A 72,089-nucleotide genomic window follows, 5' to 3' on the forward strand; every position below is an offset into this window, starting at 1 on the left:
GACTCACAACCTACAACATAACCCTGATTCTTCTCTGCCTTGTTTGATTTGACTTAAGAGAATGTGATTCGAATCACACATCCAAAATCTCAAAAACTCAAGTTTTCAAAGATGTTTTGAGATTATACTTTTGACATGACTTGAATCAATCTCAATTATGGTTGTCGTTCTAAAAACTTGACTAATTGACTTAAAGCATAATGCTCATACTCAAACACAAATAGTTTGAATTATGCATTGCTAAAACACGGATAAGAAACTCGATCTTTAAAGATGCGCAATTGAAAAGGAAACTCAAATGTAAAACTAAATTCAAAGTAAAGCTTAAGGGAAGAGCAACAAAACCACATATAGGTCTCCTCTTTAATTTATTAGAGACATGTAACTTCAATGGGGAAAAGATGAATGAGAAAAACATAATCAAAACAACATTATGAAAGAAGAAGAATGAAGATAATAACGAGGATTAGAAGAAAAAGAAGGAAAATTAAGAAAATAAGTTATAGCAAGAAAGAATGGAGAGAAAGGGAAAATTTTGAAAGGAGAAAGAAAGAATAACAAAAAGTGAAATCTAAATATTTTGAAATTTAAATTAAAAAGATGTTGTGACAATTTTTTTTAAAAGAAAATTTAAAAACATGTTTCAAAGGAAAATAATTGTGTGGTAGTGGTTATTTAAAGTGCAATTTTAAAAATAATAAAGAATAATTTTAAAAACTATTAGATACATGATAGATTAAGGATAATTACATCATCTTCATTATTTTATAGAGATTAATTAGTATGTATTATCAATGTAAAAAAATTTACACCATTAATACATCATAATCATCTAAATAGATGACTTTAATAAAGATTAAAATTAAATATTTTTAATAAATTAATAATTATGATTCACTAATAGTGTAAAATTTATTTACATTGTGTTTACCCAAAAAAAATGGTAAACAAGCGCTAGTTTCCTTTTTAAAGGTTACTTTTGCGGAATCAACTAGAATACTCCAGGACTAATTGCTTTATTTTGTTATATTATGTGTATCTGGTTTGTATTGAATGCAACAGTAACTTTAAAATAAAAGTAAACACAGAAATTAAAGGCTTTAAAGTAAATCAAAGCAATAAAAAAGCAGTAAATATGCACTGAAAGATGAGATATAACGTAAAAAGATTGCATTAATTAAACTGGTACGCATACGTACATTCCAAAGTTGCACTCGTTACTCATTTTTGCACAGAGATTTGAGTTTACTTGTGTTTATGTAGAAAATGCGGACCCCTAACTATTCCTATGGAACTTGCTTAAATAGTAAAAATAAAATAACTACTACTAACGGTCGACTGGTTATCAGTCAACACGTGTCTTCAATTGTGAGACCTCCACGCGTCCTGTAAGAACTGCCAGAAAACTGCTTGAAACTGCCTCTTAACTTCTAATACCTCTCGACTTCCACTTCAGTTTCTGCAGCAAAATTCTTAAGTCTTCGCATACTTCTGATCGAACGCTGAAGCCTCTGATCATCTTTCTAGTCGAACAGTTTCGACTACTAAGCATTACTTAGTCGAACCACTTCGACCCAAATGACAATGTAATTATTTAATTGAGGCCCAATTACCAATTTAGGGCCTTTTTATCAAATTGAGGCCCAATTACTAATTTTGAGCCCCAGTTGCCCATTTACTGATAAGTCGAAATCCTAGGGTAACAAATTGCCCCCCAAGCGACTTCTTTCGACTGACTTTAGGAAAGAGAAAAGATGGCGTTTCAGTTCTTTCTTGGGTTTCGACTTTTGTTAATTCCCATTACGCCATGATTACATTTCATTTTCCCAGGCACTAATTATTACCTAAACACTAGGTTAGTGGGCTATAACTGCTCCCAGCTTGCTTGTGTCAGTTTCCAAGATATTTAATACGACCTTTGATTTTCTAACTTCCTTTCCCACGTTTGTCTTGCTGAAGTAACTACATATTCTCTATATATATATAGCCTAATTCCTTCTATTTCCTTTTGCATTTCCCTACGCACAACATCTTAAACATTTTCATCCTTCAATCTTTGTCTTCACACCATGGCACAACCTTTAACAAATGCCAACATAAGATCCTGCATCAAGAAAGAATTTAAACTTTCTGAAGAAGAGTTTGATGCGAACCACATCAATGTTCGTGCTCTTTATGCTAGTCAGGGACTTGAATTTTATCCTGAAATTTTAGATGGTAACATCTATCCCTGCATGCTGATTGAATTCTGGAGATTTGCATCTTTGCGCATAGATCCAGAAGGGAGGACTACTATAACCTCTAACATTCGAAGGGCTCATGTCATCATCACTCCCTCAACAATCTCTGATTTGCTGAAATGCAGCAATACCGGTGAAACTTTTGGTGACAATATCTTCGACATGAACACTTCTAATATGTTAAGGGACCTCATGGACAATGAACCCTTTTGTGCCAAAGTAATCAAAATTTGGCACCAACTTTTGGTGGGCAACTTTCGTCCACGCAACCATGATGAAAATAGCATCATGGTGGGAGACTTGGAATTCATTTCCTGTGCTCTTCAGGGGAAGAAAATCAACTTCCCTCTATTGATTTTTAAGCAACTTGTGGAGGCTGTCTATTTGACTGCCTCTCGTCAAGGAATGGTGACTCATCTTCCTTATGGAAGATTTTTATCCTACCTATTTCTCAAGCAAGGTGTGGTGAGGAAAATGCGCAAGACTGGACGTATGGATATGTTCGAAGCCGAAAGTCTGCCTCTATTATCCTTAGAAGACATCGACCGAAGAGTTAACTAATATTGGATATTTTAGTGGCTTTGGGGTTTTTTTTTTTTTGTAATGACTGCGCATTTTATGAAGGAACTTTTTGTAATGACTGGCCAAGTTTTAGCCATTTTAATATAATCTCTTAGTTTTTACTCTCTTATGTGAATTTCTTGAAGTATAGGTTTATATTTTTTCAAATATTTACCATTTATCCTCAAGATTCGACCATCTGAATTTAGTTCTTCAATTTCATATGCATTGTTTGAAAACACTTGCAAAATTTTAAACGGTCCTTCCCAACTTGGAGACCATTTACCCAATAACTTATTTCTTTGATCCATGGGCAGAATAACTTTCCATACATAATTACCTACCATGAATGTCTTCTCTTTGACTTTCTTGTTGTAAGTCTTCGCTACTTTTTCCTTTTGTCTTATTAACCTATCCAACGCTATTAGCCTTTCTTCGTCTAATTCTACTAATTCATCTAACATCATATTCCAGTATTTGTCAGACGAAAGACTGTTTTGTCGTTGAATTCTTGTTGACTGTAGGTGAATTTCTGCAGGCAATACAGCATCATGCCCAAATGTCAAACGAAATGGGGTAGTCTTTATTGCTTCCTTTGGTGACGTCCGACAAGCCCAAAGGATTTGGTCGAGTGTTTGATGCCAATTTCTGGGCTTTTTTCCCACATGCTTCTTTATCAAATTTATAATAACTTTATTAGCAGCTTCGACCTGACCATTGGCCTACGCGTAATATGGAGTGGATGTTAGCAATTTAAATCCTGTCTCTGCTGCAAAAGCTTACATCTTTCGACCAACAAAAACTGATCCTTGATCAGTAGTAATAGTTTCTGGAATCCCATATCTGTAGATAATGTGTTTTTGTATGAAACTAATCACTGCTTCTTGATCAACATTAACTAGTGGGATTGCCTCTATCCATTTAGTAAAATAATCTATTCCTACTAAAATGAATCTTTGTTGCTTAGAAGATGCAGGTTTGATTTCTCCTATTAAATCCAAAGCCCATCCTCTAAAAGACCAAGGTTTGATAATGGCATGCAATTCACTGGCTGGAACATGTTGAATGCCTGAAAATTTCTGGCACTCTTGGCATCCTCTTGCATATTCAATACAATATTTTAACATTGTTGGCCAATATAAACCTTGTCTAAACAACAACCATTTCATCTTATGGCCTGACTGATGAGCTCCACAAACACCACTATAAACTTCTGTCACAGCCAAATATGCTTCAGCTTCACTTAAGCATTTCAACAATACACCCTCGACTGTTTTCTTGTATAAATCATTTCCTAATATCACATAGTTTAGAGCTCTATATTTAATCTTTCGATCAGTTCCTCCGACTGGATTATTTAGGTATTGGACCAATGGGTTTCTCCAATCAGCATCAGTCATATTGTCGATGGCAATAATTTCCAAGGCATACAAATCTTTACTTTCAACTTTACTTTCAACATTATCACCTACCCCCTCAAACTTTGACGTCGACAATTGACCTAACTTGTCAAATACTTCATGGGTTTCTTTATTCTTGATCTCGACCATATCTTCTAACTTGTCTTTATAAACTCTATACCCAGAAGCAATTTGTGCCAATTCATTGGCAATGCAATTGTTAGATCTTGGTACATGCAAGATCTTAACATGTTCGAATTTTTCTAATAAACGTATCATAATTGCATAATACATTATTAGATTTTCTTTGATGCATTTATACTCTTTTTTGATTTGTCGAATTATTAGCTCAGAATCACCTCGAATCTCAACTCGTTTTGCCCCTAAATCTATTAGGGCCTTCAAACCAGTTATCAAGGCTTCATATTCGACCTCATTGTTAGAGCATACTTCTTTCATTTTATAATGGAACTTTGTCGGAAGTACTTTGGGAGAAATAATCAAGACTCCAATGCCTGATCCATTTTTGTGACTAGAACCGTCAAAAAACAGTTTCCAGTTAGTTCGTTCGACTTAATTTACAGACAATTCGACTAACCCATGGTCGACTATAAAATCAGCCACAACTTGTCCTTTCATAGCTTTTAAAGGGACATATGTCAAGGAAAATTCAGTTAGCGCTAAGGCCCACTTACCAATTATATTATGCAAAATTGGTTTAGACAACATATGTCTAACAACATCAAAATGAGAGGACACATACACATCAACAGACTTTATATATTGCTTAAGTTTATTACATGAGAAGTACAAGCATAAGCATAATTTTTCAATATCATTATACCTAGTTTCAGCATCTACTAGGGTTCGACTTAGATAATATATGGCTCTTTCGACGCCATTATCATCTTCTTGGGCCAACATACTCCCAATTGTCGAGCCTGATGCAGCTATGTATAACTTCATACTTTTTGTCCTATTGGGGGGTAACAAAATAGGAGGCTTAGTTAAATAAGCTTTTATTTAGTCGAATGCCTGTTGATGTTCTTGTTCCCATTTGAATTGATCTTGGTTCTTGAGTTTCACAAGTGGTGAAAATATCTTCGTTTTGCCTTTTAGATTTGAGATGAATCTCCTCAAGAAATTAATCTTCCCCAACAATGACTGGAGTTGTTTCTTTGTTTCTGGCGCCTTTAGCTCCAAGATTGCTTTCGTCTTATTTTGGTTTATCTCAATGCCTTTCTTGTGAACCACGAAGCCTAGGAAATCCCCTGCATGTACACCAAAAGCACATTTTAAAGGGTTCATTTTGAGTCCATATTTCCTCATTCATTCAAAAGATTTTCGAAGATGGTCTAAGTGACCATTTTCAGAGTTAGATTTTATTACAATATCATCAATATAAACCTGCATAAACTTGTCAATAAAATCATGAAACATGGAATTCATGGCTCGTTGGTATGTAGCTCCAGCATTTTTTAAACCAAAAGGCATTACCACCCATTCATAAGTTCCTAAAGCACCTGGGCATCGAAACGCCGTCTTAGGTACATCTTCGTCAGCTATAAAAATTTGGTTATAACCTGAATATCCATCCAATAAACTGAGATATTCAAATCCGGCTGCAGAGTCGACTAACATTTCAGCAACCGGCATGGGATATTCATCTTTAGGAGTAGCCTTATTTAAATCTCTGAAATCTATGCATACACGAAGGCTACCATTTTTCTTTATGACAGGCACTATATTAGCTAACCATTCGACATACCTTGCAGTTCGAATAAACTTGCTTTTCAGCAATCTTTCAATTTCAATTTTGATTTTGTCCATAACCTCTGGCGCAAATCTTCTAGGAAGCTGCTTGATAGGTTTCTTCCCTGGGTTTAGTGGTAGTCGATGTTCCACCACATGTCGACTTAAACCAGGCATTTCATTGTAATCCCATGCAAAACAATCTTTGTATTCTTTCAAAAGTCGAATCAACTTGGTCTTTAGGTCACTTGTAAGCCTTGTACTTACATAAGTAGGCCTTTTAATGACTCCATCACCTAAGTCAATTTCCTCAAGAGGATCTTGAGCTTGCATCCTTTTTACCGATCCTGATGGATCCATTTCGAAACCTAAAGGTTCATCATCGTATATCCCGTCAAGTCGTTCGACTTGGTGATCGACTTCTTGATTGTTTTCATTTTTTACTATCACGGCCTCAATCGTCATATTTTTCTCTAGTTCGGCTTCTAAAGCCGCTTTTTCTTTGTTTTCGGCCAAATAAGCCGTTATTCGAGCCAGGTATTCTGACTCAGTGGTCATCGTCTTTGATTGTTGTCCTCTGCTCTGGAGGACTTTCATGGTTCAATGGTTCATTAGGATCTTCTTTATTCCAAATGAAACCATAATTTGGGTCTAAGTTCAGATACTTAGACACACTTTCATCAGCAGGATATACATCTTCTGCTTTGTAGCAAGGAGCTACATTTGCCAAATGCTGGTCGAAGTGTCTGCGACCACTTTCAGTTTTGTAATAACTTTGGCCAGCTTCATTATTCTCCACTATACCATCTGACCTCCAAATGGCCACACGCTGATGTAAGGTGGAAGGAACTGCCCCAATACCATGGATCCATTCCCGACCCAGGAGCAATTTAAAATTTGCCTGAGATGCGATCACCATGAAGACGGTTGACCTGACAGACGAACCAACAGCTAGTTTTACTTGAATTACTCCAAGTATTCCACTTGTCTTGCCCTCATAATTCGACAGTACCATATTATGGGGTCTTAAGTCTTTATCAGACTTTCCCACTTTCTGAAGTGAAGAATAGGGCATTAAGTTTACAGCAGCCCCACCATCGACAAACACTTTGTTTATTGGAACACCATCCACTTTCGCCCTTATGAATAAAGGCTTCAAATGATACATCATTCCTCGACCTGGCCTATCAAACACAGCCTTTTGCTCTTCTACCACCCCTTTTCCCATTACACAGTAACAGACAGGTGTTTCTTCCACATTCTCGTCAGGAAGAAAATCATCTTCGTTCTCAGATACCTCAGATACTCTGTCGAACTCTGCTGGAAGTACAGAGACAATTCCACAGTCGATTAGCAACTCATCTAACTCTATGTAAAAGTTGTCGTCGACCTCTTCGTCCGACAGTGAAGAATATTCAGGCTCTTTCCCCGTATTGAGAGCCGGAGCATCATCATCAACTAGTTCTTTGATGAGTTTCTTTCCTAGGATCATCCCAGCAGCTAATCTTTCATTTGCTATTTTAGCCTGTTCTTCAGTCAACTTCCTGTGAAAAGGTTTTGACTGATAGTGAGAAAATCCTGCCTGCACCATTTTCGAACCTTCTTGTCCATTCTTGTGGCTTCTTTGGTAACGTCTCCACCGCGTTCGAGTCATGGGGTTCTTTCCTTTGTAGTTTGGAGATATGTAATCTTTTCTTTTAGATCCACTATCAGTCCAAGAACCTTCAGCATTGGTTCCATCGCCTTGAATCTGCCATTCTGGACGTTTACCTCTGAAGTTAATGGGTTTCACCCATTTGTTTTCAGGGAAATCCGTCTTGGGACGGAAATTCCTTGGTTTTTCAAACATCTTTCTGTATTCTCCAGCCCTTCGACCACTGTTTTCTCCTGTATACATGAATTGACGATTCTTGCCTCGACGAGGGTCGAACCTCACTTTGTTTGCAGCATCGACATTGAAAACAGCATCACACCTTGGGCATAATCCAACTTGGGAGTTGTTATTGTGGCATCTCTCAAGGAATTTCAAAAGACTTTCTTTTGGTTCAGGATAAACCATGTTCAAAACTTTGCCATCAGTAGCGCCCTTTTGCTTTCTAACGAAACCATCAGTAGTCTCGACCATCATCACATCAGCAAGCTCAGTATAGTGAGCCTCTTCGACTTGCAAAGGATCAGTATCAACTTGCATTGATGACTTTGGCTTTTCTCCAAACTGTAACCTTCCTTCTTTCAAAGCTTTTTGCATTAAATCCCTGAAAAGGACACATTGAGAAGTTTTATGACCCAAGAAATTATGAAATTTACAAAATCCTCTTTTTTTATTTTGTTCAAGAGGAGGATTTTTAAGTCCTGGGGGTACTATGATTTGCCCATCATAAACCAACAAATCAAATATTTCATCATATTTTGTTATATCAAAAGAATACGTTTTACTAGAAAATTTTTCATTCTTACTTTCAACCAGATTTTTATCTTTTGAAGGTTTAAGCAATTTACAGATATATGGTGGCCCTGCTTTAATTCAGCCACGTTGACCTCCCCCTCTTCGTATTCACTGTCGCTATTAGAGTCGAACTCACTTGTAGTAACATAAGCTATTTTTTCTTTCTTATGATATTTACTAGCTCTGGCTTTTTCAGCTTTTAGCCTTTCGACCTGGCGTACTCTATCTGCCAGTTGTGCCATATCTCTCAAATGTTGGGTGTCTAATTTCTTCCTTATGGAATAATCTGAAGGATAGAAAAACACTTAGAAAGGGGGGGTTTGAATAAGTGTAGCTTTAAAAACTTGACAGATAAAAATAAATTGCACAGTTATTTTTATCCTGGTTCGTTGTTAACTAAACTACTCCAGTCCACCCCCGCAGAGATGATTTACCTCAACTGAGGATTTAATCCACTAATCGCACGGATTACAATGGTTCTCCACTTAGTCAGCAACTAAGTCTTCCAGAGTCTTCTGATCACACACTGATCACTCCAGGAACAACTGCTTAGATACCCTCTAAGACTTTCTAGAGTATTCTGATCCACACGATCACTCTAGTTACAACCTGCTTAGATAACCTCTAAGACTTCCTAGAGTATTCTGATCCACACGATCACTCTAGTTCCTTACAACTTAATGTAATCAATTCTAAGAGTATTACAATTGCTTCTTAAAAGCTATAATCACAAACTGTGATATTTCTCTTAACGTTTAAGCTTAATCTCACTAATATATTACAACAGCAATGTAGTGAGCTTTGATGAAGATGAAGATTCTGAGCTTTGAGTAGAACAGAGTTTCAGCAAGTTAATATGAGTTGTTTTTTGTTCAGAATCGTTAACCTTGCTTCTCATCAGGACTTCATATTTATAGGCGTTGGAGAAGATGACCGTTGAGTGCATTTAATGCTTTGCGTGTTCCGTACAGCATCGCATTTAATGTTATACGCTTTTGTCAACTACCTCGAGCCTTGTCCACGCTGTGTCTACTGACGTTGCCTATGATAGCTTTTAACGTTCCTTTTGTCAGTCAGCGTAGCTTGCCACTTGTACTTCCTTCTGATCTGATGTTTGTGAATACAACGTTTGAATATCATCAGAGTCAAACAGCTTGGTGCAAAGCATCTTCTGATCTTCTGACCTTGAAGTGCTTCTGAGCGTGATACCATCAGAACTTCAGTGCTTCTGATCTCATGTTCTTCTGATGCTTCCATAGACCCATGTTCTGATTCTGCTTCGACCATCTTCTGATGTCTTGCCAGACCATGTTCTGATGTTGCATGCTGAACCCTTTGAGACAAAGCTTCTGAGCGCTGAATTATGCATACTCTTTATATATTTCCTGAAAAGGAAATTGCATTGGATTAGAGTACCATATTATCTTAAGCAAAATTCATATTATTGTTATCATCAAAACTAAGATAATTGATCAGAACAAATCTTGTTCTAACAATCTCCCCCTTTTTGATGATGACAAAAACATATATAAATGATATGAATTTGCGATCAGAAAGAGCAGACGGCAAAAGACAAATTACACAGCTATAGCATAAGCATATGAATATGTCTCCCCCTGAGATTAACAATCTCCCCCTGAGATAAATAATCTCCCCCTGAAATAAATACTCGAAGAACTTTAATAAAAGACTTCCCTGATTATTTCGGTAGAGACGATCACATAAGCTTCTGTCTTTAGAGAATTCATAGCTTCTGACTTCTGCTTCCATTGGACAGCTTCAGAACTAGAATTTCTTTAGATCCCTAGAACACTCACAGCTTCTGATTCCTGCTTCCATCCAGGACAGCTTCAGAACTTGAATTTCTTTGATCTTCTGAACATTCACAGCTTCTGACTTCTGCTTCCATCTAGGACAGCTTCAGAACTTGAATTTCTTTGATCTTCTGAACATTCACAGCTTCTGATTTCTGCTTCCATTTAGGACAGCTTCAGAACTTGAGTTTTCTGGATCTTTAGAACATTCACAGCTTCTGATTTCTGCTTCCCTCGGATAGCTTCAGAGCTTTGAATTTCTACCAACATCACTTCATGCTAGATTTGTATCAGAACATTGTTGAATGTACCAGAGCATCATCAGAGCATCTCTACATCCTGAAATGTTACAGAACAAAAACTAAACGACAAAAGTCAGCATGAACGAGTCAGAACATAAAATGTATATTAGAACACATGATATGTATCAGAGCCATATAGGCTAAAATAATGTATCAGAGCAAATAGAATTTTGTCAGAGCAAATAGACAAATATGGATCAAATTCTATTATGAGTGCTTCTGATTCATTCTTCTTTCTTGCTTCTGATTTCTGAAGCTTGACAGCACTCAGCTTGCTTCAGTTTCCATGAGCTTATTCTTTTTACAGAATAACACTTCTTATGGTTTTGCTTCTTGTGTTTGCTTTGAAGATTCTCTTCACTTCTTTATACCTGCAAAACACTTAAACCATATAGAACTTGCAGTTCTTGTTAGTAATTGTGTGGGAGCTTTGCCCAGCAACTGATAGATTAATCAAATCATTTATCACATATTTCTCCCCCTTTTTGTCATATCATCAAAAAACAAAAAAAAAAATTCAGAGACAAACAAAACGAAACACACGGAGGAAGAAGATGATTTCATTGAAGTTCAAACAGCAGGTACAGAAGTACATGAAGATAAGTAAGATCAGATGCACAAAGACAGATGCAACAAAAAGAAGGAAACAACACAGACTCAATCTAAGATGGCCCTAGCCTTGACAAGATCTTGGCCAGTATCTCTTGAACCTCATTGTTGTGTCCATCTTGCCTCACCATGAAAGCTCTATACTCAGCATTGAGTGAGCTTTGCTCATCTTGTCTCTTCTGAATTTCTTCCAGAGTCCTTGCAAGACGAGAAGATTCATCAGAAAAAGCTTCACCGCTGTCAACCACAGGAATAGCAACTTGATCTATAGCTTCCATGGAGAGATCATTTGCAGGGATTTCCTCAACAGGATCTGATTCAGCAACATGATCTTCAGCATCTGCTTCTTGCATGGAAGCATCTCCATATTCTGCAGCAGGAATTTCCGAGTCTCCATTCTCAAGTGCCTGAAGAATGGCAGCTAGATTCCTGGGAGCAGAAGGACCTTCAACTTTTGGTGGGTCAACAACTTCTGGAATGACCAAGCTTGGATCTTTCTCAGAAGGGTTTTCCCTCAGATAGTCAAAGAGAGTCTTGAAGTCTCCGAGCAGAATAGGATAATCAGGAATAAAGATAACGATATCCCTGCATGGATTTGCTTCCATTTCAGCAGCCAGTCTTAATTGTTCCATCTCATCCAAGAAGGCCTTCTCTTCCAACAGATGTCTTCCTTTGAGACTAGCAAACCAGAAGTCTTCATAATTCCTCAGAATTCCACGAGGCCGTGGGGCAGCAGCTACACAGGCTTCCTGAAGTTCTAAAAACAGAGCATCTGATTCTCTGCGAAAGATCCTCCAGAAGTTCCGCATAGCAACATCATTCAATCCAGAACTTTCAGCAATTCTGAGAGTATCAAAGGTACTTCTGAGATTCCTCTTTATGTTTTCAAAAACTACACCAATAGGATATACATGGCGGAATTTTATTTGGGTTTTTGAAAAGGCAGGGTTGGAAGTGAAGTACGGATGAGGTTCTCTATCCAACCTATAAGAATATTCTGCTTCAGTATTAGAATCTAACACTACCACTTCAGCTTCAGGACGAGGCTTGGGAGTGTAGTTGCAATCACGGAGCAGCTGCTCATGTGATGCAGAGGTTGGAAGAGGAGAATCACAAAGATTGTTTTGAGAGGTGGAGGGAGTATGTTCAAGGGTGGCATTGAGAGAAGGTTGAGATGGAAAGAGAGTTTGAAGGGGTGGTATATCCAGAACAGGATTTATGGTAGGTGGAGAGGAAGGAATGGTTATAGGAGAAGATGGAGGTGTAAGAACATGGACAAAGACAGGTGATTCTGATGTGGCTTTTTCTGGTTCAGGTGTAGGGACAACCTCTATTGGTGCAACTTCTGAACGAACAGCAGGAACAGAATCAGGTTCAGAAATGCATATACCTTTGGAACCTCTCAGAAAAGCTTTGGCCACATCCTCAGTCTTTTTCTGCTTCTTACTCTTCGGCTCTTCAATAATCTTTGCTTTGCCGCTAGCGATTTCTTTCCTTCTGACATATGCCAGAACTTCTGGTTGATTCTCAGCCTCTTGAGAGACATTTTCTTCATCAGACTCTTGAAGAATCATCTTCCTTTTTCTTGTTTTCTTCTTCTCAACAGCTTCTTTCCCTTTCTTCTCAAACTCATCAGAGACAGACTTAGCAACCTTTGCAATGACCTCTTTAGAAACATCTTGTTTCTTAGAGACAGCAGAAGGATAATCGTGCTTTCTTTTAGTCCTTTCTTCCTTCTTCTTATTTATTTTCATTGGAGCACCCTTCTCTTGATTTTTGAGATATTTATTTTCTTCTTGTGATAACAGATACCTAGTTTTGACTACAGGTACCTCACAGTTGAAGAAAGTTTCAAACTCAGCAAGAACAGGTGCTCTTCTGATTCTTGTATCAGTAAGAGGTTGAGGAGTCTTACTGATAGTCTTAATTACTTTCATCTTCTTCAAAGTGAATGCATTCAGACAAGCCCCAGATGTGACAGCAAGGTCTTTCACAATACCTTCAGATTCCAAGCTTTCAACAATCTTTGAATGCACCAAAAGATTTGAAATAATCCTTCCAAAAGGAATGATTGTTCCACCTTTTTCTCTGAAAGCGTTTCTGGAATCCTTTACTGCTTTCCACAAGTGATTGAAGATGATGTAGATCGCATCAACCTTCTTCCTAGTGGCAATGCAATAAAGAATATACTTTTGCTCATTACTGATGAAATCCGAGGCATGTGTTCCTTTCCTATGGTAGAAACACCCAAGAATGATCTTTGTCCAGATTTTGTAGATATCTCTCAAATCCTTGACGTGTTTTGTTTTCTTGACATTTGGATAGAGAGTGGATAGAACATCTTCCCAAACTGCCCTTTGATCAATCTCAAAAGCCCCTTCAGGGTTTTTCAGATCAAACATCACTCTTAGGATGTTTTCAGTAATAACAACAAACTTTCCATGGACAAAAGAAAGTATTGATTTTGGAGCAACCACAGCATGTGCCCAGAATTCCTTGACAAGATCCGGATAAACTGGGCCAACGAACTCAGCGAACAACGAGGTCCATCCTTGAAAGATGATGTCTTCTTTAAGATGAAATCCATGTTCTTCAAGGTTGTCAAAATCAACAATAAGTTCACATATAACTTCTAATTTGTCCTTGGGAATAGAGCATGCAACAACAGGAGTAAGTTGCAAAATTTCTTCTTGGAGATGGTGAGGAGCAGATGTACCAACATTTTGGGATGAGAAGGCAGCCATGGATGCAGAATGAACAAAAACGAACAGGAGAAGAGAACTGGGTTTTTGATTGTGGTTTTAGAAAACGGCTAAGAACTTTTCAAACGAGAGAATGCAAGAAGAAAGAGAGACAGGGGAGCGAAAAAGATGTATGATATGATTTGAAAAGAATATAAGAAGACGAATATAAAATAGAAAATGAAACAGAATAAATAAACAAAATGAATAGTTTCAGAATCAAAAGAAATCATTTTCATTAAATGACGAGTGACGTGAGGAGAGAGATCGTGGTAAAAGAAATGATTTAAAACAGTTACCTAGGTCGGCGTCTTTTCAACTGCACGCTTCGTACTGACCGTAGAGACACGTGTTCACTATCAAATAATGGATGACAGCTATAAAATATTCAATAGGCTTTACGCCTTCTGATTCCGATCACTGCTTCTGAATTGATCAAGTTTCTCTTCTGGAAACACTCCTTCTGAAGTGTGCTGATATAATTCTGAATGATCTTCTGATCCATTACTTCTGATATACACAGCTTCTGGGGATTCACTTCTTTGTTCTGCAGCTTCTAATAAGACAAAACTGTATCTGCAGAAATTCTTAAGCTGCTTTGTTTCATCAGAGACAAGTTTATCATCAAACCAGATATTTATTGATTCGTCCACAATCAATGTTTCAATATTGTATATTCTGTAGTATTTAGAGCATTCAGAATAATCAAGAACGAAACATCATTGCTTTAGAAACAAACAAAACAGATGGTTCCAAGACTAATAAACTTTCTTTTCTGATCTCCTACGAACATAGTTTCTTCAACAGATTTAAGTACCAAAACTTGGAAGACAGTCCTTCTTCCCTTCAAGTGTTGAGACCAACTTGAGTCCAGGTGATATGACATGTTGACTTTTATCTTCTTTGTCGCCAGGAGAATCTGCAAAAGAAATAGTCTTTTTCTTTGGTACCCACATCTTCTTGGGTCCTTTCTTGTTAGATTTTCTCAAGTTCTGATTGAACTTGGGTTTAACATTGTAAGCAATAGGAGGAACAACATGATAATTTTTAATGTGAGTTTCATGATATTTCCTAGGTTGTGTCACATGCTTTTTGGTGTGTGTTATGTGAAAACTTTGAGCATGTGAAGTGTGCCTAATATCATGGGAGTGGCCATACTTGAACTGATCATACAATGGCTTGTATGTGAATTTCATTTCATCAACAGGTTCAAGTTTGTATGGGGTTTCACCCTCAAAACCAATGCCGACTCTTTTGTTTCCAGACACAGCATATATCATAGAAGCTAGCTGACTTCTGCCAATACTTCTAGATAAGAACTTCCTGAAACTTAAATCATATTCTTTCAGAATATGGTTTAGACTAGGAGTGGATTTTTCTGAATCAGAAGGAGATCCAACATTATTGGATAATTTTAAAAGTTTTTCTTTTAATTCAGAATTCTCCAACTCAAGCTTCTTTGTTTCAAATTCAAATAGCTTTTTCAGCTTTTTGTATTTGAGACTGATCTGAGACTTGAGTTCCAGAAGTTCAGTTAGACCGGAAACTAACTCATCTCTAGTAAGTTCAGAAAATACCTCTTCAGAATCTGATTCTAATGTAGATTCTGATCCGTCATCTTCTGTCGCCATCAGCGCACAGTTAGCCTGCTCATCTTCAGAGTCTGAATCATCTTCTGATTCATCCCAGGTTGCCATAAGTGTTAGAACAAGATTTGTTCTTATCAATTATCTTAGTTTTGATGATAACAATAATATGAATTTTGCTTAAGATAATATGGTACTCTAATCCAATGCAATTTCCCTTTCAGGAAATATATATAAAGAGTACGCATAATTCAGCGCTCAGAAGATGTGTCTCAAATGGTTCAGCATGCAACATCAGAACATGGTCTGGCAAGACATCAGAAGATGGTCGAAGCAGAATCAGAACATGGGTCTATGGAAGCATCAGAAGAACATGAGATCAGAAGCACTGAAGATCAGAAGATGGTATCACGCTCAGAAGCACTTCAAGGTCAGAAGATCAGAAGATGCTGTGCACCAAGCTGTTTGACTCTGATGATATTCAAACGTCGTATTCACAAACATCAGATCAGAAGGAAGTACACGTGGCAGACTACGCTGACTGACAAAAGGAACGTTAAAGCTACTAAAGGCTACGTCAGTAGACACAGCGTGAACAAGGCTCGAGGTAGTTGACAAAAGCGTATAACATTAAATGCAAAGCTGTACGGAACACGCAAAGCATTAAATGCATTCAACGGTCATCTTCTCAACGCCTATAAATATGAAGTTCTGATGAGAAGCAAGGTTAACGATTCTGCACCAAAACAACTCATATCAAACTTGCTGAAACGCTGTTCAAATCTAAACTCAGAATCTTCACCTTCATCAAAGCTCACTACATTGCTGTTGTAATATCTTAGTGAGATTAAGCTTAAATTGTAAGAGAAATATCACAGTTGTGATTATCGCTTTTAAGAAGCATTTGTAAACTCTTGAATAGATTACATTAAGTTGTAAGGAACTAGAGTGATCAGTTGATCAGTATACTCTAGGAAGTCTTAGCAGTTAGCTGAGCAGGAAGTCTTAGCAGTTAGCTGAGCAGGAAGTCTTGGCAGTTGGCTGAGCAGAAAGTCTTAGGAGTGAACTAAGCCTAGAGTGATCGTGTTGATCAGTAGACTCTAGAAAAGTCTTAGGAGTGAACTAAGCAGTTGTTCCTGGAGTGATCAGGTTGTGATCAGAAGACTCTGGAAGACTTAGTTGCGGCTAAGTGGAAAACCATTGTAATCCGTGCGATTAGTGGATTAAATCCTCAGTTGAGGTAAATCATCTCTGCGGGGGTGGACTGGAGTAGCTTCGTTAACAGCGAACCAGGATAAAAATAATTGTGCATTTTATTTTTATCGCTCAAGATTTTAAGTCACACTTATTCAATCCCCCCCCTTTCTAAGTGTTTTTCTATCCTTCAATTGGCATCAGAGCGCCGGTTCTAAGGTGCAAGCACTTAACCGTGTTTAGAAAAGATTCAGGAAGAGAAAAACGCTTCATTTAAAAGATGGTTGATGAAAGTGAAAGGACTATACCTACACCTGCATCTACATCTGGCTCTGCTGAGCAATACAACGGTAACAATGGTTATACTAGACCGCCGGTATTTGATGGTGAAAACTTTGAATACTGGAAAGATAAACTGGAGAGTTATTTTCTGGGTCTAGATGGTGATCTATGGGATCTTCTGATGGATGGTTACAAACATCCAGTAAATGCCAGAGGCGTGAAGCTGTCAAGGCAAGAAATGAATGATGACCAAAAGAAGCTTTTCAGAAATCATCATAAATGTAGAACTGTTTTGCTGAATGCTATCTCTCATGCTGAGTATGAGAAGATATCTAACAGGGAAACGGCCTATGACATATATGAGTCCTTGAAAATGACTCATGAAGGAAATGCTCAAGTCAAGGAGACAAAAGCTCTTGCCTTAATCCAGAAGTATGAAGCCTTCAAGATGGAGGATGATGAAGACATTGAAAAGATGTTTTCGAGATTTCAAACTCTGACTGCTGGATTGAGAGTTCTTGACAAAGGATACACCAAGGCTGATCATGTAAAGAAGATCATCAGAAGCTTACCCAGAAGATGGGGTCCGATGGTGACTGCATTCAAGATTGCGAAGAATCTGAATGAAGTTTCTCTGGAAGAGCTTATCAGTGCCTTGAGAAGCCATGAGATTGAGCTGGACGCAAATGAGCCTCAAAAGAAAGGTAAGTCTATTGCATTGAAATCTAATATCAAGAAATGCACTAACGCTTTTCAGGCTAGAGAAGAAGATCCTGAAGAATCAGAATCTGAAGAAGAAGATGAACTGTCCATGATTTCCAGAAGGCTAAATCAACTCTGGAAGACCAAGCAAAGGAAGTTCAGAGGCTTCAGAAGTTCAAGGAAATTTGAACGTGGAGAATCTTCTGATGAAAGAAGATTTGACAAGAAGAAGGTCATGTGCTATGAATGCAACGAGCCTGGACACTACAAGAATGAATGTCCAAATCTTCAGAAGGAAAGTCCCAAGATAAAGTTTCATAAGAAGAAAGGTCTTATGGCAACCTGGGATGAGTCAGAAGATGATTCAGAAGATGAGCAGGCCAACTGTGCGCTGATGGCGACAGAAGATGACGGATCAGAATCTACATCAGAATCAGATTCTGAAGAGGTATTTTCTGAACTTACTAGAGATGAGTTAGTTTCCGGTCTAACTGAACTTCTGGAACTCAAGTCTCAGATCAGTCTCAAATACAAAAAGCTGAAAAAGCAATTTGAATTTGAAACAAAGAAGCTTGAGTTGGAGAATTCTGAATTAAAAGAAAAACTTTTAAAACTATCCAATAATGTTGGATCTCCTTCTGATTCAGAAAAATCCACTCCTAGTCTGAACCATATTCTGAAAGAATATGATTTAAGTTTCAGAAAGTTCTTATCTAGAAGTATTGGCAGAAGTCAGCTAGCTTCTATGATATATGCTGTGTCTGGAAACAAAAGAGTTGGCATTGGTTATGAGGGTGAAACCCCATACAAACTTGAACCTGTTGATGAAATGAAAATTACATACAAGCCATTGTATGATCAGTTCAAGTATGGCCACTCACATGATATTAGGCACACCTCACATGCACAAAGTTTTCACAGTACACACACTAAGAAGCATGTGACACAACCTAGGAAATATCATGAAACTCACATTAAGAATTATCATGTTGTTCCTCCTATTGCTTACAATGTTAAACCCAAGTTCAATCAGAACTTGAGAAAATCTAACAAGAAAGGACCCAAAAAGATGTGGGTACCTAAGGATAAGATTATTCCTATTGCAGATATCCTTGGCTGCAAGAAGGACAAAGCACAACATGTCATGGTACCTGGACTCTGGATGCTCGCGACACATGACAGGAAGAAGGTCTATGTTCCAAGACCTGGTGCTTAAGTCTGGAGGAGAAGTCAAGTTCGGAGGAGATCAGAAGGGCAAGATAATTGGCTCTGGAACTATAAAATCTGGTAACTCTCCTTCCATCTCTAATGTACTTCTTGTAGAAGGATTAACACATAACCTTTTATCTATCAGTCAATTAAGTGACAATGGTTATGATATAATCTTTAATCAAGAGTCTTGCAAGGCTGTAAATCAGAAGGATGGCTCAATCCTATTTACAGGCAAGAGGAAGAACAACATTTATAAGACAGATCTGCAAGATCTTATGAGTCAGAAGGTGACTTGTCTTATGTCTGTTTCTGAAGAGCAGTGGGTCTGGCACAGGAGATTAGGTCATGCTAGTTTGAGAAAGATCTCTCAAATTAACAAACTGAATCTTGTCAGAGGACTCCCTAATCTGAAATTCCAATCAGATGCTCTTTGTGAAGCATGTCAGAAGGGCAAGTTCTCCAAACCTGCATTCAAGTCTAAGAATGTTGTTTCTACCTCAAGGCCATTAGAACTCTTGCACATTGATCTGTTTGGACCAGTCAAAACAGCATCTGTCAGAGGAAAGAAATATGGATTAGTCATCGTAGATGATTATAGCCGCTGGACATGGGTAAAATTCTTAAAACACAAGGATGAGACTCATTCAGTGTTCTTTGATTTCTGCATTCAGATTCAATCTGAAAAAGAGTGTAAAATCATAAAGGTCAGAAGTGATCATGGTGGTGAATTTGAGAACAAATCCTTTGAAGAATTCTTCAAAGAAAATGGTATTGCCCATGATTTCTCTTGTCCTAGAACTCCACAGCAAAATGGGGTTGTAGAACGAAAGAATAGGACTCTTCAAGAAATGGCCAGAACCATGATCAATGAAACCAATATGGCTAAGCATTTCTGGGCAGAAGCAATAAACACTGCATGTTATATTCAGAATAGAATCTCTATCAGACCTATTCTAAATAAGACTCCCTATGAATTGTGGAAGAATAGAAAGCCCAACATTTCATATTTCCATCCTTTTGGATGTGTATGCTTTATTCTGAACACTAAAGATCATCTTGGTAAGTTTGATTCCAAAGCTCAAAAGTGTTTCCTTCTTGGATATTCTGAACGCTCAAAAGGCTACAGGGTATACAATACTGAAACATTGGTTGTAGAAGAATCAATCAATATCAGGTTTGATGATAAGCTTGGTTCTGAAAAACCAAAGCAAGTTGATAATTTTGCAGGTTGTGATATTGACATATCAGAAGTTGTTGAGCCAAGAAGCAACGCATCAGAAGCAGAGCTCCTCAGAAGCAAAGAATCTGAAGATCAAGTAACAGCTTCTCTGGAGGATCTAAGTATTTCTGAAGAACCATCTGTCAGAAGATCATCCAGACTCATCTCTGGTCATTCAGAAGATGTCATTCTTGGAAAGAAGGATGATCCAATCAGAACAAGAGCATTCCTTAGGAACAATGCAGACTGTCAATTAGGTCTTGTATCTTTGATCGAGCCAACTTCTGTTGATCATGCTCTAGAAGATCCAGACTGGATAATTGCTATGCAAGAAGAACTAAATCAGTTTACAAGGAATGATGTTTGGGATCTTGTTCCTAGACCAGATGGATTCAACATAATTGGTACAAAATGGGTCTTCAGAAACAAGCTTAGTGAGAAAGGTGAAGTGGTAAGGAACAAAGCCAGACTGGTGGCTCAGGGTTATAGTCAGCAAGAAGGGATTGACTACACAGAAACCTTTGCACCAGTGGCCAGGTTAGAGTCTATTCGTCTATTAATTTCTTTTGCCACTCAACATAACATCACTCTCTATCAGATGGATGTTAAGAGTGCCTTCTTAAATGGTTATATAGATGAAGAAGTTTATGTCCATCAACCTCCTGGTTTTGAAGACTCTATGTCTCCTAATCATGTTTTTAAACTTAAGAAATCATTGTATGGATTGAAACAGGCTCCCAGAGCTTGGTATGAACGCTTAAGTTCTTTCCTTCTAGATAATGGTTTCACTAGAGGAAAAGTGGACACTACTCTCTTTTGTAAAACCTTTGAAAAGGATATTTTAATTTGTCAAATATATGTAGATGATATTATTTTTGGAACATCTAATGCTACACTTGGAAAGGAGTTTGCTAAGTCTATGCAGGCTGAGTTTGAAATGAGCATGATGGGAGAACTCAAGTATTTCCTTGGAATACAAATAAATCAAACATCAGAAGGAACGTATGTTCACCAAACCAAGTATGTGAAGGAACTTCTGAAGAAGTTCAATCTTCTAGACTGCAAAGAAGCCAAAACTCCTATGCATCCAACATGCATCCTAGGTAAGGATGAGGTAAGTAAGAAGGTAGATCAGAAGCTATACAGAGGTATGATTGGATCTCTTCTATATCTGACTGCTTCTAGACCTGACAATGATTTCTGACTGCAATGCTGATTATGCTGGAGACAGAATTGAAAGAAAAAGTACTTCAGGAAGTTGCCAATTTCTTGGAAGTCACTTAATCTCCTGGTACAGCAAGAAGCAAGCAACCATTGCTCTATCAACCACAGAAGCAGAATATGTCGCAGCTGCTGGTTGTAGTACACAGATGCTCTGGATGAAAAGTCAGTTAGAAGATTATCAGATATTTGAGAGTAACATTCCTATATTCTGTGATAATACTTCTGCTATATGTTTATCTAAGAATCCTATTCTTCATTCAAAAGCTAAACATATTGAGATAAAACATCATTTCATAAGGGACTATGTTCAGAAGGGTGTTATATCTTTAAACTTTGTTGATACAGACCATCAATGGGCTGATATCTTTACAAAACCCCTGGCTGAAGATAGGTTTAAGTTCATTCTGAAGAACATCAGTATGGATTTATGCCCAGAATGAGAAGATGAGAATTTCTCATGTATGAGTATCTTCTGAAATGAATGTGGAATTTTTTTTTAATCAGAAGTTCTGATTGAATTCGTTTAGAAATTATGATTCGGTTATTACTAACGTTTCATTGTCTAAGTTGATTCAGAACATCTTGTAAAGCAAAACAGCTGTTACGCTTTATCTCGGGAAGGTAAACCTGTCGTTACTATTCATGGATAAGCGCGCGTGCAGTTGAAGGGACGCCGACCATAGGTAACTGTGCTAGTCACCTCATTCGTCTTTATTATCTCTCCTCACGTCACGTAACATTAAATGCTTTTCATCATTCGTTTCATTTTATTTTCCTTTAAATACTCTTCAGACGTGGTCTTAGCTAGGGTCCTAGGATTTGGTCTCAGTAGTTTTATTTTTCTTTGTTGCACATCTTTTGTAATCCTTTTTTGATTTATCAATGAAAAAGTTTCCTTGTGTTTTACATTCCAGTAAATGTTTTCTTTTGTCGTTTTATACATCTGAATCTTTTTATATATATTCTTTTTGATGTTATGACAAAAAGGGGGAGAAAGATAAATGATAAATGATTTGATTAAATCTATCAGTTGCTGGGTAAAGGCTCCCACACATTCACTAACAAGAACTGCAAGTTCTATATGGTTTAAGTGTTTTGCAGGTACAAAGAAGTGAAGTGAATCTTCAAAGCAAACACTAGAAGCAAAACCATTGAAACTGAAGCAAGCTGAGTGCTGTCAAGCTTCAGAGATCAGAAGCAAGAAAGAAGAATGAATCAGAAGCACTGATAATAGAATTTGAATATCATTGTCTATCCTGTTCTGACAAAATTCTATTTGCCCTGATACACATAATGTTATGGCTCTGATACATTATTTGCTCTGATACATGTTTTTAGCCTAAAATGCTCTGATACATTTGGCTCTGATACATATCATGTATTTGAATATACATTTTATGTTCTAACTCGTTCATGCTGACTTTTGTCGTTTAGTTTTTGTTCTGTAACATTTCAGGATGTAGAGATGCTCAGATGATGCTCTGGTACATTCAACAATGTTCTGATACAAATCTAGCATGAAGTGATGTTGGTAGACATTCAAAGCTCTGAAGCTGTCCTGAAGGGAAGCAGAAATCAGAAGATGTGAATGTTCTAAAAGATCCAGAAATTCAAGTTCTGAAGCTGTCCTGAATGGAAGCAGAAGTCAGAAGCTGTGAATGTTCTGAAGATCAAAGAAATTCAAGTTCTGAAGCTGTCCAATGGAAGCAGAAGTCAGAAGCTATGGATTCTCTGAAGGCAGAAGCTCATATGATCGTCTCTACCGAAATAATCAGGGAAGTCTTTTATTAAAGTTCTTCGAGTATTTATTTCAGGGGGAGATTATTTATCTCAGGGGGAGATTGTTAATCTCAGGGGGAGACATATTCATATGCTTATGCTATAGCTGTGTAATTTGTCTTTTGCCGTCTACTCTTTCTGATCGCAAATTCATATCATTTATATATGTTTTTGTCATCATCAAAAAGGGGGAGATTGTTAGAACAAGATTTGTTCTTATCAATTATCTTAGTTTTGATGATAACAATAATATGAATTTTGCTTAAGATAATATGGTACTCTAATCCAATGCAATTTCCCTTTCAGGAAATATATATAAAGAGTACGCATAATTCAGCGCTCAGAAGATGTGTCTCAAATGGTTCAGCATGCAACATCAGAACATGGTCTGGCAAGACATCAGAAGATGGTCGAAGCAGAATCAGAACATGGGTCTATGGAAGCATCAGAAGAACATGAGATCAGAAGCACTGAAGATCAGAAGATGGTATCACGCTCAGAAGCACTTCAAGGTCAGAAGATCAGAAGATGCTGTGCACCAAGCTGTTTGACTCTGATGATATTCAAACGTCGTATTCACAAACATCAGATCAGAAGGAAGTACACGTGGCAGACTACGCTGACTGACAAAAGGAACGTTAAAGCTACTAAAGGCTACGTCAGTAGACACAGCGTGAACAAGGCTCGAGGTAGTTGACAAAAGCGTATAACATTAAATGCAAAGCTGTACGGAACACGCAAAGCATTAAATGCATTCAACGGTCATCTTCTCAACGCCTATAAATATGAAGTTCTGATGAGAAGCAAGGTTAACGATTCTGCACCAAAACAACTCATATCAAACTTGCTGAAACGCTGTTCAAATCTAAACTCAGAATCTTCACCTTCATCAAAGCTCACTACATTGCTGTTGTAATATCTTAGTGAGATTAAGCTTAAATTGTAAGAGAAATATCACAGTTGTGATTATCGCTTTTAAGAAGCATTTGTAAACTCTTGAATAGATTACATTAAGTTGTAAGGAACTAGAGTGATCAGTTGATCAGTATACTCTAGGAAGTCTTAGCAGTTAGCTGAGCAGGAAGTCTTAGCAGTTAGCTGAGCAGGAAGTCTTGGCAGTTGGCTGAGCAGAAAGTCTTAGGAGTGAACTAAGCCTAGAGTGATCGTGTTGATCAGTAGACTCTAGAAAAGTCTTAGGAGTGAACTAAGCAGTTGTTCCTGGAGTGATCAGGTTGTGATCAGAAGACTCTGGAAGACTTAGTTGCGGCTAAGTGGAAAACCATTGTAATCCGTGCGATTAGTGGATTAAATCCTCAGTTGAGGTAAATCATCTCTGCGGGGGTGGACTGGAGTAGCTTCGTTAACAGCGAACCAGGATAAAAATAATTGTGCATTTTATTTTTATCGCTCAAGATTTTAAGTCACACTTATTCAATCCCCCCCCCCCTTTCTAAGTGTTTTTCTATCCTTCAATAAGACCTTTCTTCTTATGAAACTTCTTCTTGGGATTTTCCTTCTGAAGTTTTGGACATTCATTCTTGAAGTGTCCAGGCTCATTGCATTCATAGCACATGACCTTCTTCTTGTCAAATCTTCTGTCATCAGAAGATTCTCCACGTTCAAATTTCTTTGAACTTCTGACGCCTCTGAACTTCCTTTGCTTGTTCTTCCAGAGTTGATTTAGCCTTCTGGAGATCAAGGACAGTTCATCTTCTTCTTCAGATTCTGATTCTTCAGAATCTTCTTCTCTAGCCTGAAAAGCGTTAGTGCATTTCTTGATATTAGATTTTAATGCAATAGACTTACCTTTCTTTTGAGGCTCATTTGCGTCCAGCTCTATTTCATGGCTTCTCAAGGCACTGATAAGCTCTTCCAGAGAAACTTCATTCAGATTCTTTGCAATCTTGAATGCAGTCACCATAGGACCCCATCTTCTGGGTAAGCTTCTGATGATCTTCTTTACGTGATCAGCCTTGGTGTATCCCTTGTCAAGAACTCTCAATCCAGCAGTAAGAGTTTAAAATCTTGAAAACATCTTTTCAATGTCTTCATCATCCTCCATCTTGAAGGCTTCATACTTCTGGATTAAAGCGAGAGCTTTAGTCTCCTTGACTTGAGCATTTCCTTCATGAGTCATTTTCAAGGACTCATATATGTCATAGGCCGTTTCCCTGTTAGATATCTTCTCATACTCAGCATGAGAGATAGCATTCAGCAAAACAGTTCTGCATTTATGATGATTCCTGAAAAGCTTCTTCTGATCATCACTCATTTCTTGCCTTGTCAGCTTTACGCCACTGGCATTTACTGGATGTTTGTAACCATCCATCAGAAGATCCCATAGATCACCATCTAGACCAAGAAAGTAACTTTCCAGTTTATCTTTCCAGTATTCAAAGTTTTCACCATCAAATACAGGCGGTCTAGCATAACCATTGTTACCGTTGTGTTGCTCAGCAGAGCCAGATGTAGATGCAGGTGTAGACTTTGCAGTTTCATCAGCCATCTTTTACTGAAGCGTTTTTCTCTTCCTGAATCTTTTCTAAACACGGTTAAGTGCTTGCACCTTAGAACCGGCGCTCTGATGCCAATTGAAGGATAGAAAAACACTTAGAAAGGGGGGGTTTGAATAAGTGTAGCTTTAAAAACTTGACAGATAAAAATAAATTGCACAGTTATTTTTATCCTGGTTCGTTGTTAACTAAACTACTCCAGTCCACCCCCGCAGAGATGATTTACCTCAACTGAGGATTTAATCCACTAATCGCACGGATTACAATGGTTCTCCACTTAGTCAGCAACTAAGTCTTCCAGAGTCTTCTGATCACACACTGATCACTCCAGGAACAACTGCTTAGATACCCTCTAAGACTTTCTAGAGTATTCTGATCCACACGATCACTCTAGTTACAACCTGCTTAGATAACCTCTAAGACTTCCTAGAGTATTCTGATCCACACGATCACTCTAGTTCCTTACAACTTAATGTAATCAATTCTAAGAGTATTACAATTGCTTCTTAAAAGCTATAATCACAAACTGTGATATTTCTCTTAACGTTTAAGCTTAATCTCACTAATATATTACAACAGCAATGTAGTGAGCTTTGATGAAGATGAAGATTCTGAGCTTTGAGTAGAACAGAGTTTCAGCAAGTTAATATGAGTTGTTTTTTGTTCAGAATCGTTAACCTTGCTTCTCATCAGAACTTCATATTTATAGGCGTTGGAGAAGATGACCGTTGAGTGCATTTAATGCTTTGCGTGTTCCGTACAGCATCGCATTTAATGTTATACGCTTTTGTCAACTACCTCGAGCCTTGTTCACGCTGTGTCTACTGACGTTGCCTATGATAGCTTTTAACGTTCCTTTTGTCAGTCAGCGTAGCTTGCCACTTGTACTTCCTTCTGATCTGATGTTTGTGAATACAACGTTTGAATATCATCAGAGTCAAACAGCTTGGTGCAAAGCATCTTCTGATCTTCTGACCTTGAAGTGCTTCTGAGCGTGATACCATCAGAACTTCAGTGCTTCTGATCTCATGTTCTTCTGATGCTTCCATAGACCCATGTTCTGATTCTGCTTCGACCATCTTCTGATGTCTTGCCAGACCATGTTCTGATGTTGCATGCTGAACCCTTTGAGACAAAGCTTCTGAGCGCTGAATTATGCATACTCTTTATATATTTCCTGAAAAGGAAATTGCATTGGATTAGAGTACCATATTATCTTAAGCAAAATTCATATTATTGTTATCATCAAAACTAAGATAATTGATCAGAACAAATCTTGTTCTAACATAATCTAACCCACTTGCAGCCATTTCGACTAACTCACGTTCAGGAATTTGTGTAAAACATCTAGCTTTCAGTAACCTAAAACGGTTTAGATAGTCATCGACTAGTTCTGTACCCTTTCGTCTAACTCCAGCTAATTCTTTCAAGCTGATTTTCGACTGTCCCATATAAAATTGTTCATGAAACAATCGTTCTAATTGGTTCCATGAGAACAAAGATTGGGGAGATAAGGTCGTGAACCAAGTAAATGCATTTTTCGTTAAAGAACTTGGAAAATACTTCATCTTTAGATTTTCATTGTTTGCTATTTCTCCAGCCTCTGTCTGGAACCTAACAATATGTTCGACCGTCGACTCGCCAGTCTCACCAGCAAATTTGGTGAATTTTGGGACTTTCCACCCCCTAGGCAATTCTGTTTGCCTTACATATTCTGACAACGGGGAAACGAAATTTGGTCTATGCAAACCTACATTTATTCCATTCTGAACTAAAATTTGTTCGACTACATTAGAGATATTATTGTGTCCAATATTGACATCTTGCTGGATGTTCCTAAGAACCTGGTCAGCATCTTGATGCCTTTGTACTATTCTAGGGATCTCTTGCTCAATTTGATCTCCTTGTCCTATAGGTTCGACCCCTCTCACATTTGACCCTTGAGTAGTCGAAAGGTTTGGTTGTGGGGGCGCTCCAAAGAAATCTGCAATTCTGGCCATTTGTCCCGCCAATATTTCATAACTTTCATTCGTGTTATTTATCATGGGAGTAAAAACAGTTCCCATTTGTTGAGTAAGGGCATTCACCATTTCATGATTACTTTCGTCCATTTGTTGTCGAATTGACAACATTGACGTAGTACTTAAAGATGGCAAAACCTGGTGATTATATCCTATGCCTATAGGTCGACCCCCTGGATTTGATGTGCTTGTAGCCATCATGCTGTCAGAATATAATGAAGGATTTGTGTGCAAACCTTGCATCATAGACGTGGGCATTCCAAACTGAGGGTTAAAACCTGATGGAGGCATCATTCCATGAAACGGCGGTCGTAATGGATTCAACGGTGACCGTACATTCGTTGGTGATGATACCATTATTGCTGTCGTCGATCCACCAGTATTTATTGTTCCCACTGGGGATGAATCTGCGGCATTTTGTGGTGTTGCTCCGGTTAGAACACCTCCTTGATTTCCAGAAAGATCAGAATTATTTGTATTAACTTCAGCCATGTTAGTTAATTTCCGACCACTTCTTAATATCATACATAACTATTATACTAACAAATATAAAACAAACAGCAATTGACGAGTCCCACTGGGCGTGCCAATTTGTTTACCCAGAAAAATGGTAAACAAGCGCTAGTTTCCTTTTTAAAGGTTACTTTTGCGGAATCAACTAGAATACTCCAGGACTAATTGCTTTATTTTGTTATATTATGTGTATCTGGTTTGTATTGAATGCAACAGTAACTTTAAAATAAAAGTAAACACTGAAATTAAAGGCTTTAAAGTAAATCAAAGCAATAAAAAAGCAGTAAATGTGCACTGAAAGATGAGATATAACGTAAAAAGATTGCATTAATTAAACTGGTACGCATACGTACATTCCAAAGTTGCACTCGTTACTCATTTTTGCACAGAGATTTGAGTTTACTTGTGTTTATGTAGAAAATGCGGACCCCTAACTATTCCTATGGAACTTGCTTAAATAGTAAAAATAAAATAACTACTACTAACGGTCGACTGGTTATCAGTCAACACGTGTCTTCGACATGCAAGATCTTCAATTGTGAGACCTCCACGCGTCCTGTAAGAACTGCCAGAAAACTGCTTGAAACTGCCTCTTAACTTCTAATACCTCTCGACTTCCACTTCAGTTTCTGCAGCAAAATTCTTAAGTCTTCGCATACTTCTGATCGAACGCTGAAGCCTCTGATCATCTTTCTAGTCGAACAGTTTCGACTACTAAGCATTACTTAGTCGAACCACTTCGACCCAAATGACAATGTAATTATTTAATTGAGGCCCAATTACCAATTTAGGGCCTTTTTATCAAATTGAGGCCCAATTACTAATTTTGAGCTCCAGTTGCCCATTTACTGATAAGTCGAAATCCTAGGGTAACACATTGTCAATATATTTTAATTAAATTCTAGTTCATAAACAAAATCAACATAAATAAGAAAGAGATAATAGAGAACTTAAAGAGAAACACATGAAAATTAATAAAAGGAACCAAAGCACTAAAAAGACAACCTATGTTTGATTCTACCATAAACAAATTGATTGTGTAAAGTTAATTGTGTAAAGTTAATTTAATTAAACGTGAGTTGAAGTTAAATTGATTTATATTTGTATAAATTTATATGAAATGAGTTAAATAGTAAATTTTAATATAAAAATCATTTTTAAACTAAAAAATTACACATTTCACTTTAAAAATATTAATTTTAAAATTAGAATAAATCTATTTTATAATAATCAAATTTCTTAAAATCATTCAAAAATTAAATTTTTATTTTGAATTTAATTGGAATCCACTAGTTATATAAAATATTATTATAAGAATAGTAACCATCAGATTTTAAATTATATTTGATTAATATTTTAAATAGAGTTAAAAGGTAGTGCACTGACAGTGTAAAATAGTTTTACACTGTCATCCAATAGAAAGTTATCAATTATTTTTTAAATAAAATAGTAGTTTAATTGAATACATGGTGGTGATTGGTTGACAGTGTAAAAATATTTTACACTGTCAGTGCATCACCCCTTTTCTCTTTTAAATATATCTAAAATAATTATGATGGATTAATTATATAAAATATTTTATTGACCGTACATAATAATTGTTTTTTCTTTTTGGGTTGAGACAAGGGCAAAAGATGAATGATTTCATAAATTACTATTGGTAGCTTTTATCCACCCTAATTTTCTACCGTGATTTTTTTATTAAATTTCAAAAATAGGCGAAAATTCATTCCGACTTAAATTCCAAATTAATACGAAATAAATAAAATTAAAAAAGAAAAAGAAAAAGTTAGGGAAATTTTTGTCTTCTAAAACATGAGTAAGAGACTACTGATGTTGTTTCTCACAAGTTTTCGCATTCCTCTACCGTCTACTTTCAATAGCTTCGGTTTCTCGTCGTCCCAACTTTGTCACCATCCTCTTGAAGCTGCCATTGAAAACAATGAACGCATCTATAATCGGTTACTTTTCTACCCTCCTTCGTTATTAGGGCACAGCTTTTAAATTTCGTCAACCCGCATTTAATTATTACCCTAATGTTCATGTCAAATTTTAGTTTATATTGTTGTTATTCAAAGTTCTGACATTTAATTATGCTGTCCCATATTGAAGATCCGTTGCAGGGAGATTTCCCTGAAGTGATAGAGGAGTATCTGGAACTCGAACATGGGATTATGAAATGTATTGCTTTCAACCGTCGCGGTACCCTTCTTGCTGGTAAACAACACTTATTTACCCTCTTTTTTTAGGTTCAAGTAATGTTGGTTTTTAAGAAATTCTGCATTTTTGTTACTGAATTACTTTTCTCTAGTTGATTGGAAAAGAAATAGGCTAAGTTAGTAGTATGTGGTAGTTATGCAAAATTTAAAGGGTTTTCATATCAGATTTCTGGTAATCAGTTACTAATAACACTGGTTCTAACATTGATGATTGGAGTCTGTGTTTACATTCTAGCAACTTGATTTGGTTTGGAAGGTAATGCTTAGTGTATATTGCTTTCCTTTCCTGTTCTAGCATCTTTTAGTTTCTGTCTACCATATAATATAAGTCAGTATTTGATCACAAAACCATCGTTCATATTCTCTGGATCCCATATAAGTCAATATTTGCTCACAAAATCACCGGGATCCTAACTGGAACTTTCAAACTAGCCAGACCCTGAAGCAACATGTCTAGATTGATTTTGACTTTCTAATAGCAGATTGCAGAAAATATCCTCTCATCAACAATCAGATGTAAGAAATAGCGAATAGTGTAGGAGGCAAATAGCAGAAGCTGCAAGGCAGTTGAAATAAATAATCATATATAAAATATAGCATGTTGCACATAAATAAAAGCTTACATAAACAGAGGAAAATATTCTGGAAAAAAAACTGAGGAATAGAATAAAGAAAATAATAGGTAAAAAAGCATTTTATTTGCATTTGAGAAATTGTTCCAGGTATTATGGTTAACTCCAACTTTAGTATTTTCTAAATATCTCAAGACCCTTTAGCTTGTAAATATCCAAGTGGTTATAGTGCATAAAACTCTTTTCCATGTTCTCACTCTCTTGTTTCATCCTCTAGTTTATGGCGGCACAGCCTTAATACTGAGAGTTCATACTTCAAATGTCCATTCTTCTTATCCTTTAGTGAGGGTAAATGTGTCGGGACTTTAACTGCGTGCTGCTAGCGGTAACATTTATATTTTTTTTATTATGAACCTACTTCATTCAACTACCTAGAACTTTTGAGTCTGGTTATGTGCGCTGCATGTTATCTATTTGGAAATGAAAAATTCAGTACTTTTTAAGAATTTACTATTAAATACTTTCTGAGTATATGTTATTTACACAACTATTTTCCTTTCCTTGTGGGATTAGATTTCAAGAGGTATTACTAGTGTATTTCTTTCTGGTTTATATTGCAGTTCCTTTTTTTTTAAGCATATAGGATTATATTTGCATTTGAATGTGTGGATTGGATAAAATTATATCAAGTGTTGAACTTTTATTAATTATTCATTGGAGATATTACACGTTATCAACTTCTCACTCTTGATACTTTATTTGATCAATTGAATCAGCTGGCTGCAATGATGGAAGTTGTGTTATCTGGGATTTTTTAACCAGGGGTGTTGCTAAAGAGCTTCGAGACAGCGAATGTTCTTCTCCCATTACCAGTATTTGTTGGTCAAAGTGTGGTAATCGGATTCTCGTATCTGCTGCTGACAAATCGTTATCCCTGTGGGATGTTTTGAGTGGTAAGAGGATAAGAAGAATAGTTTTGCAGCAAACCCCTTTACAAGCCCGTCTTCATCCAGGCTCCTCCAAACTCTGCTTGGCTTGTCCTCTCTCATGTACTCCGATGATTATTGACTTAAACACCGAAGATACAACTTTTCTTAAAGTTTCTGTCTCTGAGAAATCAAGTGGACCAAACCCTGCCGCCCGCAATAAGAGTTCCGATGGAAGTACCTCCTTCACACCTACTGCCGCGTGTTTTAGTAAGTATGGGAACTTGGTTTATGTGGGAAACTCTAAAGGGGAAATTCTTGTAATTGACAGTAAAGACGGTGAGGTGCGTGGCATGGTTCCCATCTCTGGTGGTTCTGTAGTGAAGAGCATTGTATTCAGCAGGAACGGACAGTATCTTCTAACGAACTCAAATGATAGAGTAATAAGGATCTATGAAAATCTTCTTCCTCCGAAAGATGAAGTTAGAGCACTAGATGAACTGAATAAGAACCTCAGTGATCTAAATGGTGTTGAGAAGTTGAAGGCCATAGGATCAAGATGTTTAACTTTATTTCGTGAGTTTCAAGACGCAATAACAAAGGTGCACTGGAAAGCACCCTGTTTCAGTGGTGATGGTGAGTGGGTTGTTGGTGGTTCTGCTAGCAAAGGAGAACATAAGATTTACATTTGGGATAGAGCCGGACATCTTGTGAAAATCCTCGAAGGGCCTAAGGAAGCCCTTATTGATTTAGCATGGCATCCTGTACGTCCTATTGTTGTATCTGTTTCTTTGAATGGCATAGTTTTTATCTGGGCTAAAGATTACACCGAGAACTGGAGTGCTTTTGCTCCTGATTTCAAAGAGCTCGAGGAAAATGAGGAGTACGTGGAGCGGGAAGATGAATTTGATTTGAATCCCGAGACTGAGAAGGTATGTGAGATTCTTATGGTCATGCAAGTCTTATTATTCTTTCCTTTTCAATTTTATGATCTTAAAGTTCATATCCTTGCAGCCAAAAGGATCTGATGTCAATGAAAACGAGGAAGTTGACATTATGACAGTGGAGAAGGATCCTAATTTCAGCGACTCTGATATGTCCCAAGAAGAGTTATGTTTCCTGCCAGTATCTCCCATACCCGATGTTTCATGAACAGCAAGATAAGTTCTTAGAAAGCTCTTCAAAGGTGGTGGACAGCAATAACTCTGGATCACCATTTTCAGAAGAGGCTGTTACAAATGAGCATATGATGAATCATGCTTCAAGTCCAGTAGAAGGTAATGAATGTCGTCACGCTATGCAAAATATGCTCTGTGAGGCCTTTTTATGGGCTTGAGTTTTCATCCCCATATTCTCGAATTCTCGAATTTGCATCTCTCAAATACATTGATTCTATTATTTAAAAAACATTACTGTAGTGTTTGCATTTGTGACATTTTTCGTTCAACATTATTTACAGATGATGCTATGGGAACACGGATTAAAAGAAAGCGGAAACCATCAGAGAAGGTGTTGGAGTTGCAGGCAGAAAAAGTCAAGAAACCTTTGAAATCTAGCAAATCATCGAGAACCAAAACAAAATCTTTGGTTGATGAGAATGCTGATAATGATTTTTATTATGACGAGCTTTCTGATGAATAGCAGCAGATTCTAATTCCTTTTATTTAAAAATCTATCTTCTTTTTTAGTTTTGACAATTCTTGCCTTTGCATTATGTTGCATATCCCTGCCACACTATGTAATTTGGTTCTGTGGTGGTGAGAATTGATTTTGGGTAAAAGTTAGTTGAACGGACATTGATTTAAGTTTAGATTAAAAAAAAAGAAGTAAAAAAAAGTGATTCTTTTCCATTTACTTATTATCCAATTGTTCTTATATCACTTCTAGCACAACCAATAATACGAAAGATTAAAGAAACTCTAGGGACGATTTGTCTAATTTGTTTGAAGTTTTAACAAATTATTCCGAAGTACTTTTTATTTCTTAGAATATAATTTATTTATGAAATTTTAAAAATTTATTTCGATGGAAATGTAAGGTGGGATAAAAATTTATTCTCATGTCAAAAGGTGGGAATTTCCCAATTTACATTTCCATGAAAATAACTAACTATAACTGCCCATTTATATATTACTTTAATATTTTTGTATTTATTTTAAAAATTATAAAAAAATGAAATTTCAAAATATTCTTAGAAACCTAAATAGCTTGCCAATAATCATTATAAATTGGGTCTAATTGAATGACCTAACACTTGATTTCATGGCCTTGCCAAATCGATAGGAGTCGGTTTTTAAAATATTTTTCAATCCGTCTCTTTGCTAAAATCTGTAAAATTATAATATTACAAAATTTTAAACAAAGAAAATACATTTGAAATATCTTTATGATAAATTTGACTTGAATCAATTGTTCATTTAATCATCTATTTTTGTACCTTACCTCTATCATCTATATAACCATCTTTATCATTCTCTCCACATCATATACATACACACTAATTGATGATTCAACTATAATAAGAAAAATCTATATTTTGATAAATTTAGAAAACCTTGAGTGTTCTTTCTTTCAACATTCTTTTTTAAGTCAAGTCTATAAAAAAACTTCATAGTGTGTTAATTAAGTTAGTTATGTTTAAGAGTTGTGTGCGTTTGTATAGGATAGCTAGTCATTTTCAAACTTGAACCAAGTAACTCTATTGTTGTGGTACTCATATCTAAAAATTGTGTGTTAGTGGTAGATACAAGGTACATTTAAGATTATAATGTTTTTTTAAGCTTTTAGTATGTATCCGATTGAAGATTTAATATTGTGATTATGTTGTTTGGAGAGTGACTTCCAACAAGGAAAATATTATTTTCTTATCCATGCGGAACGAATTTTGGAATTTCTAAGATCTTTGAGTAAAATAAAGGCTCAAACAAGGTAGGGTGACAAACAGGCATGACTGTCCCGTTTAGGTTCGCCCCGCAAAAGCCCACAAGAAAACGGGACGGGGCGGTCATAGTTGAAGGTGCAGACCTAAAACCTTGGCCCTCACGACAAAAAGTGAGGGCGGAGCGGCTAAGTCCACGGGCACTGTATTTTTTAAGTCTAAAAATATAAAATTTATGTTAATGCATGTGCCCGCATAAAAAACGGGGTGGGACGGGACGGTCACACTAGAGGGTGAGAGCCTAAAACCTTGGTCCTCCCCACACAAAAGTGCGAACAAAACGGGCATTGCCCAACGGGCCGAACCCGTTTTGCCAGCCCTTCAAGGTACTGATAGGGTTGATAGAAGACTACTGCGGAACTGAAGTTTGGAATAAAACTTTGAATCTAGCAAGGAATTTGGGACAAGATCAAGTGAAGATCTTGTGAATTCAACTATTTTGAGTGTTATGCTATTTTGAGTGAATTTGACTATTTTGAGTGATCATGTGTTAGCTTAAGCAGTTTGGCTTGAAGTGTTAAGTGTTGTTTTACTTGTCCATTGTAATAAAAACTCTTATATTTTAATTTGCAAAATAGTGGAAGACCTAATGAATTTTCCGTGGTTCACCATTAAAGACTGAACTAAGCATAAAGCGAGGACGAATGTGTTGAACGAATATAAACATGGTGTACAAATCTCTCTCTCTCTCTCTCTCTCTCTCATATACTTTATGACAATTGTAATTGTATAAATTGTTAATGTTAGATTGTCTATTCGATTAATCAAAGTTCAATTTGAACCTTTTGTATAAATTTGATTATATTAATTGATGTATTGCTTGTTTAAGCAACTTCATATTTCTCAGTTGTAATTTCTAATAAACTGTGCAAATCATGAAATCCGATCAAATATATCTTTTATAATATATGCTATCTTTCACTTCGTTCATAATGTACACTTCTATTTGTAAAACTCTGATTTTCAAAGAAAATGTTTTGGAGAATTATTTTAGGGAAAATATTTATTCAACCCTCCCTTTTCTAAACCATTTGACACCTATATTCTTCTCTAACTTAGTCATGAAGTAGAGCTCATATGAAATGAACTAATTTTTTGATGTGGTGTATAAGACTTTGGTGCGGTGGAGTGGGAGTGGACCTGCAAAACACTCAAATGCAAGTCAATGCATTAGTGAAAAATAATTTTAAAGTAAGAATGAATTGAATATCTGATATGACGCGAAGTAATCTTTATATGTGAGCGAGTATTCTAGTATTTGCCATACATTTATCAATATAATTGATTCAAATTCCTTTAAAAATATATAATAAATTTCACATTTAAATTTAATATGATAAAATTATCCCATGAATATTTTGAACTATATTTAAATTAAAATAAAAAATTTAAAAAATTAATAAAGAAAGAAAACATGTATAAAATGAGTTTTCTCTTTTTTTCATTTTAAAGATATTTTAAAAAAATCTATCTTATTTATTTTTCATTGCTTTTAAAATATATTTCCTTCAAAAACATGTTTTTAAAATTAATTTATAAAAATAAATTTAAAAAACCAAAAAAAAAAAAAACTTAAAAAAATATCTTTAGTTTTGGATTCGACTTTGAGTTTGAAGAAGCCCACCACTCCCGAAAGACATTCCCCGCTATTTTGAAAGCATTGCAAGAAGTTGCACTGATTTCAACTTCCAGTAAACGCACACGAACTTTGCAATCGTTGGAAGCAAAGCCCCAACAATAACACAGTAAGAAACTCTTCCACCCTTTTCTCTTCTTACTTTTTCTGTAATCTTTCATATTTTCCTTTGCATTTTCGGTAGCGTGTGCGTGCGAGGATACAATTTTGTAACTAAGCTTTTCTCATAACTATCAATGTTGTCAAAATAGCGATCATAGTGGTACCATAGGTAGTTGAATTTGAATTATATTCTATTGTTTTGCCATACAATGCAATTTCTTATCGAGTAGATGCTATAGTGGTAGGCGCTATAGCAATTTAGGGCAGTGGAATTTTAATTAATGGTTATTTTCCTTAAAATTGGCAACACTGATTGCATACTGCATACAAATCTGGCTTCTGTTATGTGATGAGTTCTTTTTTGTTCGCCACGCCGATTTTCAGATTCCTTTGTTTATTTATTGTGAGCAAGCTCTTCTTGGAAGCCTAGAGCTGTATACTGTTGAAGTTATTGGTGCGTTCAAATTGTAGTTATTTGTTTGTGTATAAATCATATCTTTTGTTTGGAATTTTATTTTTGATTTAATTGTTTGATGAGCTTTGCCGACTGATATATTTATCCCCAACTTGAATCTTAGGTAACATGTCTGAGAATCCAGTGCAGGCCTTATTTTATAACTTTGAGAAAGTCGCAAGTTTTGTTCAACATCATGTATCTAATTTTATAGGCCATCATATCCAGTCATCAGGAACCGGCTCTGTCAATGCCTCTATCAAAGCTCCGGTTGTGAAAACTACATCTTCTGGACAACCCCGTGGTCCTGTTGTCAAGGTATCCATCATCAATGGCTTGCAATCTTAGTTTTTCAAGACTTTTATCATGAATCTAGTGGTAGTGATAATGGTTTTGTCATTTGTTCTTTGGGCTTATGAACTATAATATGCTGTTATTATTATCATCACTAGTTAGTATCCCATGGATTAAATAGTATTTTTAAAACAAATATGTTACTTGAACATCAACTTGGGATGCTTAACTTTGACAGCAATTTAATTGGCTGATGTCGTTCTTACCTATGGTTAATGAAGTATTAATAGATACTTCAGATGTTGCAATTCATTATCATCTACTGAATTTCATTAATCATGAATTTGATGAAATTAAGAAAGAGAAAGACATATTTTGATTTATATGGTTATATAAAGTGCTGAAAGTAATAACAAAAATTCTAGGATTGACTTAATTTAAGGAATAGTATTCAAGAAAAATAAATAACATTTAAAAAAAAAAATCAAAGCCTTCATGTAGGAGGGAGTTAAATGGAAGATTGAAAGAGAGTAGATCAAGAATTAGGATTGGAATTTAGCATGTAGGGGTTAATATGTTGATTGTGTGTTCGATTGATCTCATTGTAACCTTTTCAGTAATCAGGCAGGGCAACATTTCAAACAGTAGCATACACAATAAACATGGCTTTGGGGGAATATTCACTAGTTTATTTTGCTAAGATGCAGTTCTTGCAATGCTTTCCTGAATATATAACCCTAAAATGTTTCTATTGCTAGTGAATAATAATTTTTCATTTTTATTGGGAGGGTTGGAGGTGAAGCAGAACTTTGTACTCATTGATTATCATTTTTTGGCAGTTATATAGGAAGTTCTAATCCATTTACCTCAGTCCACATGAAGTTTCATGCATTTTACTATATTTACTATTGTAATTGTAATATATATCAGCATAGTGATTATATGTTCTCCTTTTAGAGGGTATTTATTGAGTCAAGTAATTTATTAATCAATGCAGTATATATTTATACAGATGGATTTATTTTGATTAATTTATTTTTCATCATTTAATTTTTATAGGGTAAATCGTCTACCCCTGTGACTAAAGAAGAGCTTGGAAGGGCTACATGGACTTTTCTTCACACTCTTGCTGCTCAGGTTTTGTGACTTCTGTCATTGCAACTGTCCTGATAGTGATTCTATGGGTTCCCCCATTCTTTTCAATCACCTTATTTTTGCCATTACTTTATCTGAGAAGTAGGTGGACAGATATATTAGCGAGTAGTGACCATTTTCCCATTCTCGATGATGTTATTGCCTCTTAACTACTTTGGATGGGATTGAGATGTTCTTTCAACAAATTTAACTTTGTATTTGTGATACATTTTCATGTGGTTAATCACTATTGAATGTTTGTTGTGTAGCCATTGATCATTTAACCCCACATTAGAAAAATTGTATACGGAGCCGTTTCTCGTTATCATGGAGTTCTACCATCCTGTTACCAAGATTTTCAATATCTTCAAATTTTGTTTCCTTCATTTCCACAAGTAAGCTAATGTATTATACTAGTCTATGTTATCAATCTCTGATAGCGGCACTGCGTGACCATCTCTAGAAATGGAACGGAACGGGAGCAGGAAGCAGAACGGCCGATATTTAAGTGACGCGGATACTAATATAGTTAATATTAATAAACACATTATTATCAAAAACTAAAATACATTAATCAAAATTCAGGAAGTATTCATATTTAGAAATAAAAGTCAGAAGTCTTGAGCAAAACATATTTAGAAATGCCAATAAAATAACCTTGTTATCCTTAAAAATTTACGACTGATGCGGCCAGAGCGGCCGCTTTGACGCGACGTCGTTTTGAATCCAATCCCATTATTACGCTTGTTCCAGCCGAGTCACCCATATGTGACGGAACGGCACGGCCTGACGCGGTTTTCTTGATTTTGCTGTTCCGTGCTGAGATAATGGCTGGAACGGCTTTAGTAACAGAGATACTAGTTTTTCTTAGTTGCTGGCTCCTATGAAGCACGAATACCTCTAGAAGTAGGCGTATCTTGGTGTCCGACACTCATCGGTGTTTGACACTTGTATGACACCCGTACGACATGTGCTAGAAAAGTCAGATAAGTGTCTTAAAAATAATTTTTTTCTTTGCTTCCACACCTTGAATCGATGTCCAACACATGTATGACACTTAATACAACACATGTCAGACCAATTCAGACAAATGTTTCAAAAAGTTTGTTTTTTTATTTGCTTAAACACACCTTATACATTTTATTTGACAAATCTCATACACATCTTTAAGGGTTAAATGTGTATTAAATCAATGTTATCTACGAAGAATTAAACACTTTATTTTTAATTACCCTTTCGTGTCCCGCTGTCTGGTGTCTGTGTCGGAGGCTGCGCTTCATAGGCTGGCTCTCAACTTCCCAAAATCTTTACATGCTGTTAAGTTTTTCTACAAATTTGATTTATTATTTTATAACGCACATAATTTTCTTTTTTTAATTTTGTATCTGAGGATGTTCTGAAGGGAAAATATAGTTACGATTTATCTTGTTTATGGGGTTATAACGGGTTTGATTTTGAAGTTCTATCACACAACTGAAACAAGAAATTGAAAGATTTGGCATTTTTAAATACACAGTTCTGAACAACCTAGTTTCTATTTTCAGTATCCAGACAATCCTACAAGACAACAGAAGAAGGATGTAAAAGAACTGGTATTTTCTTTCCTTACTGTTTCCTTGTTATAAATTATAGATTTCATAGTCAGAAATTAGATAACACCAAGTTTTTATTTAGTATCATGTTGACAAGATTACAAAATATTTTTTCTTGTTTTACCTTTCCTTTAATTAAACTTTTTCATTTAGTCAAATACAAAGAGCTATAAACAATAATACAAAGAACCGACAATACCAAGGTCCTATTTAGTATTATAATTTATAGGAGAAAACCCTTTCAGTTAAATTAATGCTGTGGTATTGTCTTACGAAACTATGATACTTGTATATGATTTAACATATTGACAAGATTTAATATTATACTTATAACTAGTTTGAGATAAATTTTCAATTTTTTCCCTTGTTTTACCTGTCCTTTAATTAAACCTTTGGTTCATTCATTTAGTCAAAACATAAAGAACTGTAAGCGATAATATAAATGGTTCAAAATGCAGATAACATTGAGTCATCTTTTACACGTTTGATTGGCGGTTTCTTACAATGGATGAGTATATGAGATATAATTTACTTTGTTGAAATTTTCCTCCATATGGTAGAGTATATGCATTTTGTTATCCTTTTGGAAAATAAAATACTTGTAACAGACTGTATTTGCACCACAGGTACAGATCTTGTCTCGAATGTACCCGTGCAGTGAATGTGCAAATCACTTTAAAGAAGTTCTTAGGTATATTAATCTTTCGCTGTTTAATTGATTAGGACTTTTTGTTTTGGTTTTGTTCCACTTCTTTTTATCCAAATAAATTTTCATTCTTGTTCCGACTGTCAGACTATCACTTTTTGTCAATTTTATTTTAGTAAGAATGAACAATAAATGAATGATATCCTTGATGCAGTGGTAAGTTTTTCTAATTATAAATTGAAAATAATTCTTCCTTTTTTTGTCATGGGTTTGGTATATGTTCCCCATATTTTGTATTCTTTTTCTATTTTTTAATGTAAAGTTTTTGTGTACCACACATAATTGATAGGATCTAGCATACAGACATATATATAATTTCTTTCTACGTCAATATCTTTGCATGCCATTTCTTTTTCTTAGAAAACAGCAATGATTGAAGTTGCTTTTGTGTGACTAGAATGTCACAGATTTAAGTTGTTAAATAAATCTCTTGCAAATGCAAGATAAGGTTGCCTACAATAGACCCACAGTGGGTCTGACCCTTCCCTGGACATTGTCTTGACATGAGTTTTGTAGCATTGCTTATGATCAGTTGGATCAACTTTGTAAACTAGTGGTGGATATTATTGAATATTCCTGAAATTTGACCAATTTACAGCAGTTACTCGTGGGTGTTAACAAGTGTGATTCTGATTTATCTTTTCGATATCAGTTTACTTCTCAATAACGATTTTAGATTTCTTGTCTGTGCTTCAAAAGAATAAAACTGAGTAGTCAAACAAGGTATATTTGGAACAATACAAGTCATGTAGATGCATGGGAGCATTTCCAATTAGCATCTGCAAATCCATGCCTCCTTATTTACAACTGAATTGACCAACATTACTTTGTTCATCTGAATTCTATTCACAAAAATTAAGGAAACTGCTATGTTTCATCAGTATTGTTTGAGTTACTTTAACTTCAACCTATTTTCTTAGTAGGTTGTGACCTTAATTGTCTTTGCACTCCAGTATAGTAGCTCTTAGGATCTTTGATATAGTAGCATGATTCAGAGACACATGCTGCAGTTTTCTCGTCTTGCACTACATTGTTACACTTACAATAGTACCCTGTCCGGTCCTATTTAAAAGAAAAAACTTACTTTTTATATTCATTGAGTATACAATGTACTCTCAATGAATATAAAAAGTAAATTTTTTCTTATAAAGAACCAGAAGAAATAACCAAATCTATTTTCACTAGGTGGGGTTTGCTTGTTTAACTGCTATGTTAGTTATCTAAAATTTCTAACATACACGACCTCTTACTTGATTGCTCCTTGATATGTTTGGCAGATCGAATCCTGTACAGTCTGGGTCACATGCTGAATTTTCTCAATGGCTATGTCATGTGCATAATGTTGTCAATAGAAGGTAAGTATAATTACTGTTATCTTTTGACATATATCTCAAACTTTTTTTGTTCTCGGATTTTGTCGGCCACATTTAGTATGATAATAGGCAAGCCCTGTTAAAACTTGTGGTATGATTTTCTCTAATATAGACAAATACCCTTTTCGAAAGGTGAAATCTTTGACAAATGTTCCAATTTTTATTCCATGAAAAGTTTCCTAGTGACAACAGTCTGCTACCGGTTAAGACGTCCTTGTTATGTTTATGCCTAAGAAAAATGCTCCTGACCCTTTTAAATATTTATGAATTAAAAATGATAGGTTTGGTTAAACTTTAATTTCCATTTTCTGTTGCACTTTATAGAAGAGTTAAAAGATAAAATCATGCATGGGTTTCCATTATCCACCTAACCCACTTTCCAAATGGGTATCCACTCTTCACCTGACAACAAATGTGATTTGGATAGAATTAATTTTAAAAAATTGATTTGGTTACAATTGTGTTTAAAGTGAAGTGATTTGCAGTTTGATGAATTTACTCCGAAACACAAGTTTGATAAAACATTAGTGTTAATTTTTCAATCCATATCAAAAGATAATTTTGATCACTTCTAGGAAAACTGAGATTTGGAGGCATAATCAAATTTTCCGAGAAACTGAACATCTTTGTTTTGATTAAAATCATGCTGGAAGAAGGAAAAATCAATTATAGTACATACAATTCGTGTTAAAACCACACACTTAAATGGGATTATTAGTTTTGATATCCTATTCTAGCCTCTACGACAAAGTGGTCTGGATCAATCTGGACTCTGATCCTTGGAATCTCATTATCGTAAATGATGGCTCTTACATATTGTAAAATGAACTTGTGTTACCCTCACAATCATGCATTAAACACAACCGACTCTTACACGAGGGAGTGCATAAAATATCTTGTATCATACACCAAACACACTTCTAATTTGAAGTGTTTGGTCCTACATATGTTGTTGATTCTTGTACACACTTGAGTAGCTGGCTTACAGATTTAGCTATCAAACTAGTGTAGTATATTGTTTTGAAACTCTGTTCCTATGACACTGAATATTTTTTGACAGCATCGGCAAACCAGTATTTCCCTGTGAACGAGTTGATGCAAGGTGGGGAAAACTCGAGTGTGAGCAGAAAGCTTGCGAGATTATTGGAAGTACATCAATTTTTAACTAAATAATAGAAGCTCTTTTTAGGGAAATAATTATACCACACAAGCTATGCATTGAATTAGAACTGTTTAATACATCTTTTTTTATAGGACAAGATTGGTGTTATCTCGTGACATTGTACTAGAGTATGCCATTAAATCATGTTACTTTATTGTATCGAACAAAACAAACTTTGTTTAGTCTATAAAATTTAAAATATATTAATTTTACTTTCTATAAATTTTGTTGTTTTTTTCAATTCTTGATCTAATTAAAAAGTATTTTTTGATATTTTCGTCGAAGATTGTAAGTAGAGCTGTCAAAATGGGTTCTGTCTATCGGGCCGGCCCATAAGCCCAACAATTTAGCGCGGCTGGGGCCGCAAAATTCCTTAAAAATCATGACCCTGTCTTTTTCAGTCAGTCCATCGGACCAATGTTTTTCATGGGCTGGTCCGGACAGGGCCAAGCGGGCTTCAGACTGGCCCATTAAAAAAATATTTTGGTAAATTTTAGGGAAAAAAGATTGAGATAAGATATAATTGCATAAATGTGTTTTCAAGTGATAAAAAAAAGTTAAAGAGGATGAAGATATATTTTCAAGATAATGTGATCAAGGAAATGATTAAGTTACTTTGTAGTTTTACATGGTGTGTATATATATATATATATATATATATATATATATATATATATATATATATATATATATATATATATATATATATATATATATATATATATATATATATATATATATATATATAGGGAGCATATCAAGTGAGAACATTTTTAAATGAGAGGATGAGAGGAATAAATATCAATAGGGACGGACCTCCTCATATATATATATATATATATATATATATATATATATATATATATTGATCGTACCTGATCAGAAGGATCGTCGCAGGCTGCTCGGACTGGATCTTCTAGGAAGGAGGAGGAGGGGGGTGTACCTGCAAGGTACTCCAATGCCAAAGTAAGATGACGAGCAAAGGAGCGCAAGTACTAGCTAAGAGTGAGTAAGAATTGAATACCTGACCCTCTAGTTAAAGAGGGTATATATAGCCCCCAGCGCTGGGCCATGATCTCGCTATTGGGTTGGATTCCCAAGCCCAACTAGGAGACTGCCAGGTTTCCTGAGCGGAAATATCGGAGGTGCGTGTATGCCCTCTGTCCTGGTTAACCGCTCCGAAGTCCAAGGGAAGACGCGGTCTTTTAGGAGCCACGTGGGATCCGAGTTATTCGGAGGGTTGGATATGAAGGAGCCCTGCGCGGAGCAGGGTCCTCGGCAAGGATGATGCCCGGGGGAGAATGAAGGCCGAGCACGGTGTTGGTGCCGAGCAAGGCGTGTCGGAAGGCCATGAGCTATACATGGGCCTCTGAGGCTTATTGGGCCGAAAGCGGTGTTGGGCCCAGCCTTGGCCCAGTCCAGAACAGGAGCCCCCCAAGTCGGAGTTTTCTGGTTAAGAAACTGTGACTTTGCTTCTACGCTCGGACCCTCATTTCTCGTGGTTGCTCGGTGGATCGGTCCTCGTTACATATACGCGCTCGGAGGAAAATCCAGTGGTGGGCGAAACGTCGCGCGTGGGAAGCACGCGCTGACGTGGCATAGGCATTGATGGCCTAGGGTCTAGGAGGCGGCGCCTGTCAGGAGAGGTGACGCTTCGCCTTCCGAGCCTTTTTCCTATAAAAGGGGGCGAATTCTCTCATAAGGGAGTTTTCCTTTCTTTATTTATCTGCTCGGCTTCGATCAAGGGTTCCTCGGAGAATAATTTCCCAGCTCGTTCGTCATATCAAGATCGTTGCTTAGCGAAGGATTCTCCCCGGTCATCTACATCATGTCTGCAAGTAAGTTCGTTTAGCCTGTCGTTGCTTTACTATTTTTCATAGAATGTGTTTCGCTTTCGAGGGCTTCGCCGTCGTCATCCTCCCCGGGTTATCTAAGCGATGCCCGGGGGTCGGCGTGGGTTAGCAGGCCGGAGTACGTTGGCGTTAAACTGCTTAAGATAAGCTTTCCGGTTGTCGTGTTATCTGTGAGTCCTCGGCTGACGAGCGTTGTTCCTCGATGGGGTTTGGCCGGGGGCTCTGCTGCTCCTGCTCTACCCTTTCGCTTGCCTTGCGGTGGAAGGGTGGATTTGATAGAATATCGAATTCACTTCTCCCTTCTGCGTGCAGGTGAATCAGATTCGAGCGCTACCTCAAGAACCGGCTCGGACACCGACTCGACGACCAGTGATTCCGACAGCTCGACGGCAACTAGTTCCGACGTCGAGATTATTGAGGAAGATGGCACTCCCTCGGCCGAAGGCGCTCACACGGGATCCCCTGGTTCGAACGCCGAGGGAGGGGTTTCCCCTATGCCGTTATTCAGTTATGAACATACCGTTGCGCCCGGTTGGATAGCCGAGGAGGCTCTGTCCGTTGTTTCTCGGTACACCGCGTCTCTGGATGGGGCGTTTACAGAAATTGAGGTCCTGGGGGAAGGAGATCCGCCCAATTATCAAATTGGTTGCCCGTCTCTGGACGAACGCATATGCTCTCGGTTTGCCGGGGACGGATTTGCGATGTACGATTACGTGTTTAGGGAGCTCGGCTTCCGGTTGCCTTTCTCTGATTTTCAGGTTTCAGTCATGGCGTTTCTATCTCTGGCGCCGTCCCAAATTCATCCGAATGCCTTTGCTTTTATGCGGGCATTCGAGATTGTTTGTGAATATTTGGGTATAGGCGCAACGTCTGCGTTGTTCGGAAGGTGTTTTCGTGTTCAACGGCAGGCGTCAAACGGGCGGTACAGCTGGGTTTCGTTCAGGAACGCCGAGCGTAAACTCTTCGGAATGTATACTGATTCCGTGAAGGGTTTTAAGGATCGCTACTTCGTTGTCCGCCCCCTAAGTCCAACGGCCTATTCTTCGGTGTCGGATATGGTGGCCGAGCGGGATGCCGAGGGGGAGATAGTAAGGGATGAACATGGGCAGGAAGTAAAGGAGTTCTGCACGACGTTTCCGTTTTTCTGGTGGAAGGGTCATTTTGCGTCTCCTCCGAAATACTACGCTTGGGAGGACGATGATTTGGATGATCAGGACCGGGAGTCATACTCGGTCCTCTGCAAATACGTAGATAGCTTTACCCTGTCTCGTTGGGTGACGAGGAATGGAGATCCCATACTGAATGAGGACGGGGTGCCGATCACGGAGCAGCGGCCTATTAATACCAAGGCTTTGCTAACTTGTCGGACTCCCGAGGAGACCTGGGCGTTGTTAGGTTGTGTCCATTCCCCTTGCTTTGTGATCTCTGTCCGGTATTTTGCTAACTCGTTTATTTTTTCTTTGCAGAGGCTATGCCGGAGAAGGAGGACAATATCCTGAAACAGGCATTGGATGCGAGGAAGAATCAGAAGAAGAAGAACCAGGGTACCGGAGCTGGAGAGAACTCAGGCTCGGCAGGCTCCCCTCACAAGATTCATGTCGACGAGAGGTTACCCAAGAGACCTCGTGCTTCCGAGGGGGGACGTCCAGATCAGTCGAACCTAGGTCCCGGGCGCGCCTTCGTATTGCCTTCTTGCTACAAGGATGGAGGCTATTTTGAGAAGTTCCCCTTGGCTACCTCACCGGATGAAGCTCGTCGGATCAGTGATATGGATCCCCCGTCCCTTCAGAAACAGTTGGCGTGCGACAGTTGTAACGCCCGGAAATTTATTTATTCGCTTAATTTAGACGTTTGTGATGTTTATTGAATTTTTGCGTTTTGAAGCGATTTAGTCGGTATTAGTTCGGGATAGCGGATCGACATTTAATCTAAAATTTTAATATTTTTAGTATTAGAAATATTAATAAGCTAATATGTAGCGTTTTGAGAATTTTCTGAGTAGTTGTGATTAGACCGTAAATATGAGTTATTGAATATTAACTGATATATTAAATAATTAGATATTATTTTTTTTTTTATGGAATAATAGTGGAATAGTGTTAGAAATAGTATTTTAATTTATTTTATGTTTATGAGTTTATTAGGCCTATTTTTGATTTAGTAAAGAATAGAGAAAGGGGGTGTTAATTACTAAGCCCAATATTTTGATAAAATTAGGTTTTTAGTGTTAGTAAGAGGAAGAGGAGTGGAGAGAAAACCAGAAAAATAGAAGGCATTTGGAGGAGGCTAGGTCTTGAAGAGGAGAGGAAACTTAGAGAAATCTCAATCCAAGTGCTAGGGTTGTAGAGTTTTCTTCAATCCAAACAAGGTAAGGGTGGGGTTTTTCTTTATATAATGGGTCTTATGAGAAATTGTGTGTTAGAGATTGGGGACTTGGGTTTTGTTCTATGATGTTAAATTTGTTGTGTGTGTTCTGATAATATCATGTTGCCATATGAGAGAGTGGGTATTCCATTTTCCTTTCCTCCTTCCTATTACCATGCGTGTGCGTCTGGGTAGTAGGCTAGAGTTTTGTGTTCTTTTTCTTTTTACTGGTAGTGGTGTTGTATTATATATATACATATATTTGTTTAGTGGAATTAAGCTAATAAGCTACTAAATAGAATTAATAGAGAGGTTGTATTATATTAGCTTAATTGAAAGTAGTAGTATACTAGGTGTATAGATTAATATATTAATAGGTATTAGTTGAATAGCAATTTTAGCATGAAATAGAAGAAAAAGAAAATGTGACAGAAATTAGTATTTTGATGACCATAAAAAAAGAAGAGAAATTTAGTAGCATGAATTGATTATATCAGTAGGCCAATTTAATTTTTGGTTAACAGAATAGTATTAATTTATATGTTTCAAATAGCCTTTACAGTAGGATAGGATTAATAAAATACAAAACAGTCCCGTTTGATCGAAATAGCCGAATTAAGCGGTATATTTAGTTCTTCGGAATTTGATAAAAATTGACGTGGTAGTTAAGTTTAATTAGTACATTAACATGGTGGTGTTCTTTTGTCGAAATTGTAATATTAATCGGTCGATTAATGTAATAGTTGAATTAAATATTTTTTTAGCCTATTTAATTAGAATGAATTGAACTTAGATTAACTATTCGTTTTATCGGTAAATTACGGTATCTTGAGGATTTGACCGTAATTATGAATTGTTGTGAATATCTTTGTGATTATTTTTCTAATGATATCGTCCGTCGATTTGATGAATTGTCGGAATTGTTTCATTGTTGTATGAAGTTGTTGTATTATGTGTGAAGTGTATTACCTTTAATAATCGGTAATAATTGTGTTATGGGTGTGTGCCTTGTGACGAATATTTTTGTGAAGTAAATGACGATGATGGTGTTGTGTGATGTCCGGTTCATCGAGTCGCATGCATTTTCATATTTATTGTGACGGCCTGGATTGGCAAATTAGTGACGAAGGCTTATGCCTTGTGCCTCTGAATTGGGCAATTGGTGACGGGGGCTGAAGCTCCGATTGGTACCACATGCATATACATGAGTCATGTCCCATATATTTCTATGTGATTCATAGCGTGACGTTTGTGACTTTGTCGTGATTTGTATTTTTGTGACTTATTAAATGATGAGATTATGTGAAGATGTGACTTTGTGACTTAATGATAGAATGACTATATTAATACTTGTGAACGCGATTAACCGAATATGTCTAATTTCTAATATATAATTCATCATGCGCTCGATTATATGAATTGATATCTCACCCTTTCTTTGTTTCGCCGTTGCCTTTATATTGGTAACGTGCAGGTGATTCGCATTGAGAGGAGGTTAGCCGAGTTGGTCTTGAGTCGTTGTCGCTCTGATACGTAGCACTCGGGGGGACGAACGCGTCAATTTACTTGCTATTGATTTATTATGTTTTGGCAAATACTTGAGTTGTTTATTTGAGATTGCCACTTTAATTGCGTTAATTGTTGAATTAAGATGCTATGAAATCTTTGAACTAATTGTTGAGTTTCCGTTGCACTTCTATGGAAGTTGTTTCATGTTAAAGACTATCATTCGATGTTGTCGGTTCTCCCATTTTTTTTTATGAATGCTATGTATCCGCTTTATGCGACGAGGTGATTTGTCTTGGAGAATGAATATGTGATACCTCAATTGCTTATTTTGTGATTTTTTTTATACTCTGATTTTATTTAAATTTCGTGGGTAGAATTGGGGTGTTACATTAGTGGTATCAGAGCAGGTCGGTCTTGTCCGGCCAAATGTCGAGTCGTAGTATAGACTAACAATTGTGTATTGTTGTTTGTGCTGATTGTTTTTGTGTTGTAGTGACGCTATGGCTGGGAGGAATGATGCTGCGATTGCTGCTGCTTTGGAAGCGATGGCTCAGGCTATGCAGAACCAACCGAATGCTGACGAGAGTGCTGGATCTCGTAGTTTGGCGACTTTCCAGAGGGAGAATCCGCCGGTGTTCAAGGGTACGCATGACCCCGATGGTGCTCTTGATTGGTTGAAGGAGATCGAGCGAATTTTCCGTGTTATGGATTGCACTCCTACACAGAAGGTTAGATATGGCACTCATATGTTGGCTAAGGAAGCGGATGATTGGTGGCTAGAGACCCGTAGGAGGTTGGAGGCTCATGGTGAGGAGATTACTTGGATTGCGTTTCGCATGGAGTTCTTAAGGAAATACTTTCCTGAGGATGTCCGTGGTAAGAAGGAGATTGAATTCCTTGAGCTGAAACAAGGGAACAAGTCTGTTGTGGAGTATGCTGCTAAGTTTGGTGAGCTGGCTAAGTTTTACCAATACTATGATGGTCCGAATGGTGAGTTTTCCAAGTGTATCAAGTTTGAGAATGGGTTGCGTCCAGAAATCAAGAAAGCTGTCAGTTACCAGAAGATCCGTATTTTTGTTGATTTGGTTGATAGTTGTCGGATTTATGAGGAGGACAACAACGCTCATTATCGTGTTATTAATGAGAAGAGGGGCAAGAATCAACAAAGCCGTGAGAAACCATATGATGCTGGTAAAGGGAAGCAAAGAGTTGCTCATGGTCATAAGACTGGTGGGGGAGATGCTCCTGCTAGGGTTGTATGCTTCAAGTGTGGTCGACCTGGTCATAAGAGCGATGTTTGTACTGCTGATGTGAAGAGGTGTTACCGTTGTGGTAAGACAGGACATATGTCATCTGCTTGTAAGCATAAGGATGTTGTTTGCTTTAACTGTGGTGCGGAGGGACATATTGATAGCCAGTGTCAGAAGCCAAAGAAGACAGTTGTAGGTGGTAAAGTATTCGCTTTGTCAGGAACTCAGACATCTAGTGAGGATGGCCTTGTTAGAGGTACTTGTTTCATTAATAGCATTCCTTTAATTACTATTATTGATACCGGTGCCACTCATTGTTTTATTGCTGCTGATTGTGTAAAAAGATTGGGTCTTACCTTGTCTGCTATGAATGGAGAAATGGTTGTCGAACTCCCCGCTAAGGGAACGGTGACTACTTCTCTAATGTGTTTGAATTGTCCTCTGTCAATCTTTGATAGGGACTTTGTTGTTGACTTTGTGTGTTTACCGCTTGTTGGTTTGGATGTGGTTTTGGGTATGAATTGGTTGAAACACAACTACGTTCATATCAATTGTTATAACAACACGGTGAGATTTTCTTCTCTTGAAGAAGAAGGAGTTGGTTTGTTGACTGGTAAGCAATTGAAGCAACTGATGCAAGACGAAGCGCAAATGTTCTCATTGATGGCGTCCTTGTCTTTTGAGAATCAAGTTCGAATTGATGAGTTAAAGGTGGTGAGAGAATTTTCTGAAGTGTTTCCTGATGACATCCCTGATGTACCTCCAGAAAGAGAAGTTGAGTTTTCGATTGATCTTGTACCTGGTACCAGACCCGTTTCTATGGCACCGTACAGAATGTCTGCATCAGAGTTGTCTGAATTGAAGAAGCAATTAGAAGAATTGCTTGAGAAGAAGTTTGTAAGACCAAGTGTATCGCCGTGGGGAGCACCCGTATTGCTTGTAAAGAAGAAAGATGGAAGTATGAGACTTTGTGTTGATTATCGGCAGTTGAATAAAGTGACGATAAAGAACAAGTATCCACTTCCAAGAATCGATGACTTGATGGATCAGTTAGTGGGTGCTAGTGTGTTTTCTAAGATTGATTTGAGGTCCGGATATCACCAGATTAGAGTAAAAGAAGATGACATTCAGAAGACCGCGTTCAGGACTCGGTATGGACACTACGAGTATTCGGTGATGCCCTTTGGTGTCACTAATGCACCAGGAGTATTCATGGAGTACATGAACCGTATTTTTCATACTTACTTAGATCGGTTTGTGGTGGTATTCATTGATGACATTCTTATCTACTCTAAATCTGAAGAAGAGCATGAAGAGCATCTGAGAATTGTGTTGCAAGTTCTGAAAGAGAAACAACTGTATGCCAAGTTGTCTAAGTGTGAATTCTGGTTGCATGAAGTTAGTTTCCTTGGTCACGTCATTTCTGGTAGTGGCATTGCCGTGGATCCTTCTAAGGTTGGTGCTGTGTTACAATGGGAGACTCCGAAGTCAGCTACTGAGATTAGAAGCTTCTTGGGTTTAGCCGGTTACTATAGACGGTTTATCGAAGGATTTTCTAAGCTGGCACTTCCGTTGACGAGATTAACTTGCAAAGGAAAGGCGTTTGTATGGGATGTTCAATGTGAAGAGAGTTTCAATGAGTTGAAGAAGAGATTGACGTCGGCTCCAGTTTTGACTTTGCCTAATTCAGGAGAGCCTTTTGTTGTGTACTGTGATGCTTGCTTGATGGGGTTAGGTGGTGTGCTTATGCAGAACGGTAAAGTGGTTGCTTACGCGTCTAGGCAGTTGAGGACCCATGAAAAGAATTATCCTACGCATGATCTTGAGTTGGCTGCAGTGGTCTTTGTGTTAAAGATTTGGAGACATTATCTTTATGGTTCTAGATTTGAAGTGTTTAGCGACCATAAGAGTTTGAAGTACCTGTTCGATCAAAAAGAGTTGAATATGAGGCAACGAAGGTGGCTTGAATTGTTGAAGGATTATGATTTCGGTTTGAACTATCATCCTGGAAAAGCAAATGTAGTGGCCGATGCTTTGAGCCGAAAGACTTTGCATATGTCAGCCATGATGGTTAAAGAGTTGGAGTTGATTGAGCAGTTCCGAGACTTGAGTTTGGTATGCGAAGTGACACCGCATAGTGTTATGTTGGGAATGTTGAAGATTAACAATGACTTTCTTGACAATATCAGAGAGGCTCAGAAGTTAGATGTGAAGTGGGTGGATTTGATGGTAGGAACCAATCGACTTGAGAATGGTGATTTCAAGTTAGATGCACGTGGTGTGTTGAGATTCCGAGATCGTATTTGCATTCCTGATGACGAAGAGATTAAGAAGGCGATTCTTGAAGAGAGTCATAGAAGCAAATTGAGTATTCATCCAGGAGCTACAAAGATGTATCAAGACTTGAAGGGTTTATTTTGGTGGCCTGGTATGAAACGTGATGTGGCACAGTTTGTGTATGCTTGTTTGACTTGTCAGAAGTCAAAGATCGAACATCAGAAGCCTGCAGGATTGATGCAACCGTTAGAAGTTCCAGAATGGAAATGGGATAGCATTTCGATGGACTTTGTAACGGGATTACCTAATACCTTAAGGGGATTTGACTCGATTTGGGTGATTGTTGATAGGCTTACGAAGTCGGCACACTTTATACCTATTAACATCACATTTCCAATTGTGAAGTTAGCACAGATATATGTCAGGGTGATTGTGAAGTTGCATGGTGTACCTTTATGTATTGTGTCAGATAGAGATCCAAGGTTTACTTCCGATTTCTGGAGAAGTTTGCAAGAAGCGTTGGGTTCTAAGTTGAGGTTGAGTACGGCGTATCATCCACAGACAGATGGTCAGACCGAGAGGACTATTCAGTCATTGGAGGATTTGTTGAGAGCATGTGTTCTTGAGCAGGGAGGTTCGTGGGATACTTATCTTCCGTTGATTGAATTCACTTACAATAACAGTTACCATTCTAGTATTGGGATGGCACCTTTTGAGGCGTTGTATGGCCGGAGGTGTAGGACTCCGTTATGTTGGCACGAGTCGGGTGAGAGAGTGGTACTTGGACCCGAGATGGTTAGGGAGACTACGGAGAAGGTGAAGCTTATTCGAGATAAGATGAAAGCTTCTCAAAGTAGGCAGAAAAGTTACCATGACAAGAGAAGAAAAGATTTGGAATTCCAAGCTGGTGATCATGTGTTTTTGAGGGTCACACCTGTGACTGGTGTTGGACGAGCTCTGAAATCTAAGAAGCTCACTCCTCGCTTTATTGGTCCGTATCAGATATCAGATCGAGTTGGGAAGGTTGCTTATCGTGTGGCGTTACCGCCAAATCTTGCTAATTTGCACGATGTGTTTCATGTGTCACAACTCCGGAAGTATGTTTCAGATCCGTCTCATGTGATTCAGATGGACGATGTGCAAGTGCGTGATAATCTCACAGTGGAGACGATGCCGGTGCGAATTGAGGATCGCGAAGTGAAGGTTCTAAGAGGCAAAGAGATTCCATTAGTGAAAGTTGTCTGGTTGGGAGCTGCTGGTGAAAGCCTAACCTGGGAGCTGGAGAGCAAGATGCGAGACTCCTATCCCGAGTTATTTGAATCAGGTAAATTTCTATTTTCGAGGACGAAAATATTCTAGTGGGGGAGAGTTGTAACGCCCGGAAATTTATTTATTCGCTTAATTTAGACGTTTGTGATGTTTATTGAATTTTTGCGTTTTGAAGCGATTTAGTCGGTATTAGTTCGGGATAGCGGATCGACATTTAATCTAAAATTTTAATATTTTTAGTATTAGAAATATTAATAAGCTAATATGTAGCGTTTTGAGAATTTTCTGAGTAGTTGTGATTAGACCGTAAATATGAGTTATTGAATATTAACTGATATATTAAATAATTAGATATTATTTTTTTTTTTATGGAATAATAGTGGAATAGTGTTAGAAATAGTATTTTAATTTATTTTATGTTTATGAGTTTATTAGGCCTATTTTTGATTTAGTAAAGAATAGAGAAAGGGGGTGTTAATTACTAAGCCCAATATTTTGATAAAATTAGGTTTTTAGTGTTAGTAAGAGGAAGAGGAGTGGAGAGAAAACCAGAAAAATAGAAGGCATTTGGAGGAGGCTAGGTCTTGAAGAGGAGAGGAAACTTAGAGAAATCTCAATCCAAGTGCTAGGGTTGTAGAGTTTTCTTCAATCCAAACAAGGTAAGGGTGGGGTTTTTCTTTATATAATGGGTCTTATGAGAAATTGTGTGTTAGAGATTGGGGACTTGGGTTTTGTTCTATGATGTTAAATTTGTTGTGTGTGTTCTGATAATATCATGTTGCCATATGAGAGAGTGGGTATTCCATTTTCCTTTCCTCCTTCCTATTACCATGCGTGTGCGTCTGGGTAGTAGGCTAGAGTTTTGTGTTCTTTTTCTTTTTACTGGTAGTGGTGTTGTATTATATATATACATATATTTGTTTAGTGGAATTAAGCTAATAAGCTACTAAATAGAATTAATAGAGAGGTTGTATTATATTAGCTTAATTGAAAGTAGTAGTATACTAGGTGTATAGATTAATATATTAATAGGTATTAGTTGAATAGCAATTTTAGCATGAAATAGAAGAAAAAGAAAATGTGACAGAAATTAGTATTTTGATGACCATAAAAAAAGAAGAGAAATTTAGTAGCATGAATTGATTATATCAGTAGGCCAATTTAATTTTTGGTTAACAGAATAGTATTAATTTATATGTTTCAAATAGCCTTTACAGTAGGATAGGATTAATAAAATACAAAACAGTCCCGTTTGATCGAAATAGCCGAATTAAGCGGTATATTTAGTTCTTCGGAATTTGATAAAAATTGACGTGGTAGTTAAGTTTAATTAGTACATTAACATGGTGGTGTTCTTTTGTCGAAATTGTAATATTAATCGGTCGATTAATGTAATAGTTGAATTAAATATTTTTTTAGCCTATTTAATTAGAATGAATTGAACTTAGATTAACTATTCGTTTTATCGGTAAATTACGGTATCTTGAGGATTTGACCGTAATTATGAATTGTTGTGAATATCTTTGTGATTATTTTTCTAATGATATCGTCCGTCGATTTGATGAATTGTCGGAATTGTTTCATTGTTGTATGAAGTTGTTGTATTATGTGTGAAGTGTATTACCTTTAATAATCGGTAATAATTGTGTTATGGGTGTGTGCCTTGTGACGAATATTTTTGTGAAGTAAATGACGATGATGGTGTTGTGTGATGTCCGGTTCATCGAGTCGCATGCATTTTCATATTTATTGTGACGGCCTGGATTGGCAAATTAGTGACGAAGGCTTATGCCTTGTGCCTCTGAATTGGGCAATTGGTGACGGGGGCTGAAGCTCCGATTGGTACCACATGCATATACATGAGTCATGTCCCATATATTTCTATGTGATTCATAGCGTGACGTTTGTGACTTTGTCGTGATTTGTATTTTTGTGACTTATTAAATGATGAGATTATGTGAAGATGTGACTTTGTGACTTAATGATAGAATGACTATATTAATACTTGTGAACGCGATTAACCGAATATGTCTAATTTCTAATATATAATTCATCATGCGCTCGATTATATGAATTGATATCTCACCCTTTCTTTGTTTCGCCGTTGCCTTTATATTGGTAACGTGCAGGTGATTCGCATTGAGAGGAGGTTAGCCGAGTTGGTCTTGAGTCGTTGTCGCTCTGATACGTAGCACTCGGGGGGACGAACGCGTCAATTTACTTGCTATTGATTTATTATGTTTTGGCAAATACTTGAGTTGTTTATTTGAGATTGCCACTTTAATTGCGTTAATTGTTGAATTAAGATGCTATGAAATCTTTGAACTAATTGTTGAGTTTCCGTTGCACTTCTATGGAAGTTGTTTCATGTTAAAGACTATCATTCGATGTTGTCGGTTCTCCCATTTTTTTTTATGAATGCTATGTATCCGCTTTATGCGACGAGGTGATTTGTCTTGGAGAATGAATATGTGATACCTCAATTGCTTATTTTGTGATTTTTTTTATACTCTGATTTTATTTAAATTTCGTGGGTAGAATTGGGGTGTTACAACAGTGCCGCCGTGGTGAGGGTCTTGGAGATGGCCCAAGTGTTGGCTAGTGGAGGTTCGGGCTCGACCGAGGCCCTGAAGGAGGCTGAGGCGGCTAAGAAGGTGGCCGAGGACAAGGTGAAGACCATGGAGGTCGAGCGCAAGGAGTTGAGGAAGAAGGTCGACGCGGCTCTGAAGCAGAAAGATGCGGAGGTCGCGGCTGAAAAGAAGAAGCTGGCTGACCTTCGACTCGAATGGGCTCCCTCGGCTGACGAGTCGCCGGATGTGGCAGCTCTGAAGTCTAGGGCTGAGTTTGCGGAGAAGATAGAAAGCCTGAAGATAAGCCTGGCCGACATGGCCGACGTCGGTTTCGAGCGTGCTCTTAACCAGCTGAGGCTTCTGAACCCTGGTTTGAAGGAGGATAATGTCGGGCTCTCTTCGAGGATCGTAGATGGCGTGTTGGTGCCTGAGTCCCCGGGGAGTGAAGAGTAGAAAGTGTAGTTCCGGGCCTGCGTGTCCGTTTTTCTCGGCCTGCGTGCCATTCCTTTTGTTGGGCTATGCCCGGATGATTTTTGGGGCCTGCGTGCCCGGTAATGATTGTAACCTTTGACATCGCCGGCCAAGTTGGTCGGCAATTTTAATGTCTTACAATTCTGCTTGCTTATATCTGTTTATTTTTACTTTCGGCGTTATCACTGTATGTTTGTTCTTTTCGATAACATTCCTGCCTTGCTTGTATGACGAGGTATTTCCTCTAAACTTAAAAGTATTTTGCGGTTGTTCCAGGTGACCGATGACTTATGCTCGGACATGCCGGAGAGTCACCAGTATACTTGTGATATTATTGGTTTTGTGGGCTATGCTCGACCTAGATTGATTGCCCGGGCGTGTTGAGTACGGGCCGGGTGCGCAGAGCAGGTATGCGCTTTTAGCGAGCGCGAGACCGCGGTTGCGGCCAAGCGTTCGCGGCGTGAACGATCCCATCGCGAGCTGGGGTTCTGCCATGCAGGTACTTCCACGGGGGGTCTAGGTGTAGAATCCGCCGAGGGGTCGGTCCATCTATCCGACGAGAGGAACCGATCGTTGCTGTCGTGGAACACTCACGTCCGTACCGACGACGTGGATCCGTGCCCGTCCGTTACCTGAGTTTGGGTTGGAGGCCGGGCGTTTTAGCTTATGTTTAACTGTAATAACGTCTGAGTTTTTCAGCATTCCAGGGTCGAGCAAGTTTTTCACCGAGAAGATTCTCGAGGTAGTAGGCGCCGTTCTCGGTTTTGTCATAAACTCGGTACGGGCCTTCCCAGTTTGGGGCTAGCTTGCCTTCGCGCGAGTCTTTCATGTTTCTGCGAAGTACTAGGGCGCCGATTTCAAATTCGCGCTTCATAACTTTGGCGTTATGGCGAAGAGCTATTTGCTGTTTTAGTTTAGCTTCTCGGAGGGCTGACCCTGCTCGAATCTCTTCTACCATATCGAGTTCTTCCCTCATGGCCTCGTCGTTAAGTTCTTCCTCGAGGGGGAATTCGGTGCGCCGAGAAGGTTCTCGGATTTCTACGGGAATTACGGCTTCGGTGCCGTAGGTCAGCCGGAAAGGAGTTTCGCCTGTGCTCGAATGAGGCGTCGTCCTGTACGCCCAGAGTACACTATGTAGTTCCTCGACCCAGGCTTTTTTGGCTTCGCCGAGTCTTCTCTTTAATCCTCGGAGGATGACTCGGTTGGCCGCCTCGGCCTGCCCGTTCGTCTGAGGGTGCTCGACTGAGGTGAAGTGTTGCTTCGTGCCAAGCTTGGTCACAAACTCTTGGAATTTTTTGTCAGTGAACTGGGTGCCATTGTCGGTGATTATGGCCTGAGGGACTCCGAACCGGGCAAGTATGTTTCGTTTGTAGAAACGGAGCACGTTTTGAGATGTGATCTTGGCAAGCGCCTCGGCTTCTATCCATTTCGTGAAGTAATCGACGGCGACCACGAGATATTTATTCTGGTACGAGCCGACCGGGAAAGGGCCGAGGAGGTCCATTCCCCAGGTGGAAAAAGGCCAAGGAGAGGAGAGGGATTTGAGCTCGGTGGGGGATTTGAGCTCGATTGTGTTTCCTCCCCGATCTTCAGTTCTTCTTGTGTGAACCTTGCGTCGAGGTCGACTGAGCTGACGTTGGCCGTTGGAACCTGATCTTCCCGAGGACGCTTATCTTCGGCTCTTGGTTTCTTGTTGGAGCTGGTCGGAGGAGCGATCAGCTCTAGTCCTTTGACGGATGCATCGAAGATCCTTCTCGCAGCTTCAATGTCGGCGTTGATGGTGGCCACTTTCCCTGTCCTCGTGTAGAACTTCATCTTCAGATGGACTGTGGAGGGCACGGCAGTTAGCTCGGCCAGTGTTGGGCGTCCGATGATGCAGTTGTACAATGTTTTGCAGTCGATTACCAGAAACCTGGTTTTGACTTGTCTGGACGCTTCCCCTTCTCCGAAGGTGACAATCAGCTCGACGTAGCCCCATGGTTTGGTGGTGGCTCCGTTAAAACCTTGGAGGTCGGAACCCACATAGGGAGTGAGGTGCGAGTCGTCCAGCTGAAGTGTTTGGAAGAGGTGGGAGTACATAATGTCGACTGAACTGCCTTCATCTACCAGGACCCGTCGCACATCGAAGTTTGCCATTCTGGCTCGGACGAGAAGGGGAATGGTGGCATTTGGAGCTCCGCCGGGCAGTTCTTCGAGATAGAAAGTGATTGGCTCTGACTTTCCTCGGAATTTCCGAAGAGTAGGGCCGAGATCTGCATTGGCGCTGAGTAGCTCGTCGAATTTTCTCTTGACCGAACTGACGGTGAGAGAGCCGGGGTCGCCGCCGTTGGAGATGACCATTGCGGTGGGAAAATGTTCCCAGGTGCTGAGGGCGGTCGTCACGCCGACTGAAGGGATGAAGTCTTCTGGTCGGGTTACGGACAGCGCGACTTGGAGCGGTCTGCTGTCTGGTGAGTTCCCCTCGTCAGAGTTTCGAGGGATGTCTCTTCTGGAGGGTTCTCCCTTCTTGGTGTATTTTGCCAGGTGGCCCTCTTTGATCAGGGTCTCTATGGCATCTTTGAGATGTATGCATTCGTCGGTCGTATGCCCGTGACTCTTGTGGTACTTGCAGTATTTGGACTTGTCCGTCCCCGGTCTTGTAGGATTTGACTTCGGGGGCCTGATGTTGGATTTCTTGAACTCGGCGTTCTGGCAGTCGGACAGGATTTTCTCCCGGGAGGTGTTCAAAGGAGTGTAGTCGTTGAAGCGCCCTGCTGGTCCTCGCCGTTCTTTGACATCTCGGGCCCGGTCGTCCCTTCTTTTGTCTTGTCCTCGGCGCGACCCCGAGTCTTCGAGGTTTGAGCTGCGAGCGGCGCCACTGCCCCTCGGGGCTCTGATTGCGGCTGCCTCGCCTTCCTCAAAATCGATGAATACCTTTGCTTTGCTGAGGAGGTCATTCATCGAGTTTACCTTCTCGATCTTAATAGCTTTCTTGAAGTCACTGCCGGGGAGAAGTCCTCGTTCCAAGATGTACCTCTTCATGTAGTCTTTTGTCTGCACTTGGACGGCCTCCTTGTTGAATCTTTCAAGGTAATCTCGGAGAGGCTCGTTGGGTCCTTGAACTACGGCCTCGAGATTGGCTTCCGATTTCGGTTGCCGTCGGGAGGCTGTGAAGTGGCTCAAGAAGAGTTCTTTGAGCTCGGTCCAAGAATGGATGGAGTTCGAAGGGAGGTTCCTGTACCAATTCATCGCTCCCTTCCTGAGGGTGGTCGGGAAAATGCGGCACTTGATCGAGCCTCTGACGACGTGATAGTCCATGACCGCTTCGATACTCCGGATATGGTCGTCGGGGTCGGTGGTTCCGTCGTATTGGTCCAACGCTGGCGGTTTTTCCATCCCCCGAGGGAGGCGGGCTCTCCGTATACTAGCGGACAAGGGGCTGCGGAAGTCCTCCTCGTCGCTCGGCCCTGGTGAATCGTAGTGCCTGTTTCGTCGGGGATCCTCTTGGTTGTTACCCGTCGTTGCTTTGGAGGGGCCCCGACGGCCCTGTTCGGGGGAGGGGCTTCTTTGTTCAGCGGTTTCAGGTTTCTGGTTCTTCCTGTTCTTTCTGTGTGGAGAACGGGAACGAGTCCTCCGGCGGCGATGTCTTCTCGGGGGAGACCTTGAAGAGGACGGGGAACGCCGACGGTATCTTCTCGGCGGTGAGCGCGAGGAGGAATAGGAGCGTGACCTGTAGCGCCTCCGTGGGGAAGGGCGACGTCGCCGCTGTCTTTCCAGCTCGTGAATTCGGTCATCCTGAATTCTGAGGAGGCTGTTGGTCAATTGTATTTCCTTGAGCAAGCGGACGGTAATGGGGTCAGTGCCTTCGGGAATGTTGAGCGGCTCCTCTTCTTCTCCATGACGGGCTCTCTGCCTCTCGGAGGTGTGGGTGAATGAGGAAGCATGTTGCCCGTCGCGAGGGTCGGTTTCATTCACATTCTGGGCATGTTCCGGCACGTTGGTCGTTCGGATCGGTTCGCCGTTCTGAACGTGCCCTTCTGGAGGAACATGGTCAACATTCTGGACCTGTCGTAGGACCTGCAGCAGTTGGGTGTCCTGGGTTTCATGCCCGGACCTTTGTCGCCGACGACTCCCCCGACGATGAGTAGCTAGCTCGCGGGAGGATTCCTCGATCAGCTCTTGAAGGAGGAAAGGGTCAGCGCTTGGGATGTTGTTGTTGTCAGCCATGACGATTGGTGATGGTTAGCTTTGATCTTTGTTCTTTAAAGATGGGGAAGCAAGTTTCCCACAGACGGCGCCACTGATCGTACCTGATCAGAAGGATCGTCGCAGGCTGCTCGGACTGGATCTTCTAGGAAGGAGGAGGAGGGGGGTGTACCTGCAAGGTACTCCAATGCCAAAGTAAGATGACGAGCAAAGGAGCGCAAGTACTAGCTAAGAGTGAGTAAGAATTGAATACCTGACCCTCTAGTTAAAGAGGGTATATATAGCCCCCAGCGCTGGGCCATGATCTCGCTATTGGGTTGGATTCCCAAGCCCAACTAGGAGACTGCCAGGTTTCCTGAGCGGAAATATCGGAGGTGCGTGTATGCCCTCTGTCCTGGTTAACCGCTCCGAAGTCCAAGGGAAGACGCGGTCTTTTAGGAGCCACGTGGGATCCGAGTTATTCGGAGGGTTGGATATGAAGGAGCCCTGCGCGGAGCAGGGTCCTCGGCAAGGATGATGCCCGGGGGAGAATGAAGGCCGAGCACGGTGTTGGTGCCGAGCAAGGCGTGTCGGAAGGCCATGAACTATACATGGGCCTCTGAGGCTTATTGGGCCGAAAGCGGTGTTGGGCCCAGCCTTGGCCCAGTCCAGAACATATATATATATAGGGACGGATCTACTTTCATGATATTGGGGGCACATGCCCCCACTAACATCTAAAACACCATAAATATAACACTAGTCATGAAAATATATATTGCATTAGTGGGGTCAAAATTTATGGGGTATGACAAATTTTCATTAAAGTTGGTTTTTTCCTATAAACATTTTCAATAATCATAGGAAAAATTTCATGAATATATATATATATATATATATATATATATATATATATATATATATATATATATATAAACATCACTTATAAACGTTTATGATGACTCTACTTATATTATGTTGCATTTATCCATTACATCATTTTTATAAAATTAAAACTATAATATTGAAATATGGGCTGGACTGCCCCATCGGGCCGCACGGGCCTTTAAGAAATGTGTCGGACTCATTTTATGTAGCTCATTAAGCAATCAGACCAGGCTGGGCTAGCCCATTTAAACATATTTGTCCACCGGACCGAAGCGGGGTGCGCCGGAGCCGACCCATTTGACAACTCTAACTGTAAGGTAGGCATTGTTTGGCCAAATACTTTTTTGAGCTTATAGTTTATAAGCTTTTATGAAAATAAAAAACATGTTTGATAACAGTCTTTTAATCACGAGTTTATAACTTATTTTACTATTTATACCTTATTTTTCAAACACTATTTTAAATAGTGTTTTATCTTATAGCTTACCATTTTTTCCGTATTATTTTACTAAAATTTACTACTATGTTTTATAACTTATTTTAATTTAAAAACAAACAATTATATATTAAATATTTTTATGTTATTTTAATTTATCAATTAATTGAACCGCTTGTTAGTTATTAGACATTGACTATTAATTATAAGCTAACAGTCATTAACCATCAGTCATAAACTATCATCAAACTTATTATCTAATCGTTATTTTTAACGAATAGAATCTAAGCCTTCAATATCTGCACTATACCTATAATTCTTTTTAGTTCAACAAGTTATTTTTGATGGAGTTTTTTCTTTTGCTGTACAAAAATTATTTTTGATGAACTTTTTATTTATTTTTTATTTTATAATAAAGTGATAATAACTACTATAAACTCATACGTAATTGTGAGTATCAAAATTCGAATTCAGATGGGGATGTTCAACTTAATAATATTAATTTTTGTCATTTGAGATAGTGGATATTTTTCAATATTATACTCTTTCTGCACTAAACCTATAATTCTTTTTAGTTCAACAAGTTATTTTTGATGGAGTTTTTTCTTTTGCTGTACAAAAATTATTTTTGATGAAGTTTTTATTTATTTTTTATTTTATAATAAAGTGATAATAACTACTATAAAAACTCATACGTAATTGTGAGTATCAAAATTCGAATTCAGATAGTGATGTTCAACTTAATAATATTAATTTTTGTCATTTGAGATAGTGGATATTTTTATCGAATTTATATATTTAAAATTTTATTTTCTAACATTTCGGTAACAACTTTTAGTTGGCAGATTTGGAGAACACCAATTTAATGTTCATATAAAATTAGAGTATTCATCAAACTACAATTGTGTAATGTTATTAAAGGTTACTCTTTTAATTATGAGCCTTAGTTAGGGGTCGGAATAGACTAACAGGAATATACGGCCTAACCTATACAGGTCTAGGCTATGTCAGATTTTTTTTTTAACTCTTAAAGCCGCTTCAAGTAAAGTGGCCAAGTATGACAAAACAACAATCAACATGCTTTCATACCTTTCGTCTTTGATACTTTTGATTTTCTAGCACTAAAAGCAGTTGATCTTTAACAGAGAATGCAAAGGCTAATGCATATAAATGTTGTGTCTCATAGAAAAATGAATGCAATTTTTAGAAGGATTGATTTTGTTAATTAATGTTGTGCGCATATATATATATATATATATATATATATATATATATATATATATATATATATATATATATATATATATATATATATATATATATATATATATATATATATATATATATATATATATATATATATATATAAATAAAAGGAGGGATCAAATTACATTTGAAGAGTTACACCACGAATTACATTCGCTTAATAATTTCACATCAGATAAGTATTTTTTAAAATCAACCGTTAGATTGAAACATACTATCATATAGATCACGCCTATAAAATTTAAGATTAATCTACAATGATTTACTATACCATTAAGACATCCAAAGATTAACGCCAAAATAAACTTTTATATAACGTTAATTTTGATGTAATTCAATGACATAGTAAATCCTTATAGATTAATCTCATACCTCATAGATATGATATATATGATAGTATGTTTCAATTTAACGATTAACTTTAAAAAGTATTTATTCGAAATGAACTTATTGAGCGAATGTAACTCGTGGTGTAATTCTTTTGGGTGAAATATATATATATATATATATCACAAGTTACACCTCTCAATAACTTCATTTCGAAAAGATATTTTTTAAAATCAACCGTTTGATTGAAATATACTATCATATGATGATATCTATAAAGTTTGAGATTAATCTATAATGATTTACTATATAATTGAATTACATCAAAATTAATTGTATATGAAAGTTTATTTTGACGCTAATCTTTGGATATCTTGATGATATGATAAATCATTATAAATTAATCTCAAACTTTATAAGTATGATCTATATGATAGTATGTTTCAACTAATAGTTATTTTTAAAAAATATTTATTCGATGTAAAGTTATTAAGCGAGTGTAACTCGTGATGTAACACTTCTGGTGTAATTTGATCTACATGTTACACCCGAAGAGTTACACCACGAGTTACACTCGCTCATAACTTCATTTTGAATAACTTTTTTTTATTTATTTTTAAAATCAGCCGTTGGATTGAAACATAATATCATATAGATCATACCTATAAAGTTTGAGATTAATCGATAATGATTTACTTTACCATCAAGATATCCAAAGACTAACGTCAAAATGAACTTTCATATAATTTAAATTGTGATGTAATTCAATGACATAGTAAATCATTATAGATTAATCTCAAACTTTATAGGTATGATCTACGTGATAGTATGTTTTAATCTAACGGTTGATTTTATTTTTTAGGAGAAATAATAGGCCATATTTTTTATTTTTTTAATTTTATTTAATATGATCGTTTGATCAATTATTTTAACGGTTGAGATTTGTTGTAAGTCTTTTAAACTTACACATGCTGTCAACGGATCATATATATAAATATATATATATATATATATATATATATATATATATATATATATATATATATATATATATATATATATATATATATATATATATATATATATGAGACATAATCAAATGACACCAAGGTGTCAAATTTAGTAACATGACACCTCTAATAACTATTTTCCACATATTCATACAACAAAATCCACAATTAGGTTGAAAGCTATCATGATATAAATCATGTATATAAAATTTAACATCAATTAGAAATTATTTGATATGTCAACAAGATGCATAAAAACTAACGGCTTACAAAAATTCGACAAAACTGTTAATTTTGATCATTCCCTTTAATATATCAAATAATTTTTGATTGTTATTAAATTTTTTAGACATGATCTACATGATGTTAGCTTTCAATTCAACGATTAATTTTGCTATACGAATATGCGGTAAAAAATTATCGGAGGTGTCATGTTACTAAATTTGACACCTTAGTGTCATTTGATTTTTTATATATATATATATATATATATATATATATATATATATATATATATATATATATAGAGAGAGAGAGAGAGAGAGAGAGAGGAGGGTTATATTGACTCCAAGAGTAAGTTATAATAACTTACTCCACATCTTGACCATTAATTCTTTTCAATCTAACGGTTAAAAATAATAAGGAATAGTTTTCTCTTTCCACATTTAATAACTTATTATTTTTAACCATTAGATTGAAAAGAATTAATGGTCAAGATGTGAAGTAAGTTATTATAACTTACTCTAGGAGTCAATATAACCCTCCTCATATATATATATATATATATATATATATATATATATATATATATATATATATATATATATATATATATATATATATATATATATATATATAGGAGGGTTATATTGACTCCAAGAGTAAGTTATAATAACTTACTCCACATCTTGACCATTAATTCTTTTCAATCTAATGGTTAAAAATAATAAGGAATAGTTTTCTCTTTCCACATTTAATAACTTATTATTTTTAACCATTAGATTGAAAAGAATTAATGGTCAAGATGTGAAGTAAGTTATTATAACTTACTCTAGGAGTCAATATAACCCTCCTCATATATATATATATATATATATATAGGGACGGATCTACTTTCATGATATTGGGGGCACATGCCCCCACTAACATCTAAAACACCATAAATATAACACTAGTCATGAAAATATATATTGCATTAGTGGGGTCAAAATTTATGGGGTATGACAAATTTTCATTAAAGTTGGTTTTTTCCTATAAACATTTTCAATAATCATAGGAAAAATTTCATGAATATATATATATATATATATATATATATATATATATATATATATATATATATATATATATATATATATATATATATATATATATATATATATACGGATTTAGACATTAAATACTAGTGTGGCTAAATATGAAAGGGATTATGAATTAAATTATATTAAAAATAAGAAATAATAATATTTAATAGAATCCACCATTCACAATTATTTTTGTTAATAATATTTTAAATTAATGTTTCGTGTTGAATATATTTTTTGTTAGGTTCTAAATTTTCTACGATTTATTTTAATCACTACACAAATTTTATATATTTTAAGTGAACTTTTAAAAATGAAATATCCTTGACACAGCTTTAAAATAATAATTGCCTGATAATTTAATTATTTAAACTTTATTAATTTAACTATAATTTTGAAAAACTTCAAATTTATATGATTTAATTATTAAACTATATTTAAGTATCTAATTATTTAAATTGTATTAATTTGTCTATAGTTTAAAATATTTCAAACGATTTGACCCTCTTCTCAATCCTTTGCACTTATATTAACTAATTTTTTGAATGAGATAAATTAAGTAACCAAATTTATAATTGAATTTAGATAATTTAATTATTAAAATAAGTTTAGTAATTCAATTATTTAAAATTTATTAATTTATTTGTAACTTAAATAATTTAAGTCATTTAAAATTCGTTTATTAAACTATTATAAGTTTTACAATTTAATTATTTAAACTTCTAATTCATCCATAATTTAAATAATTTTAAACAATTTAAAAAATAAATAACATTACTAGCAAAACATTGACGTATTTTTCAATATAACTTTATAATAATTAAATTATATATAATTTATAAGTTATTTAAAATTATAGATAAATTAATAAAGTTTAAATAATTAATTTTTTAAACTGATAATACTTTAAGGTCTTGCTAATGATATTTCATTTTAAAATGTTCATTTAAAATATATAACATAAAAAATTGTATAGTGATATAATTAAATTGCAGAAAATTAAGAATTAAACCAAAAATAAGTTTAACATGAACCATTAATCTAAAATATTATTATAAAGAAAAACGAGTAATAATGTGTTTTTTTATATAAATAAAGATGATTTAGATTTTGTAAATAATTGAGACTAGTATAAAATTTTAATTAAGTTTTTAATTCAATTTAATAATCAATCTGGTGGTTATAAATGTGCTGCAATTAAACTCTATGAGAGCTGTTACCAAGAATATGTATTATTGGGTGGTATTTACATTCATGTTGCAATGCAGTAATTTTATTACTAGGTACTGGTATATAAAAACAAATATTTTGGTGTGGCTATACATCCGCCCCTATATATATATATATATATATATATATATATATATATATATATATATATATATATATATATATATATATATATATATATATATATATTTATATATATACTATCATGAATAAAAATATAAATGTTTATTTATAGTAGTGATTGTAGAAAATATATCTACAAGAGATAATGGGCATAAAAATGATCTAATAATACATACATGTCATACTTTCATATACTTCAGCATTTCTTTAGAGCATGTTTGAATACATTATATTTAACAGGATAAATCGAATGATATATAATTAAAATTTTTGTCTGGATTTGCCAATAATAAATTGAATGAAATGAATGATAAAGAAATATATTTCATCTGATTCCGTTCCATCTTTTCATTTTCATTGCACTAAATATTTAGTGTGTAACGAAATGAAATTTTTATAATTAAAATGTTCAAACAATAGAATCTCTATTATACACTATTCAATTTAATTCAGCACTATTCAATTCTATTTCACTATGTTTTGGTTCATTATTTTAAAGAGAATGTGAATGAATATATCAAGATTACGATAAATTGGATGAATAGCAAGGAGTCAAATTAATAATAACAACAAAAAGAAGAAGCCAAAGTTCGGACTCATCAAGATTTGCTGGCACTTACCTGAAGATTTGACGCATGCTCCACCTGCCTCAACTCAACCTTGATTAGTAGTTCAACAACTCATCATTTTTGAAATGATTTGCATCTTGATTGACTTCAAAAACACACTTTATTTCATTTGCTCATCACGTTTGATTTGGAGCAATTTAAAAAATAAAATACATGATTTATAGATTAAAATAACATGGAATGTAGTTTGAAATATGGTTTATTGATGCATAATTATGTATTTATATTACAAAAATTATCAAGATATCAAATGCTAAGACTACTATTGCAAAGTACTCCCTCTGTGTCTTTTTAAGGGTCACTTTTTAGAATTTTTATTTTTATTTTTTAAGTGTTATTTCAAAGTTTAGAATAATATTATGAGTAGTTTTGTCAAAATTATTCTTAATCATTTACTATATAAAAAAATTAAATAAATTAATAAAAATTTAAGGATAATATAAACAAAAAGGTAGTTATTATTTAGAAACTAACAATATTTATTAGTTTTTTTTGTGTAAAAAGCAAAAAAAAAAAAAAACTTCTATTTTTTATCATAAGTTGTTTGAAAAAAAAATCATATTTAAATATAAGTCGTGTTACAATTTCAATGAATAATTGATGATATTTTTCCTATGATATCCTTAAATATTTATTATTCTATCTCCTTTCAATTATGTTAATTTATCTTCCACATGTCATTAATAAAGGATAATTTTATAAAAACTTTCATAATTTCTCATTTTCATATAACAATTATTATTTTTCTTAACACGTGTGAAAAGTTTAAAACGACTTATAATAAAAAAAAGATAGTAATACTTAAAAAGCAACAAACAACAAAGGGGGTAATAAATATTTCAACATTAAATTTGAAATAAGATAGAATAAACTCCTTAAGCAACTCAAAACAACCTTATTTGGGTGCCTTTACTTCATCAATACCTTTTGAAACAGGCAAGCAAAAAAAACCTAAGAATAATACTCACTAGATTGGTAAGATGATTCTCCAATTTAGAGAAAAACATCGAGAAGAACCCCTACCCATAAAGCATGATAAAGAGTTTCCTCATTACTCCACATGATCTATGCTTTGAGTTTAATGAACTTGGTACATAAACAGCGGAAAGAAAATAAAATAAAAGTTAAATGACTAAAATTAAAGAGATATTGTTAGAGAGATGACACCGAGATTTATACAGGTTCAGTTAAATGTTGGTTTACTCCGATTCTCAAGAGATCTTTTTGAGATTTTTAATAATAATCTCGAGCATTTATATATTATGCCTACGAACCTTCGTTACAAGCGAATAAGGAGATTTTAAATTAGCTTATCCCCTAACCAAACAAGAGTTTTTCTGTGGGCTAAACTCGCGAACCAACTTGAGATTTTATTGGGGAATCTCAATAATCAACCAAAACTTTTATTGGCTAAGTTCTAGAACTAAACAAAGATTTTCATTGGTTTATCTCAAGAACCAAACACACACCTTCAAGAGAATCACACTCTAGAAATATACAATGACACGAAACTAATACAATATTTCCCTACAAGTAGTTTTCACTCACAAGACACTAACAAAATCTTAGTGAAGAGAAAATATGACTACGAAAGGAAGAGCGTAATAAAATAGTAAGAAATAAGAAAACTCTGAATTCTAGTGTATTTTCGATTGAGGAGAAGTTTCCTTTATAATGGAGATAATAAGGTTAAAAAAGGAAACAATCCATGAGCCGAATTAATTGAATAATCGACTGGGCCAATAATTATTTACCTCAAATAATTGATTGTTCAAGCCACAAATGGAAGATTTTGATATTTAGCTGTTACTAATCCTTAGGAGATTATCCTAACCAATTTTAGAGTCAACCTAGTGAAAATAATCAATTAAGTTGTTAGGTATAATTGATTATTCAATCAATTATACACACCCCTAATAAGTTGGCTAGGCCTTAAATTTTTTTCAAGTGATTTTATCAAATAAAGAAAGACGCTAGAAACATTTTTGGTATGTGTGAGTTGCCTTAGAGCCCGCTTAGGAGTTGAGTTTTGGAGAGTTTTAGAGGGAAATATTTTGGATGGTTGCGTCTATATCTTGAAATGTATTTGGTATTTTTAAAAAGTTTAAAAACAATATGATTTTATATGCTAATATAGTATATTTTTTTAAACTTTTTAAAAATGTCAAACACATTTCAAAATAGAGACGTAGCCCTCCAAAGCCTTCCCCTCTAAAACCCTGATAAAACCAACTCCCAAACGGACCCTAGTATCTTAGGAGTTACTCTCCTACTTTCACAAGACTCCGGTCACTCAAACAAATAGGACTATGCGAGCTTTCACCTTCCCCTCTTTCACAACTTTGATGCTTTCAAGTTCCTTTACCAAATATCGATCATATAAGCACTTCACTAGAACCTCGAATATTCTGCTTGATGAGGTTTGGTGTTTCTTCAAGTTAATTACCATCACCATATAGTTGGAAAGATATCACCACCGACTTCAACAAGCATCAACGTTTTCGTCATCAAATCATCAAGATGGTCAACGTCATGATCTTTCGCTTCACACCTACAGGCACATAGATCCTCAATAAGATCAATAAAAATTTAAAGAATAAGAGAATGATAACGACTAAATAATAATGTCTATCTTAAACATTATGCTCAACGTTTAGATACCTTAACGAGTAAGGTTTAAATCATATATTCATTATTTATTTTTGATGTTAATATGAGAGTATCTATGTAAATGTGAAATTTCTAGATATTGTATTATTTTCTTTCCATTAATTATCATAATATACAACGCTTGCATTTCACACGAACATAGGTCACTCAATTTATAGGGTATCAAATATTCAAAAGTCAAGCTTCAAATGTCCAATAGTCTTGCATTCATGATGTGACATGATCTTCCCTAGTAGACTAAAACACGAAAAACAACATAGTTCTCCATCAACGCGCTTAACAAGAAATGAACGTGATAAATGACAATTGAGGGTTCCATTGATCAATTCATAATCATAAATCAAATCAGGGGGTGCTAATATGTTTGTCTTGATTGGTTGCAGGTGTCATTGTCGCCCGTAAATTCCTTTTAACCATATTATAGGACATTCCCTCAAAATTGGGAAAACTTCTTAATTAACACTACCTTTACAGTTTATCCCCAACTCCATCATTTTGTCACACCTTTGTATTTAGTCTACTAATAGTTGCACTTTGTTAATCTTTTCAACTTGAATCCAATGTTGATTAGGATATTTTACCAAGATTTAAGATCTTACCCTTCAACATTTATTAGGATGTATGTGAATAGATATATTAGTGAGCCCTAACAATCTTACCCTTCAACAGCCTTTTTCTTACATTCCCATTTTCCTATGCCGTGAACCCAACAATTTTCCACATTGAATTAAATCTTCAATGACATCTTTCAGCTAGATGCATTTCACTGTGTTATGATTGTTGCTTTTATACAAATGTTAATGCCTTGATTTGTGTAGGCCAGGGCGCTCATTGACCTTCTTAGAAAATTTGAGTTCCTCTTTGCAGAATTAGTTGTTAATACTTTCTTGGAGGATACACTCTCTAGATGTATTCAGAGGTAGGGATGTTCGCGGTGCGGTTTTGACCAAAAAATCATCCGAACCGCAAGAGAAAAAATCATGCGGTTTGGTTTGGTTCGGTTGGGTTTTAGAAAAAAACCAAACCAAGCATATGCGGTTTGGTTCGGTTTTTTACAAATATTTTATCGAGCCATACATACACATATAGATAACAATATAACTTTGTATCTAGACATTCATACACTATCAAATAACAACAAAACTCGTCATATTTTGACAACAACTTTCTATTTAATATGTAAAAATTAAATTAGACAAAAGTGGAATAATAAACGTAAAATAATAGCATAAAACAATATAAAAATTATGATAATGAAAAA

At 36.7% G+C, this 72,089-nt stretch overlaps 3 protein-coding genes and 1 pseudogene across 4 annotated transcripts; all 4 read left to right on the forward strand.

Moving 5' to 3' along the window:
- The first annotated feature begins 29,915 nt into the window (after nt 1–29,915).
- LOC131627197 (protein RBL-like) lies at nt 29,916–33,888 on the forward strand (annotated as a pseudogene).
- A 2,472-nt stretch (nt 33,889–36,360) lies between these two features.
- On the forward strand, nt 36,361–43,412 carry LOC131627198 (FAD-linked sulfhydryl oxidase ERV1-like). 2 transcript variants are annotated; one of them, XM_058898037.1, is made up of 8 exons: nt 36,361–36,510; nt 36,888–36,957; nt 37,082–37,275; nt 38,311–38,388; nt 39,930–39,977; nt 40,604–40,668; nt 41,961–42,038; nt 43,117–43,411. In XM_058898037.1, exons 3-8 carry the CDS (start codon nt 37,087–37,089, stop codon nt 43,223–43,225), a joined length of 567 nt encoding a protein of 188 aa, XP_058754020.1. In that variant the 5' UTR covers nt 36,361–36,510; nt 36,888–36,957; nt 37,082–37,086; the 3' UTR covers nt 43,226–43,411. The 2 variants fall into 2 exon arrangements, with proteins under 2 accessions (XP_058754020.1, XP_058754021.1); XM_058898038.1 differs by lacking the exon at nt 36,888–36,957 and having other exon boundaries at nt 43,117–43,412.
- Nucleotides 43,413–47,336: 3,924 nt separating this feature from the next.
- LOC131627178 (uncharacterized) lies at nt 47,337–53,006 on the forward strand. Its single transcript, XM_058898011.1, has 5 exons — nt 47,337–47,439; nt 49,438–50,807; nt 51,498–51,815; nt 51,930–52,033; nt 52,941–53,006. Exons 2-5 carry the CDS (start codon nt 49,445–49,447, stop codon nt 53,004–53,006), a joined length of 1,851 nt encoding a protein of 616 aa, XP_058753994.1. The 5' UTR covers nt 47,337–47,439; nt 49,438–49,444.
- Nucleotides 53,007–56,322: 3,316 nt separating this feature from the next.
- On the forward strand, nt 56,323–56,763 carry LOC131627179 (uncharacterized). The gene has a single exon (XM_058898012.1). It carries the CDS (start codon nt 56,323–56,325, stop codon nt 56,761–56,763), a length of 441 nt encoding a protein of 146 aa, XP_058753995.1.
- Nucleotides 56,764–72,089: the final 15,326 nt, after the last annotated feature.

Source organism: Vicia villosa, unplaced genomic scaffold (assembly GCF_029867415.1).
Source record: "Vicia villosa cultivar HV-30 ecotype Madison, WI unplaced genomic scaffold, Vvil1.0 ctg.000351F_1_1, whole genome shotgun sequence".
Taxonomy (NCBI): domain Eukaryota; kingdom Viridiplantae; phylum Streptophyta; class Magnoliopsida; order Fabales; family Fabaceae; genus Vicia; species Vicia villosa.

Coding starts and splice junctions, on each gene's coding strand:
- LOC131627198 (XM_058898038.1), top strand. CDS start 37,087: ATGTCTGAGAATCCAGTGCAGGCCTTATTTTATAACTTTGAGAAAGTC. Junction 38,389..39,929: donor TTCACACTCTTGCTGCTCAG/GTTTTGTGACTT, acceptor TTCTATTTTCAG/TATCCAGACAATCCTACAAG. Junction 39,978..40,603: donor AGAAGGATGTAAAAGAACTG/GTATTTTCTTTC, acceptor TTTGCACCACAG/GTACAGATCTTGTCTCGAAT.
- LOC131627178 (XM_058898011.1), top strand. CDS start 49,445: ATGGCTGGGAGGAATGATGCTGCGATTGCTGCTGCTTTGGAAGCGATG. Junction 50,808..51,497: donor AGGAGTTGGTTTGTTGACTG/GTAAGCAATTGA, acceptor CTAAATCTGAAG/AAGAGCATGAAGAGCATCTG. Junction 51,816..51,929: donor GTTTGTATGGGATGTTCAAT/GTGAAGAGAGTT, acceptor TGATGGGGTTAG/GTGGTGTGCTTATGCAGAAC.
- LOC131627179 (XM_058898012.1), top strand. CDS start 56,323: ATGGCCCAAGTGTTGGCTAGTGGAGGTTCGGGCTCGACCGAGGCCCTG.